Source organism: Carcharhinus amblyrhynchos, chromosome 14 (genome assembly GCF_965287045.1).
Source record: "Carcharhinus amblyrhynchos chromosome 14, sCarAmb.v2.hapA, whole genome shotgun sequence".
NCBI lineage: Eukaryota > Metazoa > Chordata > Chondrichthyes > Carcharhiniformes > Carcharhinidae > Carcharhinus > Carcharhinus amblyrhynchos.
The window spans coordinates 38,620,017-38,671,983 of record NC_137337.1 but is presented as its reverse complement, the minus strand read 5'-3'; the positions used below and the strand labels follow the sequence as shown (position 1 = coordinate 38,671,983).

Below are 51,967 nucleotides of genomic sequence, written 5' to 3'. Positions count from 1 at the left end.
TGTAAGTAGGCTCACTGACTAGACAACTGAGTCCGGGTGACTGTAAGTGTGCTCACTACCTGACTGGATAGCTGTGTCGAGGTAAGTGTAAGTGGGCTCACTATCTGACTGGATAACTATCTGGGTGACAGTAAGTGGGCTCACTATCTGACTGGATAACTGTGTCTGGGTGACAGTAAGTGGGCTCACTATCTGATTGGATAACTGTGTCTGGCTGACTGTAAGTGGGCTCACTATCTGACTGGATAACTGTGTCTGGGTGACAGTAAGTGGGCTCACTATCTGACTGGATAACTGTGTCTGGGTGACAGTAAGTGGGCTCACTATCTGACTGGATAACTGTGTCTGGGTGACAGTAAGTGGGCTCACTATCTGACCGGATAACTGTGTCTGGGTGACAGTAAGTGGGCTCACTATCTGACTGGATAACTGTGTCTGGGTGACAGTAAGTGGGCTCACTATCTGACCGGATAACTGTGTCTGGGTGAGTGTAAGTGGGCTCATTGACTTCTGTTTTTGGACACTTGAGGCTGATCCCAAATAATTCTCAATGAATGTGAATGACGCAGTGATTGCGTGGGAATCCCCACAGCCAATGGCCGGATTCCAGTGTGGACCCGCCTCTGTGAAAGGAGCTGGAAAGGTGATTGTGTTTGAATGAGCGGACACTTGTTCCCCCACACACATAACAACTCCCAATATCTGTGTCTGCACTGGCACTCCAACTCCCTGTGTGAGAGCCGCGGCTTCCAGCAACTGTCCTCCACATCCATGGATTGCGGAAAGCCCTTAGCTAAAGGGGGCAAAGCCGAGGGTGGCAGCACTCCGAGCAAAGTGGCGGCTGTGGGCGGCCGGCTGAATGGGCACCCGGAACCGCCCGAGTGGCCGGCGCAGCAGAAAGCGGCCACTCCATGGCAGGAAGAGCGGACCCGCAGCGTGGAGGATAACCAGCTGAGTCTGCCCAGCCTGGAAACAGCCTACTCGGCCATCCTGAAGGGGCTGGGCGAGGATCCCGAGAGACAGGGGCTCCTCAAGACACCTTGGAGAGCCGCCACTGCGATGCAGTTCTTCACCAAAGGTTACCAGGAGAAGATTTCAGGTAGTGTGAGCTGGCGAGGGACTTACTCCCCCTCCATCCTCCCCTTCTGTTATCTTGAATAAAACTCTTCCTCTTTAACTGACGTGATTGGCAACTTTAGATGTTACCCAACTCTTCTGATCGCTGGTTTAATAAAAATATTTGCCAGGTTAGAAGTTTGGAGTAAATTTAGTTTGGAGAGAGAGTTGTTGTTGTTGTTGTTGTTTTGAAGTGCTAACTGGGGGGAAAATGAGAATCTCTCACCCACCCCCCATTTGTTTTTGGCCTCCTGAGTTCTCTCTTACGAAATGTTATTTCGTAACTTAAAAAAAATTAGTCAGCGATGGCTCAGTAAAAAATTACTTCTTCGGACAGTCGGGTAAAAATGTCTTGTGTTAATTCTCCCTTTCCTCCAATTTTGCCACTACCCCTGGGTCAAGAGGACAGGGAACGCTGGCTTTAACCGAAAGTTAGAAGACCCAGTCTGTGTTATCGATGTAAACGTGTTCAGTGTTTGATCTGATTTGGTGGGGGGGGGGGGGGGAGAGGGGGCGGGTGCTGGAGGGTCCACCTAACTAAATCCGCGAACAGGTTTGTATTTTCCAATTCCCTGCCCACCATCCTGATACATATCCAATAAACTGAACTGCCGTGAGAATTGACTTCATTTTAAAAAAAACTTTTGTTTTCAGAGCGGTCGTTTCACATTCTCATCGCGCACCGATTATTCCCAAGCCTTCTGAATAAAAAGCCATTGCTGCTGCCGCTGTTAAGATGCCTAATCCTCTCTCTGGCTTGTCGTGCCTTGCTTGAGAATCGAATAATGCGAAATGAAAGTAACTGCATGACGACAAATCTGCTCCTTTTGTTTTTTGCTTACTCAATAAATTCCTTTCTTCTACAAGGGAAGAAAGAAATTAGGCTTTGTGGGAAATAAGACTGTGTACAGTGTATGTTTTTGTGATCCTTTCAGCTGGAGAGGTAAGCAGCTTTCCAGCCGCGCACATTTAAATCCGCCTGTCCCCCCGGCAATATTTGAAATAGTTCTGCAGATGTAAGTTTTTTGGAAGAGACATGCGATGTAATTTATGATTCAGTTAGTCGTGTAAGCCACGGCCACATTAAAAACAAGCCTTCTTAACAAAGCTTATTTCATTTAAGCAAAACCCTTAATTTCACGTTTACCCAATGTTATTGCGCTTGCAAGCCTAGGATGACTCATCAGAACTAATAATAACACCTGTATCTTCAAACCCCATTGATTTATTCTTGCTCGCAATTTTACTCCAGTACTGTAGTGCTCTAGGACAGCTAGCACTGCTTCAAAAGGTGGAGTAAGATCGATTTCAGGAATTATATGGCATGTTGACCTAGTAGTTCCAGTACCACATGCAGCCAAATTTTTATTAACATCTAAACAAGCTAACCTGAATGTGATGTTTTAATCACAGCCAGTTATATGTGTATTATATTTTCTCTTGTGAACAATATTGAGAGCAAATATTTAACCGTATATTAAAAAAATGTTCACTTTATACTTCTAATCTTCACATGAGCTGATAAGCATACAGGACTTACTTGCTTTTCATTTGTCTGAGGTGAATGTGATGAATTTGAGTAGAAATTTGAACTTGTAATTTTGTGCACGGACAGAACGTATCTCCGGCCTGACTCTCAAAGTTCTTGAGCCACTTAGCCAGAAAAAGCAGCTAAGGTAATTTCTGTTGCCATCTCTGTGGTTTGTTTTTTGACACAGGTTTTGCCTTCGAGATCTGCTTCTAGGATTGTGGAGGTGGACAGTGGGTTGAGAACCCCATAGATTTTGTGGAGCAGGCTTTGCTGCACCTTCTTCTAACTCTGCCACAACATTAGCATCCGGTGGTTCTCTGATTTCCCAATCAACCAGAGTGGATGTGGTGACAGTCCACATCATACCATTTAAATGGTTAATAAGGACCCCTACAGGGCCAAGAATGCTCCATGAGTAAACCCAAAGCAAATATAATGAGCTAGGCATAATGTGGGAGAGCTGTCCACACTCACTGAATCCATCTCACCAATTCTGAGGCAATCCCTGCTTTGAAGTTCTGAAGAGAAGTGCTGTTCACAGCAGATGGAGAGAAGGAATCCACCTCTTAGACAAAGCAGGAGTGGCTCAATATAGCTGAGGAGGTCAGCAGGAGTGTGGAACCTCGCTGTTGGAAACAGTGCTGGAAGAGGTTCAGTGACCTCAGGAAGGGGAGCAACATTTCCACATTCTGACTTTCTTAGCATTCTCCTGCACAGCTGTCCTCAGATCAATGCATCTTGTAGTGTCACTCAAGTTCTCTCTTTGGACACCAACTCACATCCTCATCTGAATTGCCAACACTGACATTAACTCTCTTCCCATCTAGTAACCACCCCTTGCAGTCCCCTCCACGTATACTGTCAGTCCATTTCTCTCACTTGCAACTCTTCTTTTGGTTTTTCTTTTTGAGAGAGAGAGAGAACAGGGTGGGCTGTGAGGTGCGGTCTGACCTTCCAGTAATTGCCACTCTCACTGCCTTAATGGTAAAAGCAAGAAATTGCACAGTTAAGTGCCTGGAGATCAGCAATGGAGAACAGGGATCTCCTAGGTTCCTGGTGAGAGAACTGTGTCACACTGCTGCGTGGCACAGGACTATCATGTGTGCTGATTTGCTGTCACCACTAACCAAAGTCTTGCAGTGTTAATATAAGCCTACTTCTGGCACTAATAATATTCTGTCCCCACAGATGCTGTCAGACCTGCTGAAATTTTCCAGCATTTGTTTTTTTTTCAGTTTCCAGCATCTGCACACTGAGTTTGTCAATTTAAACAGGATGGAGGAATACTTCTGCACTGCAGAAGTATATGACTGTATACTCCCTGTATCCCTTGATTCCCTGGGAGACCAAAAATCTTTCAATTTCAGCCTTAAATCAATGATAGGTGCCTGCAAGTCTCCAAGACAGATTATTCCAGAGATCCTCAGCTCCTTGGGTGAAAAGGTTTCCCCTCATGTCAGTCTAAATCATCAATGCCTTTTCTGACACTGCCCACAGATTCTATATTCCCTAGCCAAGAGAAAATAACCTCTTCTATCAAACCCCTTCAGAATCTTGCGTATTTCAATGAGGTAATTTTCCATAATCCAGAGAGTATATCATCATAAGAGCACTCTTTCATTCCAGTGAACATTGTTGTACTGCCTTGAACACAGGTATATAAGAACATAAGAAATAGGAGCAGGAGTAGGCCATCTAGCCCTTCGAGCCTGCCCCGCCATTCAATAAGATCATTGCTGATCTGTTGTGGCTCAGTTCCACTTTCCCGCCCTCTCCCCATAACCCTTAATCCCCTCTCTTATCAAGAACCCATCAACCCGCTTCTTAAAAATATTTAGCGAGGCAGCCTCCACCACTTCAACGGGCAGAGAATTCCAGAGATTCACCACCCTTTGAGTGAAGAAGTTCCTCCTCAACTCCGTTCTAAACCGCCTCCCCTTTATCTTGAGGCTGTGCCCCCTAGTCCTACTGTCTTTTTTGAGCGGGAAGAGTCTCTCCACCTCTATCCTATCCATCCCATTCATCATCTTATACGTCTCAATGAGATCTCCCCTCATTCTTCTAAACTCTAACGAGTACAAGCCTAGTTTATTCAGCCTCTCCTCATAGCTCAATCCCCTCAACTCCGGTATCAGCCTAGTAAACCTCCTCTGCACTCCCTCCAGGGCCAAAATATCCTTGCGCAGGTGCGGCGCCCAAAACTGCACACAGTACTCCAGCTGCAGCAATCCTTTAATGACGGAGACCAAAACTACATTCACTACTCCAGCTGTGGTTTCACCAAAGCCTTGTACAATTGTAACAAGACTTCTCCTCTTATTGTATTTGCAATAAAGGCCAACATGCCTTTTGCATATTCCTTGAACAAATGCAACCAAGCCTCTGAATATTAACGTTTACAAGTTCTGATTTGCTAAAAATAAATACCTTGACGACACCAACTGGAACACCTCCCCCCCGCCCCCAATTATACTCATCTGCTACCTTGTTGTTCATTCAATAAACCTGTCTATAACTCTATGCAGGCTCTTTGTGCCCTGCTCACAATTTACAGTCTCAATTTACAGGCTTTGTGCTTTCAGTAAGCTTGGATACCTGATTCTTTCTTTATCTAACATATTGTAAATTTTTAAATTTCATTCTTTTATTCATTTATTCATTGTTATTCAACAGTGATGGGACATGGGTGTCGCTGGCTAGCCAGCCTTTATTGCCTATGCCTACCTAGTTGCTCTTGAGAAGTTGGTGGTGAGCTGCCTTGTTGATTTGCTGCAATCCATGTGCTTGGGATGACCCACAATGCAATTAAGGAGGGAATTCCAGGATTTTGACCCAGTGATTGTGAAGGAACAGCTATATACTTCCAAGTCAGGATAGTGAATGGCTTGGAGGGGAGCATGCAGATGATGGTGTTCCCATGTTTTTTCTGCCTTTGTCCTTCTAGATGGAAGTGGTTGTGGGTTTGGAAGATGCTCTCTAAAGATCTTTGGTGAGTTGCTGCAGTGCCTCCTGTTGATAGATACACATTGCTGTTACTGAGCGTCAGTGGTGGAGGGAGTGGATGTTTTTGGATAGCATGCCAATCAAGTGGGCTGCTTCTTGAATGTTTTTGGAGCTGCAGTCTTCCAGGCAAATGAGGAATATTTCATTACACCTCTGTCTTGTGCCTTGTAGATGGTGGACAGGCTTTAGAGAGTCAGGAGGTGAGTTACTAGCTATTGTGTTTGTGTCAAGTTCAGTTGAGTTTCTGGTCAATATTAACCCCAAGAATGTTGACAGTGTTACATCACTGAATCCCCACTAAGCTGAAGCCCACTAGTTATAGCCTGCCACCTTGAAAATGCTGAAGATATTATTACAAGTGTGGTCACTCTTAAAGCATTGTCAAAGATACATGTATACATTTCTTTGGACATTGTCCAATATGTCAATTCTTCTGTTAGATAATTGTGCCAAAGTCAGAACAAACTTCTCACTCTCTCTTGAAGTTGCTTCTATAACTTCAAACAACTATGAGTCACTCCATGAATACTAATTGCATCAGATTTCGCAAACACTCAGGTTTAAAAAGAACAGGAAGTGATACTTTCATTTATGAGAAATGTTATTGCAGTGTAGCAACCTCTGAACTTTCACTTTGTAACTATTAGACCGAAGAAGACCACAATTCATCTGATTTACCTACCATCCAGATAATCTCACAATACAATGATATTGGAGTTATCTGGTGATTTATTTTGTATCTTGTGTGGCAGTGTAAGTGTGCCGTCCAAAGACGGGTTGGCTTATATACAGAGTATAAAAATAAAACTGTCGGTGTAGGTGATTGCCTTCTTTGTCAATTGCCACTTGGTGTCTGCTCTGTGTGGGCATGTCCCAAATTCCCACGCATCTTTGTAACATAACCCACCTTACCTGCTTCGTTATCTTATGTCCAGTTATGAGGTAGGTACAACATGCACTCGTGGTGAAAAATTGAGCCTGACTATTTAGTGCAGCATGCCATGGCTGAAAAAATATGTCACACCATGCGTCCTAGATTAAAACGTCTGTTGGAAGTATCATTGGCTGCAGAAGCTTGAGCTCCAGGTTAGGGAGCTCAAGTGGTGGTTGGACTCAGTGCTGTGCATCCAAATGTACAGGCAGAGAGGGAATAACTGACCATTTGGCAATCTGGGAGATCCATGCATGTAGCCCAGGCACCCACTGAGTTGATCTTGCTAATTGCTTTTTTTCATTTTAGATACTGGTGAGGACAATAGTTCCTCAGGGGAGTGCAGCCTAATCCAAGTCTATAGCATCACAGATGGCTCAGCTACAAGGAGGAGAGGAAAAAAATGGGCGAGCAAGAATGAAGGAGGATCAGATAGCTGTTTCTGAGGTAGTAAATGTGATTCCAAAATGATGTATTGCCTCCCTGATGCCAGGATCAAGGAGAAAGTCGTGGAGTAGCTGCACATATCCTTCTAGGAGAGGGTGAACGGCCAGAAGTCACAGTCCACATTGGTAGTAATGACATAGGTAAGAAGAGGGATGAGGCCCTGAAAGCAGATTTAGGGAGTCAGGAATGAAATTGAAAAGCAGGACCTCTCGGGATTAGTCCCAATGCCACATGTCAGTGAGCATATGGATAGAAGAATCGAGTGATTGAAAGCATGGCTAGAGAATTTGTGTAAAGTCTGGAGGGGATGAGAGTTTTGAAGTGTTTAGGACTGGTTGTTAAGTAAGTGAGGCCTATACAAAATGGACACCAATACACCTTTAATAGGACTGGGACTGATAGCCTCATAGAGAGATTTGCTGGTGCTGTTGGGAAAGGTTGTTGGGAAGTGGGAACCTGAGGGGTAATTCAAATATAGTGGACGTAAAGCTGGTAATAGGAAGTAGAAACATGGCAAGTGATATTCAAAGGCAGGCAAAATGAAGATGAGTATCAAGTAAACCTAGAATGCAGAATAATGTCAAAAAGACTAAGTTTAGGGTGTTCTACCTGAGTTCATGCAGCATTTGGAACAAAATAGATGATTTAAAGGCACAACTAGAGGTAAATAGCTATAATCTAATTGCTTTTACGGAAGGATGGTTGCAGGGTGGCTAAGACTGGGGACTGCATATTCAAAAATATTTGACATTTTAGGAAGGACAAGCAAAAAGGAAAAGGAAGTGGTGTTACACATAATAAGGATGAACTTACTCCATTGGTAAGGGAGGATCTTGGATTGGAAGAACTAAGTGTGGAAGCTGTTTGGGTGGAGCTAAGAATCAGCAACAGACATTAGTAGAAATTGTTTACAGACCACTAAAAAGTAATGGGAGTGTGGATTACGGTATTAATCAAGAGATTAGAAACCCATGTAGCGTGGGTAATATGGTAACTGTGGGTGAGTTCAATCTGCCAGTAGACTGAGTAAGCCTAATGATTACTAATGCTTTGGAAGATGAGTTTCTGGAGTGCGTTAGGGATTGTTTTCTAAATAAGTATTTTGAGGAACAGGCTATTTAGGCCTTGTATTATGTAACCAGAAAGGACTAATAAATGAATCTCGTTGCATGAGGTTACAGGGATAGGGCCTGGGTGGAACTGTTGTCTGTGTGGGCTCAATGGGTCAAATGGTGGTCTCCTGCACTGTGGGGGATTTTATGAAGAGTCATTGGGATGAATGATCTTAATATGATTAAATGTTACATTTGCTGGAATTCTACTGCCCCACCTGCCACAGAATTGGGGTGGGCCAGGGGTGGATAATGGAAATGTCTATTGACCTTGGACAGGAATTTCCGGTCTAACTTGAGCGAGGCTGTAAAATCCCGCCCATTGTATTTGAAAGTGAGGTAGTTTAAACTGAAGCCAGGATGCTAAATTTGAACAAAGGAAATTTTTGAAGCTTTGAGGGGCAAATTGACTGAGGTGAATTGGGAAAATACTTTGCCTAAAGAGTTATTACATAGCTTAAGGGCTATACAATTAGAACATAGAACATTACAGCGCAGAACAGGCCCTTTGGCCCACGATGTTGCGCCGACCAGTTTTTTTTAAAAAAACACTGACCCACAAATCTAAACCAATCCCTTTTCGTCCATAAACCTATCCATAGATCTCTTAAACGCCCCCAAACTAGGTGCATTTACAACCGCAGCAGGCAGGGCATTCCAATCCCTCACCACCCTCTGGGTAAAGAACCTACCCCTGACATCCGTCCTATAACTACCACCCCTTAATTTAAAGCCATGCCCCCTCGTGCTAGCATTCTCCATCCGAGGAAAAAGGCTATCACTATCCACCCTATCTAAACCTCTAATCATCTTATATGTTTCAATAAGATCCCCTCTTAGCCTCCTTCTTTCCAGCGAAAACAACCCCAAATCCCTCAGTCTCTCCTCATATGACCTCCCCTCCATACCAGGCAACATCCTGGTAAACCTCCTCTGCACCCTCTCCAAAGCCTCCACGTCCTTTCTGTAATGTGGGGACCAGAACTGCACACAGTACTCCAAGTGCGGCCGCACCAGAGTTGTGTACAGTTGCAACATGACGCTGCGACTCCTAAATTCAATCCCCCTACCAATAAACGCCAAGACACCGTATGCCTTCTTAACTACCTTATCTACTTGATTCCCAACCTTCAGGGATCTATGTACACATACACCTAGATCCCTCTGCTCCTCCACACTATTCAAAGTCCTCCCGTTAGCCCTATACTGAACACATCTGTTACTCCTACCGAAATGAATTACCTCACACTTCTCCACATTAAATTCCATCCGCCACCTCGCGGCCCAGCTCTGCAACCTATCTAAGTCACCCTGCAAACTATGACACCCTTCCTCACAATCTACCACACCACTGACTTTGGTGTCATCAGCAAACTTACTAATCCACCCAACTATACCCTCATCCAGATCATTAATAAAAATTACAAACAGCAGTGGCCCCAAAACAGATCCCTGAGGCACACCGCTTGTAACCAAACTCCATGACGAATATTCACCATCAACCACCACCCTCTGTCTCCTATCTGCCAGCCAATTCCTGATCCAGGTACCTAGATTACCCCCAAACCCATACATCTGCATTTTCTGCAGAAGCCCACCATGGTGAACCTTATCAAACGCCTTACTAAAATCCATATATACCACGTCAACTGCCTTACCCCTATCCACCTCTTTGGTCACTTTCTCAAAGAACTCAATAAGGTTAGTAAGGCACGACCTACCTGCTACAAAACCATGCTGACTGTCTCTAATCAATTCATTACTCTCCAGATAACTATAAATCCTATCCCTAATAATTCTTTCTAAAACCTTGCCCACAACAGAAGTAAGACTCACCGGTCTATAATTCCCGGGGAAGTCTCTGTTCCCCTTCTTAAACAATGGGACAACATTCGCTGTCCTCCAGTCTTCCGGTACTATACCAGAGACCAACGATGACCTGAAGATCAGAGCCAGAGGCTCTGCAATCACCTCTCTAGCCTCCCAGAGAATCCTAGGGTAAATCCCATCCGGACCAGGGGACTTATCTATTTTCAAGCCCTCTAGAATATCCAGCACATCCCCGGTTTCAACTGCAATACTTTCTATTTTACACCCCTGCACCCCAGTGTCCTCCACAACTACATTCATGTCCCCCTGCGTGAACACCGAAGAGAAATATTGGTTCAACGCCTCTCCAATCTCTTCCGGTTCCACACACAACTTCCCTCTACTGTCTATAACTGGCCCTAATCTTGCCCTAACCAACCTTCTGGTCTTGACATACCTATAGAACGCCTTAGGATTCTCCTTAATCCTATCAGCCAAAGTCATCTCATGTCCTCTTTTAGCCCTTCTTAACTCCCTCTTCAACTCCCTCCTAGCCAATCTAAAGCTTTCTAATGCACTACCTGAGCCCTCAAGCCTCATCCGAACATAAGCCTCCTTTTTCTTCCTAACCAACGAATCAACTTTTTTAGTACACCACGGTTCCCTAGCCCTACCAAATCCTCCTTGCCTGACAGGGACATACCTATTGCAGACCCGCAGTAGCTGTTCCTTGAAAAAATTCCACATTTCGGATGTTCCCAGCCCCTGTAATCTCATAATTATTCAAAGCACAAAACCCTAAAATGAAAAGTCAGACTAACAGAGTAAGTTGAGGGTTATAAAGTTGCCAGGAATAGTAGTAAACCTGAGGAATGGGTGCATTTTAGAATACAGCAAAGGAGGACCAAGAAACTGATAAAGGAAAACAGAATGTGTATATAGGTGGAGGACTGTAAAAGCTTCTACAGTTACGTACCAGGGAAATGTTTGGCAAAGATAAACCTGCATCCGTTAACAGGCAGAATCACAAAAAATTATAATGGGGAGTAAGAAACGCAGAGAAACTGAATGAGTACTGTGTCTGTCTTCACTGAGGAAGATGCAAAACATTTCCCAGAAGTGGAGAACCAAGGGAATTGAAGGGAATTTGTATCAGGAAGAAGATTGTATGGAGAAATTAATGGGATTGAAGGTTGACAAGTCTCCCAGGACCTCATGACCTACATCACAGATTGATGAATCTTACAAAATTCTATAGATTCTGGACTGGTTCCTGCAGATTGGAAGATAGCAAATATCACTCTTCTCTCTTCTTCCACTCCCTTAAATAGTAAACAAGGAACTTTATTGCAAGAGGATTTGAGTACAGAAAGAGTGAAGTCTTGTTTTGATTGTATAGAACCTTGGTTAGCCCACACCTGTGTGTAGCCTCTTACAGAATCTGGTTCTCTTTGACATATCATAATCGACTTGACTGCAGCTCCACAATCTTGACACCATGTTGCATGTGGTGGGTAAATATGCTTTCTCCCCAAAACAACTGAATTGCCCAAGGTGGCCTCAGCAATCACATGACAAAGCAAGACACTACGCAAGAGGCAGGAATGCACAAAGGCACAGTAAGCACAGTAATGTACATCCATTACGAAAATATTTGAACATCTCAACTGGAGAGAAAATAGAAGTGATAAAAGCAGAAAATGCTGGAAAAATTCAGATCTGGCCACATTTATGGAGGGAGAAACAGTTAACATTTCTAGATTGTATGACTCTTCCTCAAAACTAGAGTAGAAGTTTGTGTTTTGGAGTAAGACTGTTTAGCAATTCAGGAAAACATGGACCATTTTGCTTTCACCAGTGTACACAATGACATATTTTGTTTAATATCCTTCACTCAGTTTTTCCTCACTTCACAATAGTGTTGATAAGCTACTTTTGTTGCTTTATTATATTAGTTTTTTTTCTATCACTGGGGCAATACAGGGAGATGTTTGCGGCAAAGCAGACAGTTGCCATATCAACGCATTGTCTTTTTGTGATGCAGTTCCTGGGGAAAAAAAGACTGACAAAGTCAAATTTAATCTTTTTTTTTGTAAGGTGTGCTGTCATCATGTTTGATGTTTCATATCCACTGATGATTGAAATTCTGCTCATAAAAAGAATGTGTTGCCAAAATTGTCACATTATAAATTTCCTAACTGCATCTGTAATTGCTTTGTTGGTCATTGCTAATGATGATCTGTAGTGACAAATGATGTGTCCTTTCACTATTAGCTGTGAAAGATGAAAAGCTAAAATGTAGATAGTTGGTCGTCTAACCACTCACTGAAAGCTGGGCAAAAAATATGTTCCTTTTAATTACAACTAATTAGATTTATAAAGAATCAAACAATCCTTTCTAATTAGCTCTGCCACTCTTAAGGTGGAGATAAATTTTTGCTCCTATTTGTCTGTCTATCACAATCTAATGAGTGGATTTCAACAAAACTTGGGACACAGAGTAGGCCCAAGGGAGGCTGATTTGCTTTTGGTAAAAATATGGATCCGTGTTATGGAATGTTTTAAAGAATCCATTAACATTGGGATTTGGGGTAAATTGGCTTTTTTTATAAATGTTGTCGCTTGTTTCATTTAAGCATTGTTCTCTTGACTGCTTTGGTGGAATTTGAAGTGAGCAGAGTTTTCAGAGCAGGTTTTTGGATGAAGATTGGCCTGAAACATGCTGTATAATATTATAGCAGGACTGCTTTGTAGTTAGAGTATGAACCAGGCAGGAAAGGTGACATTGTAAGAATTTTGAGTTAACACAGCTTGGCAGAGCTTTGCACTCTACAAGTGTGCCCTCTTCATTTGCTGCTTTCTCTATTACTGTAATGTTTCTATCCATACCAAAGTATTGTCTCCTGTCTTGGCTATATCTGAAAATAAAATTCCCTTGATGATATCTGTTTAAAAAGTTGAGTACTTCTGTAATACCCTTTGCGGAAAGCAAATTGTTCTTGGTAGTCTGGCCTATACGTGACATTGTGCTTCTTGTAGCAATTTTGCAAAGCTTTTTGAGTTTTTACTGTTTGTAACATTGAGAGTTGCATTGACATGAGAATACTGGTTATAAGTCTTATTAGAATAAGAATGTGTATGCTATTAAAATCAAAACTCATATGAACAGAGAAGCAGGAGTAGGCTGTCCAGCCCCTTGAGCCTGAAATCATAGAATCCCTATTCCGCCATTTAATAAAATCTTGGCTGATCTAATAGTAACCTCTCTGCATTCCACCTATTCCCTGATAACCTATCACCTCCTTATTTACCAAGAGTCTATCCACCTTAAAAATATTCATAGACTTTGCTTTTATTCATTCGTGGTATATTGGCATCATTGGCTGCTGGCATTTATTACCCCTCCCTAGTTGCCATCATACATGCCAAACAGTGAACAGAGCTAAACAATTCCAAAACAAAGATTTGCAGTCCTACCACACCTATTATGAATGGCAATGGGATATTAAAGGTGATGGACAATTAAGCAATGCACCCCTTAACAATAAGGGAGCCCAGGACATCAGTACAAAAGGCAAGACTGAAGCATTTGCTGTCTTCAGCGAGAAAATGTTGTGTGGATGATCCATCTTGGCCTGCTTGAGATCCTCACCATCACTGACACCAATCTTCAGCTAATTCAGTTCTTTCCGTGCGATGTGAAGAAATGCCTGAATGTACTGAATACTGTGAAGGCTATGTACCTTGACAACATTCCAAAAGTAACCCCTCTCTAGCTAAGCTATTCCACTATAACTAAAACACTGGCATCCACCTGACAATGGAAACTGGCCCAGGTATGTCATGTCCACAACATGCAAGACAAATCCACCCTGGCTCATTAACAGCCCTTCAGTCTACTCAATCATCAAGAAAGTGATGGAAGGGATCATCGACAGTGCTATCAAGTGGATTTGCACAGTAGTTAACTGCTCATTAGTTCTGACACAACCCAAACAAGTGTCATCCAGCTCCTGACTTCATTAAGATATGGTTGAAAGAGCTGAACTTCAGGGGTGAGTTGAGAGTGACTGTCCTTGACATCAAGGCAACATTTGATCAAGTTTGGCATCAAGGCAACACTTGCTCAAGTTTGACATCAAGTAGCCCTAGCAAAACTGGGAATCAGAGGGGAAAATCTCCACTGGTTGGAGTCATTCCGCCACAGAAGAATGTCATTTGTGGTTGTTGGAGATCTATCATCTCAGTTCCAGCACTTCACTGCAGCAGTTACTCAGGATAGTTTCCTAGACCCAATCATCTGCAGCTGCTTTATCAATGGCCTTCCCTCCATCATAAGGTTAGAAGTGGGAATGTTCATTGTGTAACCATTAATGTTCAACACATTCATGACTCCTCTGACATTGAAGCAGTCCACGTCCAAATGCAGCAAGACCTGGACAATATCTAGCTTAAGCTTACACAAGTCCCAGGCAATGACCATCCCCAACAAAAAGGAATCTAACCAACTCCCCTTGACATTCATAGGCACTGCCATTGTTGAATCCCCTCATATCAACAACCTAGGGATTATCCTTGAACATAAACTGAACTGGATTAGCCATTTAAGTACTGTAGCTACAAGATAAGTCAAAGGCTGGGAATTCTGTAGCAAGTAACTCGCCTCCTGACTTCCCTCGATATGTCCACCATCTACAAGGCACAAGTCAGGAGTGTGATGGAATACTCTCTCTGCTATTTGGATGAGTGCAGCTCCAGCAACAGGTAAGAGGCTGGTCACCATTCAGGACACCTTTAAAACATTCAGATCTCAACCACTGACCCACCATGGCAGCAGTGTGTACCATCTACAAGATGTACTGCAGCAACTCACTGAAGCGTCTTTGACACCTTCCAAACCCGTGACCTTTAGCACCTAGAAGGACATGGGTGGCAACTGCATAGGGACCCACCTGCAAGCTACCCTCCAAGGCGCGCACACCATCCTGACTTGGAACTAATATCCCCATTCCTTCAACATCAGTGCATCAAAATCGTGGTACCTGTCCCTGTGGGTGTACCTACACCACTTGGCTGGAGGGGTTCAAGAGGGGGGCTCACCACCACTTTCTTGAAGGCACTTGGGGAAGGGCAGCAAATGGTGGCCACCTATATCTGTTGAAAGAATAAATTTTATAAAAATTGTCATCAGATGGATATTCTATTTAGTGTATGCTGTGGTTGCAACTGAGATTTTTTTTAGATAATTGGAAGCCAAAACATAGATGGGAATATATCAAAATATAGCATTCAGTAAGCACAATTAAACCATGCACTAATAATACTATCAGTAAAACATTTTCAAACATTGTGATTCCAGCTACAAACCTTATTGAAATGCAACCTATAAAGCCCACAAATGAAGTGCAGGTGTTTTGTTTGAAGTCTGTTCTTAACAAAGAGATACGCACCTTGGATTCTGTGATTACAGCCATAGATCATGGATTGTGGACAGGAAATTAACATCCCACTGCACAGCTTTGATGATCTGAGCAACAAATGGTCATGTTTTAGTTATTGCAAAATGGAGGGGGCGAATGATTTTAATAATATTTTGTTGGTGAAAAGACATCCAAATATATTAAACACGAATTGTCTGAAAACACTGATAATTGCCAGATCAGATAATTGAGTATTGCAGAATTGTAACCTTTATAAGGGAGGTGATCCAGATGTTTCTCTCAGTTTTAGTTTTCCTCAAGTATTCTGGGATACGGAAAGCTTTGCTGAAATGATCCTTTAATATAATACAAGAGTTTCAATTTAACAATTGGTATAGATTTTAAAATATTCGGGCATTTAATGTAGTCCCTTGAAACTATAAATACATTTAAAATCCCATTACGCCATGCTTAGATTTTGTGTTTTTTCTACCTTTTTTTTTCTTTCCTGCTATATTGCCCCTCTTTAGATTCTAAGTATGAAATGCCACTGCCTGACCAAAAGGACAGGCAACTGGATATTGAGCATGGGGAGTGAGGTGGGGAATGTTCTGATCAACATTGAAATAAATATTTGAAATGTGCTTGATTTATGTTCAGATGCCTATTTGTTTATTGGGAATGATTTAAGTTGATTTCCATTTGATTGTGAATCTACCAGTTTCCTTGTGTATTATGTTTTTTTAAGGCAGTAACAGCTTAGCTCTTCAGTTTATCAAATTTTTGTTGATCATCAGTTTTGAACTAGATTCTAGATAAACTGGGTCTGTGAAAAGCTGTCAATGAAGAGACTATTTGGGGCAGGAGGTCTTGTGGCGCAATGGGTAGGATCCCTGCCCCCTAGTTCCGGGTTCTAATCTCACCCCAGGAGTGCATTCATAATGCAGCCAATAAGTTGCACATTAACCTGCGAAATCCTTCCAAAGTGCCAGTAGCAAATGGCAAGAATGGGAAAGACTCCTCCTGGTCAGCCATGCTTGTTGCAGAGTGGTACCCCTTCGAGCTATATGTCTCTGGCAACAGACTATTGACCTGTTTCAGGAAAAATCTGACTGTGGAATCAGATGAAGGTTTGCCTTGCACACCATTAGGTGCAGGAAGAGAAACAACAACAACAAAAGGAAATCTTGTTTCCTATAGACAGATAATCAATAAAGATTCTTGTTGTGAAGTTTATTTGTTGTTTCACGAGAGGCCTGATAACCAAGATACTGGCAAGACGCTAACTCCATGCCCGCTCATTCCAGGCACTTCTCCACACAGTCTACTAATGTGACTCTCTACATCACTGTGCGTGGCACTATTCTCCAGTGCCAAATTATCCCTTACTCTGCTGAATAGACTCATCCTTCAATTCTCATTAAAATCACTAAGAAACCGAGTTAACATTTCAGTCTGATCTATTAAAACTGGAAAATGTTAGGTGTAATGGATTTTATCCAAGTACAGTGGAGGGGAAAGCCGTGAGGGAAAGGGGGAGGGAGGAAAGAGTAAAAAGGGAATGTTTCTGACAGAGGAGGAGGCAAAAGTGCTTAATGATGAGGAATAATAATGCAAAGCAAAAGTGGGAGGTAATGGAATAAAGAAAGAAAATATAGATCTAAAGGAGATATAAATGGCAACAGCAGAAGCTTTACCAGCATCTGCTATCAGAGGAAATGAAAATAGTCTTTCTGATCTGAAATTGTTGAACTTATTGAGTTTGGAAGGTTTTCGAATGCCTAATGAGAAGTTGAGATGTTGTTCCTAGATCTTCTGCAAAGTGTCACTAGAAGAATGTAGGAGGCAGAGTTCAGAATAGCAGAGGGTGGCAATTAAAATGCCAAGCAACCAGAAGCTCAGGGTCACACTTGCGGATTGAATGGAGGTATTCAGCAAAGAGATCACCCAATCTGTATTTGCTCTTCCCAATGTAGAGGGAACTGTGTAGTGAGGAGTGAATACTGAACACTAAGTTGAAAGAAATATAAGTAGAGGATATGGTTTCACCTATATACCAGTTTCTCCATGCATGCTACCTAACCCGATCATTTTCTGCTTCTTTTAGATTTCCAACACCTGCAGTATTTTGCTTTAGAAGACAGCTCTTCACAGAACCAGTGTGTCTAGAATCTAGTTCAAAACTGATGATCAATAAGGTGATAAACCGAACAGCTAAGCTATTCTTACCTTAAAGTTATTTGTGTTCAAAACCACTCGAATCTGGCTTGTTTCGAGTAAATGCCAACCAATTATTGTGCAGAAGCCAAACTAGTGAAATTTTCTAGTATAATAACTGCTGTGTCACTATCACTCAAAAATAGTTTTATTCAGGAAAGCATGTCTCTCTGTTCTCTGATAATCCTTGGTTAGTTAAAAGAATGTAAATTTAAGAAGCAAATGCAATTTCTGTGACTAATTAATTTTCAGTTGTCACGGCATTATAGAAAGCATTCTTTCAGGTTGTATTACAGCTTGGTATGGTTCCTGCTCTGCCCAAGACTGCAAGGAACTACAAAAGGTCGTCAACATAGCCCAATCCATCATGCAAACCAGCCTTCCATCCGTTGACTCTGTCTACACTTCCTCAGCAAAGCAGCCAGCATAATTAAGGACCCCACGCATCCCTGACATTCTCTCTTCCACCTTCTTCCTTCAGGAAAAAGTCTGAGATCACATACCAACTGACTCAAGAACAGCTTCTTCCCTGTCAGACTTTTGAATGGACCTATTTTGCATTAAGTTGATTTTTCTCTACATTCTAGCTGTGACTGTTACACTACATTTTACACTGTCTTGTTTCCTTCTCTGAGATTGGTATGTTTTATCTGTCTAGCACTCAAGAAACACTACTTCTCACTGTATGCTAATACATGTTACAATAATAAATCAAATCAAATATTAGGCTACATGCCCCCTACTTCTACAATGGGATATCTTACCACAAACCTGCCTGCATAATATTTAGCTACTTACATTGCCAACAAAGAAGTATTTTATATATTGGGTATGTTTTTACAGAACAAAATGGATAAGTAGCAAAAGATGCTCAACACAAAAATGTATTTAGAAGGAGAAATGACATGTTCCAATCTGTCAACAAATGATATTTCTCCAGTGAGATCTTCAGGTCTCTATCAACCAATTAATTGTGATTTCTTCTGTGGACTCAGTGACTGAAAAAGTAATTTAATATCAGTTCATTATTGTAACAAATTGGATAGCTCACGTCACAGCAAGAAAAGTAAGTAAGAAAAAAAACATGGGCCTGAATTTTTCAGATGGGAGGGTCTTACCTCCCATTATCCAAAGAGTTAGTGAGGAACACTCCCTCACCAATTGGGACTGTCCCACAACAAATTAACGTTCCATTGAGTGTCGATTAGTTTCAGGCAGGACTTGCACTTCTCACTCAGGAGAAGCGATTGGCCAACAGCTGTCCAGTTCCTGCAGTGACAGCACTAGTGAACAGAAGAGGAACTGCACTAACCTGCTGGACTAGGTATGTCATGCAGTAGAATCATAGAATCCCTACAGTACAGAAGGAGGCTATTTGGCCCACCGACAACAATTCCACCAAGGCCCTATCCCCATGACCCCACTTATTTACCTCTCTGACATGAAGGGGCAATTTACCATGGCCAGTCAACCTAACCTGCACATCTCAGATATGGGGAGAATGTGCAAACTCTACACAGAATCACCAGGGCTGGAATCAAACCTGGATCCCTTGCACTAACACAGCAGCACTAATATGCAAGGAGGGATCCTGGAGAGGGGAGAATATGGAAGGCCTGGGGAGGGGGCGGGTGGGTGATGTGGTTGTAAATGGGGAGATTGGGGTCTCTGACAAAAGGCCCTGGGTGGGGGGACAATAGTCTGAAGTTCACCAGGCCTTAAGAGGAGGATGTACCCATTCAGAAAGGACCTCCCAATGGAAGCGCACCCTCCTTCCGATCTGAGATCTAGTTTTGATTCCTTCTCCCAGAGGTTCAATGTTCCCGCCAGCTTAAAAATTGAGGCTGGGTGAGAAATAGTCCATCAAGTGGCCATTAATCGGTCACTTGCAGGTCTCAGTTGGGGCAAGGGTGGGCTTCCCATCTGTGGTCTTGCCCATCCTAGCCTTAAATCACTGTGTGGGTGGACAGGAATCTGGAGGAAATCCCATTTCTGTAATTTCATGCTATTCCCCAGCAACAACCCCACCCCTAAAAAACCTGCCAGTGAATGAGCGTAAAATTCAGAATTCTGTACTGAATTGCAAAGCGAATTTTAATATCCTATCTAAAAAGATTTTGAAAAGTTTCACAGTTGCTGATCTGAAGCCTAGCTCCGGGTTTGCTTAGGCCAATTTGGAAATAATGGTTGAGAAATTCTCAGCTTGTTGATTTTTCATCCTGGGAGAAAGACTACAGAACAGAACTGAAAGTCGATTGATGTCTCACTTGGTCCAAAGCACAAGCTAACAAGTCCTGCCTATAGTCAGCACAAGTGGCATTTTGATTGAATTCAGAAGTGATGAAACTTGAAGGAGAAGCCAATATAGATCTTTGGATTTGTTATTTACAAAAAACCATTCTGTAGTATGATGTGTTCTGGTTTTATGATTTTAAACATGACCTCCAATTTAATGCTTTCACCCTCCAACCAGACCTTGGGGAATCTTGAGAAATTATCTGATTGTATCATTCAATCAATGATATGTCAATCAATTGTACACATTTATGCTGCATAACGATCATGAAATTGTAGTTATCTGAGTAATGTTCGAATGTCACATTATTAATAAACATCGACAATTTTAATTTGCCTTGCTCTTTTAAGATAAAACCAAGCTTCCAATTCATTTCCCAGTCAGACACATAGTAAAACGATGCAGGAGCAAGAAACAGAGGAAGGCAAACCAAGAGTTGGTCAAAGAAGTGGGTTTTGAGGAGGTCTTTAAGAAAGGGCATTTGAGACAGTAGGATCAAGGCTCTGCTACCAATGGTGTGCAAAGGTGGGAGTATGCGAGAGGTTAGAATCAAAACAATGGAGAGTTGAATGATAGAGGGCTGGAGGTTTTGTAAAGATAGAGCAAGGCATTAAGCTGAGGATGAGGATTTTGAATTGTGTTCTGAATGCTGTGGAGAAACCATTGATGAAAATAACCAAAAATACTGAATGATTGTCCAACAAACACATTACCAACAAGATTCCAATATTTTGTCACTTTTAATTTGGCCCCTGGAACATAGGATCTCTCACTTTCCTCACTCAATAGATTTGTTCCTCTCATCCCCTACAACAGTAGCTCTAATCCGTCTGAGTCCCCTGGGGATAGTCCTCGCTGAAACAACACATTCTCACAGAACATCCTTGGCTAGGATTAGGGCAGTCTTGATGGCATAAATTCCTCAGGCGCATTTTTATCTGATTCCTTTAATAAACCTTGTTAAGCAGTCTGGTAAACTCTTACAAAACGGAAGCCATAGAATTGTCCCAGTCTCAATCTCTGCTCTAGCCCTGCTTTCTGGCCTGTTTAACTATATTAAACACACACATGCCCTTGTAATGTGCCTCCTCTATTGTTCCCTTTGCAGGCATCTCTCCTTTTGTTCTTTACAACAGTTTATTTGTCTTCTCTGTGACCGGCCACACAGCCTTCTAGTAGCTTGATATCCTCCCAGATGGACCTCCAGTTGAACTGGCATCAGCTGAGCCAGGTGTCAACTGGGAAATGAATTCCGGTTTACCTACAGGGATCAGTGGGTCACCAGCTGCATTGGTGATATTACCAGCTCAACTGGTCCTAGTCAAGAATTCGAATGAGCATATTACTGATTTGACTTGTCTTTCACTCAAATGGGAACCTACACCTGGATGCCAATCAACTGCTAGTTTTTGAAATATTTGCAATGGAGGAAATTTGCATCTCTGTGGTGTTAATTTAGTTAGTGTTAATCACTGATTGAAATAAATCACGGTTCCTTTCGGGGGAGCAAAACAATATGTTTGTGTGTGTGAAGATACTTTAGATTAAAAAGTGCAGTTCTTTAAGTAGAATTTGACGTTGCAGATTTTCCATTTGTCTCAGCACTGAGAATAAAAGTTTGAGTGAAAATGCACAAATTTTATTGTGCAAACAAATGTAGAAAAACACACGTATGTACTTCAATATACAAATGCAACCAGAAGTTTACACCCATAATGGGAGATTGGACTTTCAACTTTGTATTTAAATCCTGGCTCTTCCTTGTTAAATAATTGTTGAGCCTTGCAATCTCTTTTGAGATCACTTCCTCATTCAACTCCTGCTATGGTGATAAGTGAAACATGCTGCAAAAATAGCTGGGGAGATAAGAGAGGGGGAAAAAGTAAGGAATAACTTATTGAAACCTTTAAAGTAACAACTGGTAGAGAAGAGGCATTCATGACAGGGAGACTTAACAAGAATACTAAATCAGAAATATGGAACATTTGCTGGAGAAACTGAATTCAATTTAACGTTTAAAAAGTGCTTGTGAAGTGCCTCAGGAAAGCAGCCAGCATAATCAAGGACCGCATGCATCTCAGACATAGTCTCTTCTGCCTTCTTCCATCAGGAAAAAGATACAAAAGCTTGAGATCATGTACCAACCAACTCGAGAACAGCTTCTCCCCTCCTGCCATCTGACTTTTGAATGGACCAACCATATATTATGTTGATCTTTATCTGCACCCTCCCCTTTCCTTCTCCCCTATGTATTCTATCAATGATATGTTTTGCCTGTATAGCATGCAAGAAACAATACATTTCACTGTATCCCAACACACGTGACGATAATAAATCAAATCAAGTTATTACCTTTTGGTAGCATTTAGCTTCCACAGCAAGAGCAGGTTTTTTTTACCATGAGAGGATTCTCACTAGTCTTTATGCACAGGGGCCTCACTTTCCCACAGATAGAGCTGTCCCTGAGCATGGTCGATCCCCTGCTGGCAATAGTCAGGGACTTGACAATTAAAGATTTTGTCCTCTGACTGCTGCTGGACCTCCATACTATTGCTCAAATCTCAATTCCTTACCTGGAAGGAAGATCAGGGACATATCAGAATCCTGCTTACAAGATTTGGAAATGATACAGAAATCAACATGAATACAAATCACATACCATGGTTCAGTCTCATTGAATGACTTGATAAAATGTAAGTTTATCGTTTCAATCAGAAGCTGTCACATGATCCATCACTTTTAAAGGTGCTCTTGCATAAGCCGACAATGACTTTCACATATTTGGAAAATGGTGAGAATTAATACCGCTTGCCTCCCAGACCATGACAATCATTGCGGAGGCTTCTCACTGCATGAGCTTGGGCAGTGTTGTTGCACCAAGAGATTATAGTCCTGGGCTGCACGTTCACATTGGGAGACGATCCTCTTGCTACGGAAAGCAAAATAAATAGTCTATTGTATCAGAGGTTTGGGAACATTTGCATGATCACAATAGGCCTATCATTTTCCAACAGCATTTGTCAGCACTGGAGAAGATACAGCATGTAACATTAAAAAGTTGCAGCTGTTGGATCACCAGGTCACATGGATCAGTGTTTCTTATTAACCAAGAAAAATGTCATAGTTTTCTTTTATAGGATGTGGACATTGCTGACTAGGCCAGCATTTATTACCCATTCATAATCCCCAAAGTACAACTGACCCTTTTACAAGTGATGCAAGCTTAAAGTCCTTTTCAAACTTTCTTAAAAAGCCACTGGTTTCCCTTATATTTCAATGGAATTGCAAATTTTCCTCCTTGTACTGCTTCCAATTGGATGTGTTGGTGAGTAAGTCAAGATGGGAAATAGGACAGTATGAGACATGATGTGGTGTAATAAGATGATAATTTGCACCGTGGTGGTCAGTTCTGTATGCATCCTCTGATATGACTCAGGAGCATCACTCTAGCAAGGCAGTCTCTGTTGCATAGGAAGACAGTGGACTGAGAAGATTCATGATTCATGACTCTGGGCTTTTTGTCAACCTGTTTTTTCTATCATTTCTGCTCCCCTCTTCTAAACAGTCAACCCCCCAGAGGTCATAGCTGTCAGTTATGGTTTCCTAAGGTTCAGTGTCAATGTCTGCCATCTTCATATCTCACTTATGGGTGTCCTTGTAGCGGAGATCTGGACACAAAGATGGTTGTGATCTAGTGACCAGTTCACTATATAGAAGGTCTTTGGGTACACAGTCATCGTTGGCCTGATGAGCATGGTCAAACCAGTGCAGATGTCAGTTTGGCATTGAGTGTATGCTGAAGGAATTAACATCTCCAGGACCTCTGAACTGAAGAGCTTGTCCTGCCAAGGGATGCTGAAGAGGCATCCAAATTGGTAAAGGTGGAAACTGTTATGCCTTTCCTCCTGCCTAACATATGTTGTCTAGGTTTCAACAGTACCGAGCATTATGCTGAAGACTCTGGCTTGATAACTCTCAGTTTGGTGTTTGATTTGATTTATTATTGTCACATGTATTAGTATGCTGTAAAAAGTATTGTTGCGCACAGTACAGACAAAAGACTATATACATAGAGAAGGAAAGGAGAGGCTGCAGAATGTAGTGTTACAGTCATAGCTAGGGTGCAGTGAAAGATTAACTTAATATATGGGTAGGTCCATATCGTGCCGTGGGCGGCATGGTAGCACAGTGGTTTGCACTGCTGCTTCACAGCTCCAGGGATCGATTCCCGGCTTGGGTCACTGTCTGTGTGGAGTTTGCACATTCTCCTCATGTCTGCATGGGTTTTCTCCGGGTGTTCCAGTTTCCTCCCACAGTCCAAAGATGTGCGGGTTAGGTTGATTGGCCACGCTAAAAAAAAATTGCCCCTTAGAGTCCTGAGATGCGTAGGTTAGAGGGATTAGCGGGTAAATATATAGGGATATGGAGTAGGGCCTGGGTGGGATTGTGGTCGGTGCAGACTCGATGGGCCGATGGCCTCCTTCTGCATTATAGGATTTCCATGATTTCTATGAAAAGTCTGATGGCAGCAGGGAAGAAGCTGCTCTTGAGTCAGTTTGCACGTGGCCTCAGACTTTTGCATCTTTTTCCCATCTGAAGAAGGTGGAAGAGTGTATGTCTAGGGTGCATGGGGGTCCTTGATTACGCTGGCTGCTTTTCTGAGGAAGCAGGAACTGTAGACAGTCAATGGATGGGAAGCCAATTTGCAAGATGGACTGGGCTTCGTTCATGACCCTTTGTAGTTTCTTGCAGTCTTGATCAGAGCAGAAGCCAAACCAAGCTTTGATATGTCCTGAAAGGAATGCTTTCTATGGTGCAGCTGTAAAAGTTGGTGAGCATTGTAGTGCACATGCCAAATTTCCTTAGCCTCCTGAGAAAGTAGAGCCATTGATTTGATTTTGATTTGATTCTGATTTGATTCATTATTGTCACATGTATTTGTATACAGTGAAAAGTATTGTTTCTCGCGCACTAAAAAGTCAAAGTATACCATTTATAGAGAAGGAACCAAGGGATGCAGAATGTATTATTACAGTCGTAGCTAGAGTGTAGAGAAACATCAACTTAATGGTAGGTCCATTCAAAAGTCTGATGGCAGCAGGGAAGAAGCTGTTCTTGAGTCGGTTGGTACATGACCTCAGACTTTTGTATCTTTTTCCCGATGGAAGAAGGTGGAAGAGAGTATGTCCAGAGTGGATGGGGCCCTTAATTACGCTGGCTGCTTTTCCGAGGCAGTGGGAAGTATAGACAGATTTAGTGGATGGGAGGCTGGTTTGCATGATGGATTGGGCTAGATTCATGATCTTTTGTAGTTTCTTGTGGTCTTGGACAAAGCAGGAGCCATACGAAGCTGTGAAACAACTAGAAAGAATGCTTTCTATGGTGTTGGGCTTTCTTATCAATAGTATCAGCATGGAGAGACCAGGACAGGTTGTTGGTGATCTAGACACCTAGAAACTTGAAGTTCTCAGCCATTTCCATTTCATCCCTGTTCTTGTAGACAGCTGCATGTCCTCCACTATGCTTCCTGAAGTTGATGACTATCTTCTTCTTTTTATTAACACTGAGGGAGAGATCATTGTTGTTGCACCAGTTCACCAGATTCTCTATCTCTTTGCTATACACATCTCATCGTTGTTTGACATCCGACCCATTACGGTGGTGTCATCAGCAAACTTGAAAAATGAGTTAGGGGAATTTGGCCACACAGCCTCAGACAGGTTGCTATTGTTCCACATTCTCCTACCGAGTTTGCATGTAACAACTGCAGTTTTTAATTGTGTGCATGTCTCAGAAGGTTGGTAGTTGGAGCTTAGATATGTGAAGCTATCAACAAAGTCTGGCATCATTTTGCTAATGCTGATAGCGTGGTGGCATGACAACATCTGGGCGATGGAATTTGTCATCCCAGTACTGATGGTCAAACCAGCAGAGAGTAATGGTGGGATTCTCTCAAAAAACATGTGAAGTGTCAAATTTGCATGAAAACTGGAATAATTCACGCTGTCTTTTTCAGTGCAAGTTCAAAGAATCTCCCACACTCTGCGCACTGCAGAGTCCACCAGCGTGAATACCATTAGATTTCAGGGGGCAGGGCCTATTCCTGCTGGAGAGGCTGAAATCAGAGTGCTGAATGGGCTACTGCACGTGCGTCAGTCTGTCAGAGCAGAGATTGTTACATGCGCAATGGCCTGCACTGCTGGCCACACGATTGCTAGTCAGCTCGATCGCTGGCCAGCCTTGCGACCCCCACAATGCTCACTCTCTGCTACCCCCCCCCCAACAAGCCGGCTGCAATTTCCTGGCCTTCCTCCTTCCCCAACCAATCCCTGTGCAGAATGGCAGTGGCATAACCGCCCCCCACCACCACCACCAATCACCCCTAGGCCCTTCCCCCTTGGCATTGGCACTTTGCCCCTTGGGCTGTGACAGGGAGCATGGGCTGGCACTGCCAAGATGTAAATGCCCAGGGACAAACCCCTGCTGACCGACCCTCTGAGGGACCCCAATTGGTCCCCCTTCACTCCCTTGGTGTCAGGCCACTAGTTCCCTGAAAGTGGGAACCTACTCTAAACCTCTCTGGAGTGAAAAGTGGAAGGTGGAGATGCTAACAGCATTTAAATTAGATTAAAATAAGCATTTAAATATTTACCCTGCCTTCCTGCCAACTTCTAGTGCCGAGCAGACGCCGCCACAAATCTGGTGCTGGGAGACACTATCATGGTGGGAAAGCATGCGCGAATCCTGTGTATTGCTTGCTGCAAAGTTCTCCTGGCCCGCTGTGCTAAAAAATCAGTGCAGTGGGTTCAGAGAATTGCCGCCCCCACCCCTCCCCCCAACCCCCACAATTGTCTGATGAGGACTTGGTGTATCTTTGTCTTGAGACTTAAATGAGCAAAGTTAAACATCTTTCTATCAGCCCTTGTATGTAAGTAGATGATCTGAAAGCACATGATAGCAGAAAAGTGAAGAATATGCCGATAAGTCTCAGTGCTAGAACACAATCCTATTTGACTCCCCTATGGATATCCAAAGGTTTCAATGTTGCCCCAGTTATAGCTAACCTTGTCCATCATTTTGGCATGGAAAGAGGAGATCACATTGAACAGCTTTGGAAGGCAACCGATTCTCTCTGGAACATAGACCACCTCTGCTCACACGGTCAAATGTCTTGATGAGATTGTTGAAGCTGATATGAGGTCTCCTTTGTTCATGGCATTTCTCTTGCAGCTGCTGAACTGAGGAGGTCACGACAGAAGCATTGGAATTTGGACGTTGGGAGTTGAGTTTATGGAGAATGGTATAAGAGGCTAGCTGGTGAAACCCAGATTAGAACTGATGAAGACATGAGGTTAAACTAGGAGTGGAGGTGAGCTGTGTTGTCACTCTGAAAAAGCCTATCTGACTGAAAAGGTATGGGGCCAGAAGCCAGGCTTAACTTTTAATGGATTTTAAGGAACCAAAAGTGCAAACTGTGGGAATCGACCATGGGCAGTGGTGTTGGAGGGGGATGGAACCAATGCCAAGGCAGTGCAGTTTGCAGCAAGAGCCATAAACAACGGTTTCAATCTTCCCGAGGCTAAATTGGAGAAAGTGACTTATTCAAGACTGGTTGTTTCAATGCAATGCTAAGCGAATGCTGCATGTTCAGAGGCGCTATCTTTTGGATAAGATGCGAAACGTGTGAATGATCTTGTGGCACTGTTCAAAAAAGAGCAGGAGTTTTCTGTTCTAACTAACAAATCACAACACAATAGATTATCTGATCATTTGTCTCATTTACAGTTCTTTGGACCATGTTACGTGCAAATTGGCTACCGTGACTCCCTATATTAGAGCAACACTTAATTGAGTGTGAAGTACTTTACAAAGTTTTGAGATCCTGAAACGTATCACTTAGGTTCAAATTTTCTCTTGTTTTTCAATCTGACAACATGCACACAAATGGTGCAGAAGTAGAGAAAAGCACCATTGTACTTGTTAAATCTAAATCCTGAGGTGCAGCATGCAGGTCAGGGAGTGGCCTGCATAAATCCTCAGGGAATCTAGAAATAACTATACAGGGAGGGGTAAGGGTGCAGTAGCCAACAAAGTCTCAGTTTAAATTTGGGTATATACAAATGCAAGGAGAGTTTGACTGCGCAAACAAAGGCCAATAAGAGTTGAAAAATGGCATATTCAATTGTGTCACACACTACAAGAGTTATAGAGAAGGATTGGAAGTAGAGGACAAGCAATAAACCATGGTCACATTTTGAGAAAATGTGGGTCATGTTTTGGTTTGAGGTGTTTTTGTATTGCAAGATAGGAAGAATGATCTGGGTGTAGGACGGAATATAAAAGTAGAAAAGTCTTGCTATGACTGCGTACAGGCATAGCTGAGACTATACCTAGAGTATTGTGTGCAATTTTGGTCTCCCTATTTAAGGGGGGATATATTTGTGTTGGAGTTAGTTCCGAGAAGTTAATTCCTGGGATGAAAGGATTGCCTAATGAGGAAAGGTTGAACAGGTTGGGCCTATATTCTTCAGAGTTTAGAAGAATGAGAAGCAATCTTATTGAATGATATAGGATTCTGAGGGGTCTTCACAGAATAGATAATAAGAGAATAGGAACATAGGAGCGAGAGTAGGCAATTTAGCCCTCAAGCCCACTCTGCCATTCTATGATGATTGTAGCTGATCTCCGTCTCATTCTAACTCCACTTCCCTGCCTTTTCCACATATCCTGCTCTTGATCAAATGTTTCTCTATCTCTTCTTGAATCCACTGCTTGATTCTGCATCCACTGCACTCTGAGAGTTCCATAAATTCACAACCCTCTGTGAGAAGTAACTTCTCCTTATCTGTGTCTTGAATTCCCCCCCTCACCCGCTTACTCTACAACTATGACCTCTCGTCCTAGACTGTTCTAGAAGGGGAACGTTTGGCTAGCATTTACTTTATCAATCGTGTTGAGTTTTATATACCTCAGTCAAATCCCCCTTCATTCTTCTATATTTTAGCGAGTACAAGCCCAAATTCAACAGCTCTTCATTTAACAGCCCCTTCAAATCTGTAACCAATCTAGTGGATGTTTTCTGAACCACCTCCCTCAAAGAGGGTGACCAAAATTGTGCACAAGTGTGGTCTCATCAAAGTCCTACACAATTGTAACCACACTTCTCTACTTTTATACTCTAAACCCTTTGAAATAAATGCCATTTGCCTTCTAACATTCTGCACCTGCATTTTCTGAGACATGCAAACGCGCATCCAGATCCCTTGCACAGATGTATTTTGAATTTAAATAGTAATTTACCCTTTTATTTACCAGCCAAAATGGATAACCTCTCATTCATCCATATTAAACTTCATCTGCCAGATGCTGGCCCATTCCCCAAGCCTGTCAATATCCAATTGTTTTCCCACCTACTATCCCACCTATTTTTGTGTTGTCAGCAAATTTCACAATGTTACGCTCTGTCCTTGCTTGTAGATCATTGAAATAGATTTGTAAATAGTTATGGTCTGAGAACTGAACCCTGTGGATCCCACTAGTTCTAGATCGCCAACTGGAGAAGGACCCATTTATCCCAACCCTCTGCTTTCTATCAGTCAGCCTCAGTCTAAGCCATTACTTTACCCTCCATACCCTGGGAATCTAACTTCCTTACTGGGTTTCTAGGAATTGAGTGGTGGGTCACAGTTTCAGAATAAGGAGTCTCCCATTTAAGAATGAGATTAGAAAGAATTTCTCCTGATGGTTGTTAACCTCTGGAATTTTCTATTCCCAGAGAGTTGTGGAAGCAGAGGAATTGAAATATAGGGAAGCTGAGGATTATGGGGAACACTAATAGGGAAATGGAGGTGAGACCAAGATGAGAACAACTGTGATCTTATTGAATGATTGGACAGACTCATAGAAATCATAGAATCCCTACAGTACAGAAAGAGGCCATTCGGCTCATTGAGTCTGCACCGACCACAATTCCACCCAGACCCTACCCTCATATCCACCTTCTAACCTACGCATTTCAGGACACTAAGGACAATTTTTAACACGGCCAATCAACCTAACCCGCACCTCTTTGGACTGTGGAAGGAAACCAGAGCACCCGGCAGAAACCCACGCAGACACGAGGAGAATATGCAAGCTCCACACAGACAGTGACCAAAGTCAAGAATCGAACCTAGATCCCTGTGGAGCTGTGAAGCAGCAGCACTAACCACTGTGCTACCGTGCACCCCCCTGCCAAAATATGCAAGAAAGATTTTTTTGAATCCCTACAGTGTAGAAGGAGGCCATTCAGCCCTTCAAGTCTGCAGACCATAATCTCACCCAGATTCTATCCCCATAACTCTACTTATTTACTCTACTAACTCCCTGACGCTAAGGGGCAATTTAGCATGGCCAATCAACCTAACCCACACATCTTTAGACTGTGGGAGCAAATCAAAGCACCTGGAGGAAATCCACGCAGACACAGGGAGAATGTGCAAACTCCACACAGTGACCCAAGCCGGGAATTGAACCCAGGTCCCTGGCACTGTGAGGCTGCAGTGCTAATCACTATGCCACCATACCACCCCTATCTGCCTTTTGGCCAATTCCACCCTTTTCTCACGTTCTGATTTAGCAACCTACACCCCCTCCCCACTCCCAATCTCCAGTTTGCAATGAGTGACTGGTAGCAAAAAATATGATCAGTCCTGTTTATTAATATGTGACGCATCCTTTTATTTTCAGATATTTTAAATGATGCCATATTTGATGAAGACCATGATGAAATGGTAATAGTGAAGGATATTGACATGTTTTCAATGTGTGAACACCACTTAGTTCCCTTTATTGGAAAGGTAAGTGAACCAAATATCTGTTTTGTGTTGAGAATCTACATTTGTTGAGGCACATTGTAACGTAAGCCATCTCGAGAAATGGAATGTTTTGTGACATGAACCATAGTTCCTAAACTTAGCTTGAGCTTTTTTTGGAAGAAATGCAAATGTTAATTTTCATCAAGGGTAATGGGTTCATTTCCCCCTCAACATCTTGACTCTGGGAGAAGCTCTTGACATTTATTTCAAAACACTTTGTAGATTAAAGAAACGCTCCAGGGCAGATGTCACTGAACTGAACTAGATCACAATAGACAGAACCTTATCTATGCTGGAAATCATAGCAATAAATGGCAAGAACATGTTCCTTTCATATTTAACCCATTGAATTCTGCAAAGGGATGTTTGTTCATAAGCTTTCATACCTGGGAAACAATTCAATATCAATTACTTTGTTCCAGGAATTTTTTGTTGATATTTAATAGAAAATAGAAACACATTCTCTTCACTTCCTGGTCAAAATAAGCTTTAATATTGTGTTACCCTGATAGTCCTACTCTCCTTACTCAGCTGAAGGATTTGGTTTAGCAATATTCTCACTCCTGTGTCAATTTATCATTGTTCATGCTCCCTTCGCCTTTGTTAATAGGCGAGTATTTCCTGGAAGTAACTACAACAGGAAGATATAATCCTGGAATTGAATCGATGTTTAGCTGTACACGCAGTTGAAACAGTGAATGTTTCTGAGTTGATGATTCATGTTTTTAAACAACAGTGTGTTCAATTGACGTTAAGTTGAAGTGCAACATTCATCCGTACAAATTAAAAGTAGGCTTGAGGTGTGTCCATCAAATTTCAGATATCCCACAGACAAATCTTGGGTCACGCTCGGTGGGCTGAATGTACAGGGAAACTTCCTCAGCCACAAGAAATTCATTCCATGTTGCACATTTCAAAAAGTGATATCTTGCTGACCTGGGGATCTGTAAAATTGAAGCAAGATGCTCAATTAACCATGAAGCCTTATTGTGACACACTGTCACACATAGCTGTAATTTAGTAGCAGAACAATATAGAATTTGTTAAATGGTGTAGTAAATACCCTAGTCTATAAAAATACAATCCACCTGATCCACTGTCAGCAGATACATAGCAGATCTGATCTGATAATTTACTCACAACATGTTTGTATGATTGCAGTCATACATGAAATAAGTGAAAGGAATTAAAAAAGGATTTGATTTTCAGGGATTGAATGCTCTTGACTCTGAACATATCTGTAGACAGCTCTTTGTTTTAATGGGTTTATGTGTACTCTTTTGAACTTGATTTGGGTAAAATTGGCTGCAATGTTCCTACCTGCAAATTAAGATCATTTTAAAATGTAGCATTATATCGCCAGATTATTCACAAAGTATGTGATTTTCTTTGATTTTAAAGTAAGAGTTAGATGGAAATAATATCCTGCCATATTTACTTCAAGGGAATTTAACTCCACCCCTGTCCCCCTCCCCCCACCCCCCACACGCCCCCATCCTAGTTTATAGGAAAGTTGTTGAAGTGGAATTTACATACAAGTTTAAAGAGAAAACAGGATCTTAGTGTTTACATTTCATTGCAGTTTTCTTGGTGTTTCTCACTTCAGTTATTCTGAATAATTGTTATTTCTCATTCCTCTAGTATTTGGCCTCTTGTGTTGACTTTTCTTCTAGGCCACTGGAATTGACAGTTGTAAATACATTGTGTAATGCAGGATTGTTGTTCAGCTAAGGTGTTCCAATGCAAAGTTGCTACAACTTTCTGAATGGGCTTGTTGGTTGGACCTGGGTTCCTTTTAGCTTGGTTTTGGCGCATCGGTACAATTTCTTTTCAGATCTTCCTATGTCTGTGGTTACAACCAAGCCAAAGTTTAAGCAACCTGCCTTCAAATGTAGTTGCCTTCAGCTGTACCCTGTTGTTAAGTCACCTAATATTGAGGGAAATGATAGAAGATGGAAGAGTTGGTATAAGCAAAGAAATGGCTAACAGATGTTGAAATGACCCTTTTTTTAATGAAATGTTAAGCTCTCTTGGATGAAGATCAATCCTGCTGAAGTGCAAACAAATTTATTTGTCCTTTTCCTCAATTATAGTCATCATGTTCACAATCCAAAGTTACTAATATAATTGGTTAAACATAAAATTCTTTGACTTTGAAATTGTCTCCTTTTTTTCAGGTTTCAATTGGTTATTTACCAAACAGAAAAGTTATAGGAGTGAGCAAGTTAGCCAGGTAATTAGGTCCAAGTGCCTGTGACAAAGACAGATACAACAGATGGGAGTTGATAGACGCTGTAGTTTCAGTTGAGTGCTCACTATTCAAATACTAGACTGGAGATGGCACCCAATGAAACAAAAGGCTGCATTTCTCATACTGCTGTTATCTGTGTCAATACCCTAAGTCTTTGGTTAGACAGAAGTTAGAAAACTAACACTAAAGCTGCTGCAATATGGTGCCTGTGTGTCTGTCAATTTTTCTTGGTAACAAAATAAAATTTGCTTTTGTTTTTAGTCATTTCACATGCTGAATATAATGACATAATGGTGTACTCATAACATACCCATATGACCATGTGTCATCACCCTAGATTCACAAAACCATTGTATTACTGGAAACCTTTTGTAATGAATGTGTTGCCAAAGACTTGAGATATACAGCACTGGCTGCTGCTAGCTTTAGAAAATCGGTACTCTTGTGTAGTTTAGTTCATCGGCTTGTAGTTGAATGAGCAGTTTTCCCTGAAGCCGTGTTACTCACAGCTTGCTATTTATTCCAAAAGGCTGCTTATGATTGCATGGTCATCCCATTGCACACATTTGGCCTCATACTGATTTGGGACCCATCAGAAAACGTCAGCATCTTTCTTGCCTATAGATACTTCAATTTTGACCTGGCTGAGAATGTTCTCGGTCCCTTCTGTGTGTGGTCAGGTGTAGTCAATGTTTTCTTTCCATTCTGTAGGTACATATAGGTTATCTACCTGAAAAACGACTCCTTGGTCTCAGCAAGCTAGCCAGGTAAGTTCTGATTGGCTATGGCTGAGGGTCGATTAGGGCATAGTTTCCCCTAGTCGATAATTTATTGTTCTGCTTTTCTTCTCATTTTTCATCTTAAATTGTTATATTTGAATTTTACTGAAAACATTGGAGGAAAATACATGTTAAAAATGTCTAACAAAATTGTGAATTTTTACATAATGTTTAAATAACATTTCTCATTAATCACAAGTTTAAAAACATATTTAGGGTTAGGCAGAAAGCTTTAGATTTAAGCTGCACTTAGGTACATCTTTCGTCTTTATTTAGATCATAGAATCCCTACAGTGCAGAAGGAGGCCATTCGGCCCATCAAGTCTGAACCGACCCACAACCCCACCCTGGCCCTATTCCCATAACCCCACATATTTATCCTGTTGATCCCCCTGACACTAGGGTTAATTTAGCACGGCCAATCAATCTAACCTGGACTGTGGGAGGAAAACAGAGCACCCGGAGGAAACCCATGCAGATACAGGGAGAATGTGCAAACTCCACACACAGTGACCTGAACCTGGTCCCTGGCGCTGTGAGGCAGCAGTGCTAACCACTGTGCCACCATGCTGCCTCTTTGATCAGTTTTATTCTGAAAAAGTTATTTATAAAGATTTTTCTCTGGTAAATTTAGCTTTCCAAAGGGATTTACAAAAATTTAAAACGAGCTGAGGCCCTGCTTTCTTTAAGTAATCACAATATAATTATTGGTGTATTGATAGATTCATTATTTAAATTTAGTTCACCTGCGAGGTGCATTAAATCTGCACTTATTGATCAGATTTGTGACTTGCTAATTTTGTGACATTTTTAATAAGTGTTATTTTGGTGAAACCTGCTGAGCAGATAATTACACCGCCTTTACAATTCATTTCCTGGGTATTGAACAACATGACTAAGAAGTTTAAACTGCAACATCCATTATTATGTTGGGCTCACTTTTCATGGCTTTTCTGTGACCCCACAGGTCAGTACATCTTTCGACAATATATGTCCTGTTTACTAAGTGCTACCTTTGTTGTGACTAGATTTCCAATGTGTAGAGCAAACATCTACGCTGCTGCAGATCAGGGAGGGCAGGAGGTATTACGTGGCAGGCAGCTTTAAACTTGAAACATTCATCATGTTGCAACTCAGTTGGATCCTGTGCATGCCTCCTTGTATACGACTGTACATTTTACAGTAAATTCCAAACATGTCTCTGGAATGACCTATGTTAAGTCAACATAAGCTGCTTATTGAAATGTGATTACATCTGACAAGTGTGACAAATGATGTACACCAGCAGCACTAACTAATCAAGTATAATTTGACTTCATAACAATATAATTGTGTTGTTCTTCACTGGCTTGAAAAACGACCTCTGATTCCATAAATTAGATAAATGTTATTAGTCTAAATATTTAACATGTAAAATGTCTAGTTTGTTGTATTACTATTTTAGATTTTAAAGAAACATGTAGTTCCTTAATTTAATGTTCAAATTTAAGACTGATTTTTTTTATGATCAATATATATTTATAGGATATTAATTAGATTAGTTTATGGTAAAAAAATACAATTTGGCCTGCAGAAAAATTATTTTAAAAAGCATATGTTTTGCAAAAACTGAAACTACCTTCAGACTTTACTTTCTCATTCCCTTGCTGTTGAGCATCCATGGAACACTGACCTTTTATATTATCTTCAGGATAGAGACATGAAGAGCAAATTCACCTAGCCAACCGAATAAGAAAATGGGAATGCTCTGATTCCGTTCACTGCCCAAGGTTTATCTATCACTGGATCATTCTGTCCTATACACAATGGAATGCATATTATAGGGTAATGTGAACCTACAAATTAAGAGCAAGATAAGGGCACGTGGTCTCTCGAACCTGTTCCACCGTTCAAAACGTCATTGCTGATCTGATTATAATCTCAACCCCACTTTCCTGCCTACCCCGATAACCTTTCTCCCTGTTGTTTATCAAGAATCAATCCACCTCTGCCTTAAACATGTTTGAAGATTCTGCTTCCACTGCCTTTTTAAGGAAGGGAGTTTCAAAGATCTTTACCCTCCCAGAGAACCACATTCTTCTGATCTCTGTTTTAAATGGACAATCCCTTATTTTTAAATAGTGACCCCCAGTTCTAGATATTCCCACATGGATAAACGTCAATCCCACATTCACCCTGTCACAATCCATCAAGATTTTACATGTTTCAATCAAATTGCTCTTAAACTGCAGTGGATGCAAGCTTTACCCATTTAGCCTTTCCTCATAAGACAACCCGCCCATTCCAGGTATTAGTCTGTTAAACCTTCTCAGAAGTGCTTCTAGTGCATTTACCTCTTAAACAAGGTGAACGGTACAGCACACATTGTGTAAGAGTCCTTAAACAAACCATTTTCTTAAATACTTATCCACCTGGCATTTTAAGCCATTTAACGACTGAAATATCTCTTCAGATTTCAAAACATGCTTATTTAACATGTATAGCAACATCAGTTTATTTTAAAGAACTAACATTATAGAGAAATAACCTGAACCTAAATACAACTGCAGCATTGGAATAAATTCTGATGCATAGCTTTTAGGAATAATTTAGTAAAAGTAAAGTTTTGCTTGTCACAGATGTTGCAGTTTTTCATACCCATTTAAATATTTAAGTATTTGATTTTTTGTTTCAGGATTGTTGAAATTTACAGTAGGAGGCTCCAAGGTAAGTATCAAATAAGATTTAAAAATGTTATTTTATTTGCATTCTTAATTCATTCTGGTCCCATTTTAAGTGTGATCTTTTGTCTAATGCTGGGTACACAGTAACTCTGATATCCCACCAAAATTAGTGGAACTACCATTCAAAGTAGATACAAGTGGCAGAAATGAGCCAAATTCTTTAAAAATGCAACATTTTTAACCATTTGGTCTATTGAATTGCTGTTTTGATTTGTTACTGCCCTATATTGGGCTTAATAGAAACCAATCTGGTCTCCATACTCATAAGCATGACATTTTGCAATGAACAAAATCAGACTAAGCTGTTCCACAGGCTAGGAGTTGTGCTTTTTTTTTGAGTGCTACATTTCCACTTTACAAAGAAACCATTTCATTCTTTATGCTGTCACCCAGTTTGCGTATTTGTTGAACCAAAAAATGGCCACCTACCTTCTAATGTGTCCCCATCTATATGAGGACATATTTTAATTTGAGATGCAGGAAAAGATGGAGGAACCTGTAGTGAGATCTAGTCACTCTGGAAGACTCAACTTGTACGCCTACTGCTGGTGCAAGACTATTTGAGGTGGTACCTTTAATAACCTGTGTGGCTGGTGTCCATAGGAGGTGAAAGGAAAATGCATGATTGAAGTACATAACAAGAAAAGGATGCAGAGAAATAATAGAGGCAGAGTGTGGGAACCCTGGGGGAAAGGGAAGAAGCATTCCAGAACAAAGACAAAGCGAGCAGATGAGAGCAAATCAAACAAACAAGGTAGGAATGTGAGAGATGGAGACCAATGCCTGGATTTTCACTGAGTCAGGAGGTCTTAAAAATGGTGGGTAGGACTCGATTGAGGTTTCCGGCCTCCACTCCCATTTCCAGCAATTTTGGCTGGCACAGGTTAAGGGTGAGGGTAGACAGCCAGAATGTAACACCCCTATACTTACAGGTTGTATTCCCCTCTTCTCCCCCCCACCACCCAGCTCCACATTGTCACCGGAATGAGGCCCGTTCTGTGGTGGACATGCTTACTGCCTCTCAGAGAAGTCATGAACCACGTGGGATTTCTAGTCCGGAGTCCACCAAAAAGGAATGCAGTCATTTAACATTCCTTTTGAAACATATCATCCCTCTTCCCTTCTCATGAAGATGTTAATCAGAGCCATTCATCATTTCAATTTTGAAAAACTTTATCCACTTCAGTTCTCTTAAACCTATATAAATAAATGGCCAAGCACTGAAGACCACATCAAACTAAGTCAATCAAAGTTTGTGTCCCTTTTAAGCTTTGTGAGCATTGGCCGCTGAATTTATTAGATTAGTTGTTCTTTGAACTCAGCCAAGCATTCATGATGAGGCCATCTGGCAACTATATCAATAAAAGCAGACATTTTTTCCAGATGGCCTCACTATGAATGTTTGTCTGGCTGAACTCCAATAGTCCACTGAGCTCAGCAGGCAATGTTTACACAGCTTAAAGGGCAGGTTGTAAACTGGGCGGTTTTTTTCAAAGATTATCAAAACCTCCATTTTAGATTCAGTTTCAGAATCAGATTTGCCAGACTTCACAATGGTTCATTGGTTCTGTACATAGTGGATATGGGAAAGTGGGTATAGAGGATGCGTGGGGGGCTGTGGAGAGGACATAGGAGATACTAGCTAGCATGGGGTTGGGTGTGAAGGAGGGAGGGCTTGAGGGTCTGCAGTCATGAATACATCTGGTCGATATCCCAGTAAATTGAGGCAGGCCTTCCTTCTTGCCAGCCTCGTCATCCATCCACCTACATTGTTATCTCAGGCTGATCTCTAGAGGCAGTGGAGCCCAATTCCATCCAGGGGAAGGGCGGATGCCCTCTTAATGGAGATGGTTTGCAGGGTCAGGAAGTTCCCTGACTCCTTAATGGAAATCCGGTCCCCAGAATGATAGGAAATGTAGGAGACTTGCACAAAAGAGAGGGGGAAGCATCGAAGAGAGAACACGGTGGTAAGGATTTCCAGAGAGACAGAAAACCTGAAGATGAGCAGAGATATCACTCTGAGCGAAGCAGTGAAACTTAGAGAAAGTATAGAAAATGAAGAGAGAGATTATCTTAGTGATCTCACAGCCTGGATTCATATTATTATGTCATAGATTTATTATCACCAGAGTGACTCCAACAGTATGAGTTCCATTCCCCTATCAGTTGAGGTTATTTATGAAGGCTAAGCCTTCTCCACCTTGCTCTTCTCCTGAGGTGTGGTGATCCTCAGGTTAAATCACCGCCAGTCAGCTCTCCCCCCTCAAAGGACTGAGAAGCCTATGGTCATTTGGGACTGTGATGAATTTATTGTCACCAGTGAACCATCATCACCAGACAATCATAAATCAGCACCTGGGGCAAATATTATTCAGCACCATTAACAACTTTAAAAAACATGATATTAATAGAACCTTGCAAAAAAAAGTTACGTTGATTTAGACTCTAATGAATTGTCAAGATGGTTACGTAAACATATGGAATTTACAAAGATTAGAATGATGATGATTTAATATTCTTGTATATGTGACATGTATGTTAAAACCCTGAATAAATGAGGCAAATGCAAAACAGGAATTAATTTTTATTGATATAATTTTGAAAACACAATTAAATGGTGTTGTAATTTCCCATCTTCACACAGTTATTAACTCTGATCCCCATTCTGTCAACAGTACAAGAGCGTCTCACTAAACAAATTGCGAAAGCAATCACAGAAGCCTTACAGCCTGCAGGGGTGGGAGTTGTCATTGAAGCCACGTGAGTTTTAAAATCAAACTTATTTTGCAAAACTTAAACCAATTTTTTATTCTTTTCTAATAAGTTTTAGATAGGTGCAACTTTAAAAATCTAATACCTTCAAAGAGTATAAATAATTTATAAGGCTTGCCAATTTACTTTACTGTTAATGTAACAAATTCAGGGATCCTTGAAATTTTCAGAGGATAGAAAGTTGGAAGCAGTGCTGGGAGTAATAACAATAGCCTACATGTATATTGCACCTTTGACATAAACATCCCAAGGCTGCACAGGAGCATTATAGTAGCTGGACTATGATATGTGGTGCCAAGATCAGGTTGTCTAAAGTTTGATCAAAGAGTTTGATTTTGAGGAGTATCTTAAAGGAGCAAAGTGAAGCTGAGGGGTATAAGGAGGAGTTTGGAATATAAATGACTGAAGACTCAGCCACCAATAATGGAACAATCGATACTGGGGATGCACAAGAGGCCAAAATGAGAGGAGTGCTGATTTCACAGAGGGTTGTGTTCTGGAGGGAATTACAGAGAAAGAGGAGGACTAAGGAACGTAGGATGCAGGAGTAGGCCATTTGACTAGGATAGAGGCAGAATTTTCCGGTTGTTCATGCTGGCAAGATTTTCTGGTCCTGCCGCAATTTGGCTGCGTGCTTAATTCTCTGTTCTCACACAGCTACAGTGGGTTGCTGGGAAATCCCAGCCCATGGCTGATCTGCTGCCACAACTGCCTTATTCCTATATCCTTTGATGTCTTTAATATCCAGAAATCTATTGATCTTGCCCTTGAACATACTCAATGACTAAACCTCTGGGGTAGAGAATTCCCAAAGCTTCACAACCCTCTGAGTGAAGAAATTCCCCTTATCTCAGTCCTAAATGGCCTGCCTCTTATCCCGAGACTGTGTCCCCGATTCTAGATACCCCAAGAAGGGGAAATATCCTTTCTGCCTCTACCCTGTCAAGAGAAAGCTGTTGTGAATAGGTACCTAGTTAACTCTCCTCATTGGACAATCCCACCATCCCAGCAATCAGTTTGGTCAACATTTGGTGCACTCCCTCTATGGCAAATATATCCCCCCTTGGGTAGTCCCTTGGACTAAACTGTACACAGTTCTCCAGGTGCAGTCTCACATGAAGGCCCATGCAATTGCATCAAGACTCCTGGATTCAAATCCTCTTAGAATAAAGGCATTTGCCTTCCTGATTACCGCACCCGCAAGTTCACTTTCAGTGACTCATGACTGAAGTTTCTTTGGACATAATCACTCCTTACATCATTTAAGAAATACTCCGCAATCCTGTTTTACCTGCCAAAGCAGATAACTTAACATTTTTCTACATTGTACTGCCATGCTTTTGTCCACTCACTTGCCTACCGAAATCCCCTCAAAGCTTCTTTGTAATCTCAACTAGTTTTGTCATCGGCAAGCTTGAAAATATTACATCTGGTCCCCACATCTGAATCATTCACACAGACTGTAATAGCTGGGGCCCGAGCACTGATCCTTGTGGCTCTCCTAGTTGCCACCTGCTAACCTGAGAATAACTCCTTTATTCCTACTCTCTGTTTTCTGTCTGTTAACCAGTTCTCAATCTATGCTAACATATTCTTCAATCCCATATGCTCTAATCTGCTTTACTAACCTCCTATGTGGGAACTTGTCAAAAGCCTTCTGAAAATCCAGATAGAGCACATCCACTGTTTTCCCCCTTATCTATTCTGCCTATTACATCATCAAAAATCTCCAACACATTAGTAAAACATGATATCTCCTGAAATAAATCTGCCCAGTCTTGACATTATTTTCTAATCACATCCTTTATAATAGATTCTCGCCGTTTCCCTAGTATCGATGGCTTTCAAAACAAGGAAGAAAATTTTAAATCAAGATGTTGCTTAACTGGGAGCCATTGTAGTTCAGCAAGCACAGGGAATAGGGTTTCTAGTGATTTAAGACATTTGTAAAAAGAATAGAATGTGAGACCAGCCAGGACTGTGTTGCAATTGCAGTTCTGGAAGTTACGAAGGCATGAATGAATGCCAAATTAAATTGAAATTAATCCCCGGTTTAATTTTATAACCATGCAAGTGTGATGCAGGTGCATTTTATTACCAAAAAGTGACTGCAGGTTAAACCACATACAACAATGCCCTTGCCCAGTTTTCCTGAGAAGGCATTGATGGGCCTTCTCTTTGTACTGCTACATTATCTTGCAGGACCAATAGGAAATTCCAGGATATTTATCCAACAGCAAAGAAGGAATGGTTAGCGACTTGGAGGAGGATTTGGCATTAATGGTCTTCCACAACATTGCTGCTCTAGTAATTCTGAGTGATAGAGGTTATGGGACAGGTAGAAAGAAGTTGGCAAATTACTTTGAATTCTTACAATAATTTACAACTCTGGATTTACTCTGCACTGCATATCTTTATGTTTCCTGTCCTGACCTGTCACATTATGACAATCAAGTTCCCCCTCACTATTCTGTGCCACCACTCCCTCATATAGCCCTGATTTTTTTTAAACCTTCTCCCCCCTCCTAATTGGGGCTCTTATATAAGTCCTTGCTGTAATATAATGTTCATATGATCTGTCCCTGCCTGTAGTATTATGTTGATACAGACTGATCACTAACTTGCACATATACTTTTTAAGTTTGACTTCTCAATTTTCCAAGCAACTGAAGCCTTGCTTCCACTCTTTAGTTTAAAACCGTCTTCCCTAATTGTAACGTCCGCAAGATCGCTAGTCCCAGTGTGGTTCAAATGTAGGCTGTGCCAACAGTCATGACGCTACCCTCTCGCCAGCTTCTTGAGCTTGAAGCACTCTCCCCTCCCTAACCCCTCCAAAACCTTTTTGCTGGAATTATAAAAATGCACCCTTAGTATCTCACCATCCTGGAGCCTACCTTCTATCTCACCTTGACCAAAGACCCAGTTCCATTCATTGGCAGCCAACTCTAGGACCACCACCCTGAGTGTCAAGATGGCCAAGTTTGGTACATTCACTTTGGTCCTGTTCCTCCCATTGGCATTGTGCACCCCCTTCTCCTGCAACTAAAGAGGAAAATTGTATTGGTGATTCTATGCTGCACTCAGGCCTTCAGGTATGTGACCATTTATATTTTTTGTGCCAGACAACCAGCAAGTTTTGCAACTAGGCTCCCCGTAACCCCTGTTGTCATGCACAGCGGCTTGTTTGCATCATGCTGCTTTACACACATGGACAACACAAGACAATCCCAGAATTGATCCACGTTACACCTTTCCAAATGTGTCCATCTCCAGAATGGTAACACTCACCTTTGTGGATCTCAAAAGGTCATTGAGCCTTTTCTGACACTGCAGTCAGATTTACTGGATGACCCCAAGGCTACAAACCTGTGCTGCGAACTCCATCCAGGATGCTATTATCTGGCTGGGAGGTCTCTTCTTCCCACCAGAGAACAGGCAGACCTCCCAACTATTACTTAACAACCTCGGGGAGAACTCGCAGGGAGTCGTTGTCAATCCTTGGAGCCATCCTTGGTCCTTTGTCCTCCCCAGCTCCTGGCTCCATCTTCTTGGTCACCATTGAGGAGACAGAGAGTTAAAGGCTTAATTTTCAATATCTCCCTATGTATTTGCTCTTCATCAGGGGAAATGGGTCAGTTGCATTCCAATGTTATTTCTCTCCTAAGAAAGGTTCTGAATGCTTCCAAACAAGCAGAATAGTCCTTCACATTTTTTTCACAATTTACCTACTGCAATAGCTTGTAGGAATTCAAATCCTTCAAGACAAAATTCATAAACGTTAAAAGAATGCCTTCTGGCGCAGTGGTCACAGTCCTGTGCCATGGGTAGCTACAAATGGAGCAATGATTGATTCCAGTTCATTGCCTGCCCCATCTGTTCTCGGAGGTCACAGCTTCCATTGTCTATTGGCCATCATTTTTTTTGCTGCTATTGACTTGATTCCCATTAATTGGCTGCTTTCTGTATTATCCAGCGTGTCTCAAATATAAAGTCAGCAATCCAACACTTCCAGATGAGACTGTCCACATGTCTCCCTATCATCAGTCGAGGCCTCTAGAACAAAGAGCAACACAGCACAGGAAACAGGCCCTTCGGCCCTCCAAGTCTGCGCCGCTCATGCTTCCAACTAAACTACTTGTTTGTATCCCTCCGTTCCCAGTCTGTTCATGTGGCTATCCAGATAAGTCTTAAACGATCCCAGCGTGTCCGCCTCTACCACCTTGCTTGGCAGTGCATTCCAGGCCCCCACCATCCTCTGTGTAAAATACATCCCTCTGACGTTTGCGTTAAACCTTACCCCCTCCTCCCCCTTACCTTGAACCTGTGACCCCTTGTGTTTGTCACCTCTGACCTGGGAAAAAGTTTCCCACTGTTCACCCTATCTGTGCCTTTCATGATTTTATACACCTCTATTAGGTCGCTAGATTAGCAATCCAGTAACAATCATTGTCGCTATACCACTGATGCCGGGGGGGGCTTGGCAATGTTGAAGACCAAAAATAGATGCTGGAATTCCTCTTGGTTTATTTCCCGTGTCACTGAATGTGCAGAATGTGGTAATAAATTCCTAGTAGGGTTAGATGGTCAGGAGAATATTTGAATTGTACCATGGGGAAGAGAAGGAAGAAGCAGATGAATGGTGGAAATGTGGAGAAGAAAAGGAAGAAGATGGAGAGCAAGAGGTGGAGAAAAGAATTGGGAGAGAGTAGTGAGTAGGGAAGAAGGTCGGGGGGAGAAATTGGGAAGAGAGGGAGAGAATTCAAGGAGGTTGATGTAACTGGGTAACTTAGAGGAAGGGAGAGCAAGGAGAGAAAAAGACATTGGAGAGAGAATGAGAGGAAAAGATGGTGGGAGGGAGAACGAGGAGAGAAAAAGACATTAGGAATAAAGAGAAGTGTAGAACAATGGCAGGACAGATTGTTGGGTGGGATGGTTGTGCTTAATGTTAGAATGGAGACTTGGAGGTTAGGGAAGCACTGATTTGGTTTTGGTAGACTATGCTCAGTGAGATGTTGGCAGTTAAATATAAACTGAAGTCTTATTGAAAATAGAGATTTGTAATTGTTGGTGTAAAATGAAATTGTTCCAAACCCAGTAAGCAGCCAGACCATTCTGGAAAATAGAGGTTGAGAATAATGTCAATAAATGTGCTTCTATTTTGCAGGCACATGTGTATGGTGATGAGGGGAGTACAGAAGATGAACAGTAAAACTGTAACCAGCACTATGTTAGGTGTATTCCGGGAAGACCCAAAGACCCGTGAGGAATTTCTGACTCTCATTAGGAACTGAAAATGGTGCCCTGGATGGAACAGGCTGCCTTTAGCTGTTCAGTACATGTTTTAATTGTTTTTACTCGTTTGTATTCTGTCATATGTGTAGATTCAGATTGAAAGAAAAAAATCACATTGTTAATAGTCATGTACTTTGATCAAAACCAATATACTTGTAACAAATAGTCTTTGTTCTTAATGTGCTTAATATGTGGCTGTATTGAATCTCTCAAAACTATACCACATTGTAGTTTCATAGCTTTTATGTCTTGTAACCAACAGGTTAGCATTTGATGCACTTAAACAAATGGGGGTTTACCCTGCATATTTATATACAAACCTACAGACTTTTAGCGATTAGCTAACAACTAAAATACTTTGGTAGAAGCAAGTTACTGCGGATGCTGGAATCTGAAACAAAAACAGAAAAATGCTTCAAAATCTCAGAAATATCTGTGGAGAGAGACCTGCTGAGATTTTCCAGCATTTCCTGCTTTTGTATCTAAAAACTAAAATACTTTCTCCTTCACAACAGTTGAATCGGGAGAAGTTGCAATTGATTCTCAATTTTCACTAAATTCTTCATCCATCTTAAATTGTTCATATGGTTTCCTCCTAGCACACCTACATGGTTAGATTTAATTTATATTTCTTATCATTGAACAGTGCTTCTGATGACTTGGAGTTGATGGCTGTGGAATTTGCAGTGCTGATTTGAAGTTGATGGCACAAGTCTCCCCCAGGTGATGGTGCAGCTTGTGTCTTGAGCCGGTGAATCACTCCATAGCCTCCCAAACTTCCTTAAAATAAAAACATAATTACTTAACCTGCTCTTAGTCTTAAATCTATTGCTTTCAATCTTGTCAGTGTTCCTTGTTTTAAATCCCTCAACTGGAGACCATCTGTCCTTCCTCTTCATAATTTTAGACATCCTCTGATCCTTTCTCCTCTGTTCTGATGGGAGCAGGTTCAAATGTTCAAGTCTTTCCTGATTATTTTGTATTTCCTCGTACCTAGCGGCATTTTCCACGCAGAGCTCCATCTCATGCCTCGTCATCTTTCCTGTAGCGTGTGTTTCAGAATTGCATATTGGACTGTAATTCTGCTTTTGCAAAAGTTTAACTAGATTCACCAATGGATAGGATTATCTGGACAGTGACACCAGTGGGATTGTCTGGTCCCACTGCAGTGAACGGAGATTTGGCTGGGCGCCAAATTGTTCAGCTGTTGTGAATGGCCAGTAAGATCACACCCAATATCTTTCACTATAAAACCCAATATTCTATTACCTTCTCCATTGAATTTAACCACATAAGGTGCTACTAATATGAACCAAAATCCCTCAGCTCTTTTGCATCATCTGGCCTTTTCCCAATTCAATGTATAATTATTACTTTTATTTCTTTAATCCAAAGTGTACCACCTCATATTTACTGACATTGAATTCCAATTGCCATTTCTTTACCCATTGCACCAAGGTATCAATGTTCCCTTGCAGCTTTCTATGATTCTCACAATTATTTACTAGGCCTTATATTTTAGTACCATCTACAGATTTCTCTCGCTTTTTTTTTCCTCAAGCCTTGCCTGCTACACGTATTTGGATACGTTTGCCGGGAATTTTACCAGATACCACCCAAGGCCAATAGAGAATGCCATTCTGCAAGCCTTGCCTGCCCCAATTCCAGGGTGGGCTTGCTGGTAAAATTCCAGCCATTGAGTCTACCATGACTAAGGTCTTCCTCACCTTCATCTTTAAACAATTTCGGTTCCATTCCCAGATTGTCCATCCTTTTACATTAAATTCAATATGGACAAGTATAACATTGTTTTTCCCTCTTCTATTTTGTGTTCTGACTCCTTCGATCCCAATGCCCTTTCTAATGTAATACACGTTGCAAAATTTAATGAATTTAAATTGTGTTTCTCATCCAAACTCATTAAGGACAAATCCTCAACTAAGAATCTGGGATGGTGAAAATGTGCATATTCACTCTTATTAATCAGAGTTATGATGTGTCTGAATATCACATTCCAAAGTGGGATGGGGGGGTCTGTTTAAAGGCTTGGGGAAAGGTCAGGGGGAATTGGATTAGGTAAATCAGCACGGGCATGAGGGATCAATTAGATCCTCCCTTGCTGTAAAACTGCTTGTATTTTAGGTTTGTAAGAGAATTTGCTCTAATACTTGTAATTGAAATACATGTGATGAAGCAGGTTCAAAATGGAAGATGGAGTGAAACCGGCATGGCACTCAAAGTATGTTATCGAATGTAATTAGTATAGTAGTCAGACTGATATGACTGAATGAAATATAACCAATATAATTACCCATGTAACCCACCAAAGTTGGTATAGTAAACACTTATTAATGAATATAGACAGTAGCCTCCTGAGGAACACCGGACATTGTCCAGTTGTCCAGCTTAATACGTGACTATAGCAAAAAGGAGAGTAAAATAAACACGTTTTCTTCACTAATTGATCTAAGTTAGCTAAACCACGATTATTGTATAAACAGAATAGTTTGGATAAGGGCAGAGACTGGAACTACCATGGTTTCAAGGACAAAGAGATGTACTAATGAGGGATCAATCTCAAGCAGGGTGGATAAAGGGGTAGCCCAGAAATAATGATGGCTAAAACAAGGAAATCTAAGGGTAAGATAAGAGTTCTGAGATATGGAGCTGTAATGTGTATAAAAAGACTGTAAGCAGAATGATTCATTAGATTGATCTGGACATCCCGGCTTTATTGTCTTGTACTGGAAAATAAAGTCTACTGCTTGGAGGATTACGACTCAGACTCCCTGTTTCAAACGGTTAAAATCAGTTGTCGTCCTGGGGAACCACGACAAAACTGGCGCTGTGAGCAGGGCTGGTGCAAGATCACCCGGAAAGTGAAGTCTGGAAGGAGCGGCGGAGGCGGTGGTCTGTCCGGGGCTGAGAATCCCAAAGCCGGCATTCTGACAGCAAGGTGAGCAGATTTATATTGCTTGTAAATCCTTGTTGTCAGAAAAGGGATCTCGAGGCCCGGCGCACCCTGTTCTCTGCCGGTCCTGGATCTCCCCAACCCAAAAGATATCCTGCGTAGATGAAATTAAAATTGTGTAAAATTTTGAGAGACTGAGTCTGATCTGAAGGGTAAAGTGTTGCATGCAAAGCGCACTGTAATTGCTGTATTGTCTGTGAATGGGTAAAAAGTGAGACGCTAAAAGAGCCGAACACTAATTGATGCAACTAGGTTAGTCGAGCGGTTTGGAGCGGGATTCCAGGTTACGACTTGCCCAAGGAGAGTAAGTGTGGGAAGGCCTGCCAGTCCGAACCTACCTAGGACCTCGGATAAAGGACGTCAACAGAGAGGGAGAGAGGTCTGAGAGAGATTATTCTCTTACCTAATACGGTAGTCAGAGCTGCAAAGGTGGGAATCAGTGGGAGAAAAGCGGGGTGAGCAGTACAGTGAGAATAAAAAGTGAGAGACCAGTCCGAACAGACTGGTCTGGGACAGCAGCGTGGAAAGTAAAAGCAAAAGGGAGATTCGGAACATATTCAGAGTAATAATTAACAACTTGGAGAAAATACGCTAACGAAGTCTCCAAGTAGTGAAAACAGGTACACGTGTTCTAAGGGAAATACTAGCAAGGAGGCTGAAAGAGAAATTAGGGAGTGGTATAAAAACGGAAGGGATACTGGATTGGAAGAAGATTACGTATATAACTAATTTGGATGAGGTGAAAGATGAATGGCCATATGTAAATTGGGAAGGAATAGCAGATAGGAGTTGGTTGAATAAGGTAAAATTAGAAACCTTAGGAAAACTGGTAAAGGGATCTGGCCAGTACAGGGTTTTTATACATATAGACGAACAAGTAAAAACCTACTATCCTTTAGCAAGGGAAAGAAAGTTGGTGCCAGGGAAGGGTGTTACAGGGAAGTGGATATCAGGGCCCCGGTTAGAGTTGCAAATACTGGCAGGAGAAACGCAAGGACAAAGTAAACAGGGGACTGAGCACGGAAAGGTAGTACACAGGGTGACAATAACCATAATACCGAATTCTGACGAATTAAGCGATAAAAATCACAACAGTGGCCCAAGAATACAGATAATGGCAAGCAAGGTTAAAACACCAGTGGAAATATTAGGGGATAAGTTTCCAGCCCTCAGAGGGGATATAGCGCATATTTCTAAGAAGTGGGCTAAGAGAACAAGTAAGACAAACACACAGTGGCCAGAAGAGAGCACATGGTGCGTTGAAAGATGTGAGGATCAGAAGGGGATGTTAAAAAATTATAAAATCAAAGATAAGTCGAAAAAGAGGAAGGAAAAGCGTGAAAAGGAGCTAGAAATATTGACATTATTTGAAGAAGAAGGGAAAGAAAGAAGGAGGACATGGGGGAAAGATAGGATGCAAATGTCAGTCCAGGCTCAGGATAAAAAAGAACTGGAAGATCCAAATGTAGCCCCACCCCCATACCTAGAGGAGCAGAATCCTACAGGACTGTACCCAGTCATAACAGGCACAATGAATTTTGAGGGAGAATATGATATAGAACAGATGACAAAGGAAGATTGGGTAAGGAAAGAGGAGGAAAAGAAGCAAGCTGTTGTGGAAGCAACCAAGAGGGCAGAAGAGAACTTGGACGAATTGGTCCAAAGAAGGCAGCAGTTGGAGGAAGAAGTAACCATGGTAGATCTTTTGACGTGGGTAAAGCAGGTGATGAGAAAGGAAGAGAATAAGGAACAAGGTGGGGAAGAAGGGAATTCTGGACAAGGATGTGAAGGGGAAGTGAGAAATGATTCCCACGAGGGTGCAAGTGAAACAGTAAAGAAAAGGAAGGGAGCTGGGATGAAGAAAGAGGGTAGAAGAAAAGAAAAAGAAGTAGGGGAAAGGTGTTGGGGAATACGGAAGTGGGGGGATAGACTAGGATATGGGGAAGCATGGACATGGAGATTTCCTGAGAGTGAAAAGGTAGAGGAAGGAACAGGAGAAGAGGCAGAAGATAGTAGTGAAGGAGAGACGAGGCACTTAGTGCTAGGGGGACGGAGAAAATCAGTACGAAGAAAACACCGGCCTGTAAGATACCCGGATGAGGAGCCTGGAGATAAAGGGGTGTTCCCAGTGATTCTGAAGGGTGGCAGACTACAGTATATCCCCTGGTCAGGACAGGACCTGTCTAATTTGATTAGTGAATTACCCAATATTTTGGATGGAGCCGGAAGGTGGATTGGACAGCTGGAGGCTGGAATGATGGGAAAAAGGATGGCGCTGGGTGACATCAAAGCCCTCCTGACAAAAGTGCTGGGAACGAATCAAATGGTTGAGGTGATGAGACTTGCAGGCATCCCCGCTGCAGCATATGATCCAGATGTGGACGGACTGCCCATGGATCCATACCGCCATGACATTTGGCAGGCATTACGAGGCATGTATCCCAACCGAATGGATATGAAAACCCTGAAGGGGGAGCCATTGGGTGAGGAAGAAAATGCGGCTGTGTATGTGGGGAATCAATTAAAAAGATGGAGAAGGGACACGGAGAGAGATATTCTAACAGATCCACTGACAAACTCCCTGTACCGAGCAGCAATCCTGGAAGGTTTACCAGCTTCAGCTAAGGCAAGGCTGGAAGAAGTGGTGGGCCTGGAATCGAAGAGCTATCGAGAATTTGTGGATCATGTTGCCCATGCAGTGGAGAGACACCGCAAGGAGGGGAGGAATGCAGACAAACAGCTGAAGGAAATACAACGTAAACTCCTTCAGGCACAGCTGGAAGAAATCAAGAATAAAAAAAAGCTAAAATCAAAAGAAGAAGTCACACCCAAGAAAATAGCACCGGTGGTGGTGGACCAAAAGACAGAGGAAGTACCTGCACCGACGCTGGGGAGGAACGGAGATGGAGGCCAGCCCATCATAACCTACAACATTTCTGCCTTCCCGCTGTCCATGAACCCAGGAGGCTGTAGCTTAAATTATCAAAACCCTTACACTCCACAAAATCAGATTGGTTGGAATGGAAATGGGAAAGGACAGGGAAATGGTAGGCCACCCTATCAGAATCAGAGGGGACAGAGTCAGGGGAACTATCAGACTCTAAGACAGGGACCACTGCCTGGCCATCCAGGAGTTTGCTGGGAGTGTGGAGAGGCAGGGCATATAAAGAGACATTGTCCACGGAATCCCCAAAGGCAGGGAGAAAATCAGCAGCAGGCAGGCCAACAGGTGGCACAAATACCGCTGAATAGCCCCCCTATGTTCCAAGGACCCGTGAATCATCAGAGTTCCCAATAGGGGGGCCCAGAGAACCCCGGAATGGTAGGACAGTACGTACAAATAACAGATACAGCAGACCAAGAACCTATAGTTAGTGTTAGAGTAGGAGGGGTTGAGGTCCCCATGATGATAGACACCGGCGCCACATGTACGTGCATACAAGCAAAATATGCAGATCACCTACCATTATCAAACCAGTTGGTGAAAACTGTGGGGTTCTCGGGGAAAGCAATATTAACACAGATGACAGCGCCGGTGCCTGTTACCATTGGAAACAAGACTGCCTATGTGCCCATGCTAGTGTGTGATAGAACTCCATAAAATTTGCTGGGAAGGGATGCAATCCTAGGTTTAGGATTAAAGTTAGAATGTACAGACCAGGGAATTAATTTGACGGGAATGTATCCACTTGGAATACGAAGAGAAGAAGGGGTTAATGTGTATTGGTTGGGAGACATAGAGGAACAAGTTAGAGAGCAGGTGTGGGAAGTTTAGGGAGAGTTTATAGATACTTGGGTCCCACAAGCCAAATGGCCAAGAACAGAATTGCACAGCACAATGATATTTGATGAAGAGCAAAGACCCGAGATACAGGAAGAATGGGGAAAGGAGGCAGGACTGGAGCAGGAAGTAAAATCAGGAAGCATTTTAATTGGACCAGAGGGAGCAGCCCTTACAATTGTAAGAAATGAATGGGTAAACAGATGGTTCTCTATACCTGGGACAGAACCACATGTTACATTGAAAGTGAATCCTGGGTGTAGATCGAAGGACCTGGGACCAATGGTTCTTAGAGCACGAGAATTAGAATTTGTTCAAACAGACAATGTAGATATTTAGATATCCACAGATGGACAAATGATAAAAATATTCTTGGGATGTTAAGATGTTTGGGAGACCAAAACAGGTAATTATGGAGGCAAAAGATGAGGAGCAAGAACAGGAGCTCCCTCCCACAGGAGCTGTGGTCCAGACAGGACACTGATGTGGGAAGGGTCAAAAACGCTACTCCAGTGGAGGTCAGGCTAAAAAGGGGATGTCAAGGACCATATAGGCCCCAATATCCCATTAAGGTAGAAGGAATTAGAGGAACAATTAGGGGACTGATAGAAGCAGGAGTGTTGAAGGAAACCCAGAGCAGATGCAATACGCCATTACTAC

The 51,967-nt window shown here is 42.0% G+C and overlaps 1 protein-coding gene across 2 annotated transcripts; it reads left to right on the top strand.

The window, feature by feature from the left end:
* The first annotated feature begins 641 nt into the window (after window positions 1-641).
* On the top strand, window positions 642-48,607 carry LOC145352616 (GTP cyclohydrolase 1-like). Of its 2 annotated transcripts, none has more exons than XM_080202738.1 (6): window positions 642-1,099; window positions 30,611-30,720; window positions 32,916-32,971; window positions 36,443-36,474; window positions 39,167-39,251; window positions 44,428-48,607. In XM_080202738.1, exons 1-6 carry the CDS (start codon window positions 658-660, stop codon window positions 44,552-44,554), a joined length of 852 nt encoding a protein of 283 aa, XP_080058864.1. In that variant the 5' UTR covers window positions 642-657; the 3' UTR covers window positions 44,555-48,607. The 2 variants fall into 2 exon arrangements, with proteins under 2 accessions (XP_080058864.1, XP_080058863.1); XM_080202737.1 differs by lacking the exon at window positions 32,916-32,971 and adding an exon at window positions 33,701-33,756 and having other exon boundaries at window positions 44,428-48,606.
* Window positions 48,608-51,967: the final 3,360 nt, after the last annotated feature.

Excerpts from the sequence above, each read along its gene's own strand:
- LOC145352616 (XM_080202738.1), top strand. The coding sequence starts at position 658 with ATGAGCGGACACTTGTTCCCCCACACACATAACAACTCCCAATATCTG. Across the intron at positions 30,721-32,915 it reads TAGTTCCCTTTATTGGAAAG|GTTTCAATTGGTTATTTACC; the intron begins GTAAGTGAACCA and ends CCTTTTTTTCAG. Across the intron at positions 32,972-36,442 it reads GGAGTGAGCAAGTTAGCCAG|GATTGTTGAAATTTACAGTA; the intron begins GTAATTAGGTCC and ends TTTTTGTTTCAG.